Below are 72089 nucleotides of genomic sequence, written 5' to 3'. Positions count from 1 at the left end.
CTCTTAAATGATTTGATATCTGAAAAAAAATCAGTATATAAGTCACTATGTCATTTTTAATATATTCTTGCATTTTGTGTGAATGCAAGGACAGGTGAAACATACTATATGTGGACTTGTTTAACCACTGTGTGTCCTTGAAAAAGGAATATCTGTCTTAATGGAAATATACTGATGAGATAAAATTGTATAACAAATATTCATGTAAGATGAGATCTTGCAGATATCTCTAATATATTTATAGGTAGAGTCTAATACAAGATTTTACAGGGCAAATTCTCCTAAGGCTCACTCCAACCATCCTTCATTATCCTGAAGTCTTTCACTGCAATGGAGCAACAGTGAGATTTTATTTACTGAACAGCTATAGCAAACTATAAGATATTTATATAATGGAATACCAGAATTATCTTCATATGATACTGTTCCATGAAAAGTCAGCAGTTAGGTTCCACTTACAAAATCTAAGATATTTTCATTTGGCCAAAATATAATTTGAAAGGATTGGAAGTGTCTATTAATGAGAGAAATCTTTAGCTCAAGTTATATTCCAGCAAGAAAATGATGTTAAGACAGGAAATGATACAGTAAAGCCATATGTACAGCCGTACCTGTGTCCTCTTGTAAATATATTCACATTTTTAAGTATATACTGTATTTGTTTTGTGTAAGTATATATGTTTTCACAGATATGTTATGCACTCTGGATTTTCACTGAGCTAGGCATTGGACCTAACTCAACTTCTGGAGAAATCGATGTCTGTTTAATCATCAACTTCAACAGGAGAATTTAGTCCAACACAGAGCACTTTTGAAAATCCCACCCATATTAAATTAATTGAGAAATAGTGTATAAGGATACAATGGAAAATTATATAGTAATACATAAACACAAGAGTTAGAGTAAAAATTGCACACTCAACTTTTCTATTTCCTGATATGCGTTATAATCCAACAATCTTAATATTCTTAGCTTCAGTTTTTCATAAAGAATTCCCTAGGTTTTTCTGAACAAATAAAATAAAATAAATTCCATTATATCAAAAGGTTGGTATCTTCCATTCATGACCCTTTCCCCATTCTATGGAGAAGGTATCTTCCATCCCATCCAGTTAGTGTCCTTATCAATATGCTTAATAGTCATCAAAATGTCCCAGTATGCAAGAAACATATGAACTGGCATTATAAGCCACAACACTATTCTTCAGATGAGTCATTCTTCTTCTTCTTTGCATCCCCAGTACATGATTTTGGAAAGAGAAATTCAAGCTTTTGTAGACATAAACTCTAAAATCTCAATTAAATAACCCCTAGAAATGTTAAGACCTGCTTTGACTTTTTACCCCTTCAGAAGAGACATTTGTCAGCATGATCTGACACTGGGCAGTGTATTGCACACTAGTAACTGTGATTACTATTACAATGCATGACAAGAAGATGCTTTGCAGCAAGATATCTAGGCAACTCAAGGTTCCAAACTGCAATTTACAGCTGGAACTTCATTTAACTTCAATAACCTGCAGAAATGGATCCCACGGAGCAATTCCCTTTTGTTGCACTCCAGGTGAGATGGACTTCTCTGATCTAAATTTGTCTCTCTAGCTTCAATGGTCCAGACTCGGTCCTGATCCTATATTGGCATCTCCTGGCATAGAGGGCCTCTGAGGCAGAAAGTCAGCCATGTGGTGGAGGTTTCAGCAGCACAAAGTAGCTACAAACTTCCCTCGGCAGTCAAACCCTTAGTTGGCTAGCACTGTCCAGAAGATTAACAGCACAGGAAGGAGTGATGTTCATAAGATGGGCGTGAGATGTGCCAATTACATCTATTCAGAGCCTGGTAGACTTTACATATACCACCTATTTTGTGCAGTCTCAACATAAGAGTCAAAAACTGCATGAGCACGTGCCTCTCTCTCATTCCCATGAGTAGTCTACCAAGATTAGCATTTGGAGGCACACCAGGGGTGGGGGCAGCATCATTGCAAATGTTATATTTGTTCTGCAGATAAACAGAATTTTGTTTCCAGTTCTGTAAATCTACCACATGTTACAAGCAGTTGAAAAAAAAACTGAATAAAAAGTGATTCCTTTCTTTGTTTGGATTATTAATAATAAATAGAACAGCAACACTGCTATTTAGCAGAGCCCTATTGTCAGAATGGTTTAGTGCCTTGAGCTTTAACAGAAAGGCCTGCAGTGTGTCATTGTAGCCAACATCCTGTGTGTGAGAGAGAGAGAGATCAATACATGGAAGGCAGGAAGAGACATTACAGCAAAATCCTGCACTCCTTACTCAGGCAAAACTGCCACTGGAACTAATGGGAGTTTTGCCTGAGTGCAGAGTGCAGGATTTGACCATAGAGCTTTATATTGTTGGGTTTACAGTTTATTCAAAAGATTGTACCTAAAATAGAAAGTGGGAGGGAAGGGAAAAAGAAGAAAACAGGCTCTGGATGGTTGGAAACCAAGCTTGAATGTATTCATTTATTGTAAGTGGGGCTTTCTTTCTTAAATTCACACAGATTTCTCCCATAGTTACTTGCAGAATATATAGGATGCACCAAAAATGAGTTGGGCTGTATGTGGGCACCCCCATAGACCTCTAGGAAGAAACAGTTCAGCCAATTAACTGTGTGTTTATTGAGTAGTAAACACACAAAGGGGAGGCAGAGTTTACCAAGGAAATGGGGTACTAAAATATTCAAATTACATTTATTTTAAACATGGTAAATTATTATTCTAAAACACTAACACTTAAACTGGGCTGAGGTAGCTAGGTGTTCTGGCTATTTATGTGACTAATCAATAGATATTCATCACATGATAACCCCAGGATTATATACTTGTAATATAGAGATAACAAACAAAACAGAAGCAAATCACCTACTTCCTTGGTGATTTCCTGATCCCAGATAACATTCCTATGGCAGGATTATCCTCCTGTGGGATTTTTTGTCAGCATAACTTTTTATGTTTGTGTGTCTCTTTAAATTGAGCAGAGTCAAGGAATTGTAGTGGCCATTTTGCCAAGAGGCTTGCTGAATCTTACTCTTTCAGTTGCTAAGGGCTTTTTGTCTTATTTTTCCCCCAGTTTTCACTTTTTTGTTTCAGAAGAGATCATAGAATCATAGAATCATGTATGTTTCTTGGCATGTTCTCATAAAGTATATGAGATGGAAAGGATCTTTTTTCAGCCCAGTGGGGGACTCTATCTTGGGAAGCAGGGACTCTGAAAAATGTCTGGGGGTGGTGGTTGATAAGCAGCTGAACATGAGCTTCCAGTGCAATGCTGTGACCAAAAAGACTAATGTGATTCTGGGATGCATAAACGGGAATCTCAAGTAGGAGTAAAGAGTACATCTGTATTTAGCACTGGTGAGACCCCTGCTGGAATACTGTGTCCAGTTCTATTGTCCCCAATTCAAGAAGGATATTGATAAATTGGAGAGGGTTCAAAGAAGAGCCAGGAGAATTATTGAAGGATTAAAGAACATGCCTCATAGCGCTAGTGTCAGCAGCCAACCTGCTGCGGAGCCAGTCTCCTGACAACCTGATGAATACAGCTGGCCCTGACAGAAGCTGTCTGACTGAGGCACTTGACAGGATACAGGAGTCAGAAGGCTGATATCTAAACTCAGTAGTAGCAGCAGTCCAGTAGCTGCTCAATGTGCTTCTCGCCTGCAGCTGTGCTTGGTCCTGTCCTTGCCCCTGCTGTCTTTAGCCTGTACCTGTTCCTGTTCTCTTTCTTCTCCAGTCCCTGCCTGTACCTGTTCCTGCCACAGCATCCCACTCCATCCTGGCTTCTGACCCTCAGCTAAACCTCCTGGTAGTGACTCTGGTTAACCCTTCGGCTTCAGCTTTATCTTTGTCTTATGACTCTGGGATCCAACTATTGGCTACACCTTCTGATTGTAACTCTGGCTTACCCTTTGGCTTAGGCTTTGGCTTCTGACTCCCGGCTCTGATCTTTGGCCTCTCTCCAGGACCTCACCCTGGCTGGATTCAGCTCTAACTGGGAGGCCAGACTGTTGCTCTAACCGTTAGGCCAGACTGCACAAGACTTGGTCGCTGACAGTTTGAGCAGCCCAAAAAGAGGGGTAAACGGTTGGACTGCCTTTCAGATGGATTCCATAAGGGCAGCCATGTCCCTGCCAGACACTGTGGGAATCCTGCAGACCCTACAGTCCCATGTTATGACCCTGCAGGTATGAAATGCAGCCCTACAGGCTCAAGCCATTCCACCTGTATCTGCCACCCTGGCTTCCAAGGAGCCAAAGATTCCAATGTAGGATACATTTGATGGGGACCAGAGAAAGTGAACCAGTTTCATGAACCAGTGCCAGCACCTGTCCAGGCTATGGCCCCAATCATTCTCCACTAACCAGACCCAAGTAGGACTTACTATTAATCTACTAACTGGCGAGGCCTTGGCCTAGGCTTCTCCCTTCCTGGAGACTTCTAGCCCCCTGCTGGGGTTTGAAGAGTTCATTGGAGCCATGGCAATTGTGTTTGACAATAAAAATTACATGAAGTCTGCAGCGAACTGGCTTCGGGGGATGTGTCAGGGAAACAGGGCAGTCGCCAAGTTTGCCTCAGAGTTCTGGAACCTGGCAGCAGACACCAAGTGGAATGAGGCGGTGCAGGGCTACCATTTCCGACATGCCCTAAGTGAGGAAATCAAAGATGAGCTGGGACAGGTGGAGCTGCCGCCCAACCTGGATGCCTTGGTCAAGCTGTGTATTGGTATTGATGGCCACCTGACTGAATGCCACCTGGAGGGAGAGTCAAGTTCCTGACCCCCTTCCACTTTCTCATCACAGAGGTCGAGGCAGATCAGCTGGGTTCAGCCTTGACTCTCTGATGCAGAGAAGAACTAGCATCATGTTTGGGGCTTATGCCTGCATTGTGGGCAATCTGGCCACTATGATGTGGGATGCCCTGTGAAGAACCAGGCTGTGTCTCAACCCGAAAGACTGCAGACCTCAGCCCTGATAAGGGGGTCTGGGCTAAGACTGTGTCCCCTCCTCACTCCAGAACCTTGCATCCCCTTTGTATACTGGTACCCTAGCTATGGATGGACACTGTGCCAGCACCCTCCAACTGCCCCTTTAGCTACAACCTCCCATTATGGCAGAGGTAGAGCTGAGGGCGCTTCTGGACTTTGGGGCCTCTGACAATTTCATGGACTTAGCCTTTGCCAGGGTTCACAATATTCCAACCAAGCACAAGAGCATCCCTAATTTGGTGGAGTCTATTGATGGATCCCCCTTCTCCTCTGGCCCAATTACTCATCAAACTGAACCTTTAGTTGTTATCAGACTCCAGGATCATGGGGAGGTTCTACAGTTTGGTTTGATCAATACACCTCACTCCTCAATCATCCTCAGTATTTCCTGGCTCATCATCCATGATCCATGCATCCAATTGGGGGACAGGAAGAGGATACTTTGATTTGAGACTCTGCCATCAATTTTGCCTCCCAAAACAATGTTAACATAAGAACATAAGAACGGCCATACTGAGTCAGACCAAAGGTCCATCTAGCCCAGTATCCTGTCTTCCGACAATGGCCAATGCCAGTTGCCCCATAAGGACTGAACAGAATAGGTAATCATCAAGTGATCCATCCACTGTCGCCCATTCCCAGCTTCTGGCAAACAGAGGCTAGGGACACCATCCCTGTCCATCTGGGCTAATAGCCATTGATGGACCTATTACTCATCTAGTTCTTTTTTTAACCCTGTTATAGTCTTGGCCTTCACAACATCCTCTGGCAAGGAGTTCCACAGGTTGAATGTGCATTGTGTGACAAAATACTTCCTTTTGTTTGTTTTAAACCTGCTGCCTATTAATTTCATTTTGTGACCCCTAGTTCTTGTGTTATGAGAAGGAGTAAATAACACTTCCTTATTTACTTTCTCCAAACTAGTCATGATTTTATAGACCTTTATCATATTCTCCCTTAGTCGTCTCTTTTCCAAGCTGCAAAGTCCCAGTTTTATTAATCTCTCCTCATATGGCAGCCGTTCCATACCCCTAATAATTTTTGTTGCCCTTTTCTGAACCTTTTTCATTTCCAACATATCTTTTTTGAAATGGGGCGACCACATCTGCATGCAATATTCAAGATATGGACATAACATGGATTTATATAGAGGCAATATATTTTCTGTCTTATTATCTATGGTTTCAGAGAACTATCCACACTGACTCCAAGATCTCTTTCTTGAGTGGTAACAGCTAATTTAATTTTATATGTATAGTTGGGATTATATTTTCCGATGTGCATTACTTTGCATTTATCAACATTGAATTTCATCTGCCATTTTGTTTCCCAGTCACCCAGTTTTGTGAGATCGTTTTGTAGCTCTTTGCAGTCTGCTTGGGACTTAACTATCTTGAGTAGTTTTGTATCATCGGCAAATTTTGCCACCTCATTTTTACAGATCATTTATGAATATGTTGAATAGGACTGGTCCCAGTACAGACCCCTGGAAAACACCACTATTTACCCCTCTCCATCTGAAAACTGACCATTTATTCCTACCCTTTGTTTCTGATCTTTTAGCCAGTTACTGTTCCGTGAGAGGACCTTTCCACTTATCCCGTGACAGCTTACTTTGCTTAAGAGCCTTTGGTGAGGGACCTTGTCAAAGTCTTTCTGAAAATCTAAGTACACTATATCCACTGGATCCCACTTGTCCACATGCTTGTTGACCCCCTCAAAGAATTCTACTAGATTGGTGAGACGTGATTTCCCTTTACAAAAACCATGTTGACTCTTCCCCAACAAATTATATTCATCTATGTGTCTGACAATTTTGTTCTTTACTATAGTTTCAGCCAGTTTTACTGAAGTCAGGTTTACTGGCCTGTAATTGCCAGGATCACCTCTGGAGCCATTTTTAAAAATTGGCATCACATCATTTGGTGCATTTGGTCGTCCAGTCATTTGGTACAGAAGCTGGTTTCAATGATAGTTTACAAACTACAATTAGTAGTTCTGCAATTTCACATTTGAATTCCTTCAGAACTCTTGGGTGAATCCCATCTGATCCTGGTGACTTATTACTGTTTATTTTATCAATTTGCTCCAAAACCTCCTCTAATGACACCTAAATCTGGGACAGTTCCTCAGATTTGTCACCTAAAAAGAATGGCTCAGGTTTGGGAATCTCCTTCACATCCTCAGCCGTGAAGACCAATGCAAAGAATTCATTGAGTTTCTCCACAATGTTCCTTTAGCATCTTGATTGTCGAGTGTCCCCATTGGTTGTTTAGCAGGCTTCCTGCTTCTGATGTACTTAAAAAAGTTTTTGCTATTAGTTTTTGAATGTTGTGGACAAGAAGCCCACTGCAATTTCCCACACTTACCCTGTAGCAAGGCGGTGGGATACCCCACAGCCCCGCTGATGGCCGAACCTCCCCTAACACCAACGTGGGCGGAGCCACCGGGTCCGGCGCCCGCCCCTCAGAGGTCACGGCGCCAACCCGGAAGTATAAAAGCCCGCCTGCAGAGCTCAGTGGAGAACAAGCCGGCGGAGAGAGCAGACGTCTGTGGCCGACCTCCCGCTTGGGAGACAGCAGCAGGCCACGACCGGCCTGCTGACTCACCAGGCCAGCCAAGCCTACCCCTCGCCTGTTACCCTGAGGAGGACTGGCCGAGCCTGCCCCTTTCCCGCTATCCCGAGGAGGAGCCGAACCTACCCTTCGCTACCTACCCGGAGGAACCGATGCTCATGGAGACCACTGAGGACACTAGTACGGCCCAGGTACCCTACGAGGGAGAGTGTGGAAGTAGCCCAAGGGCAGCTGACCCCAGTCTGGCTGCAACACTGCCAGAGCCTATGTCAGTGTGTTGCGGCCAGGATCCCCACTGACAGCAGCGAGTTTCCGTCGCTGCTAGGGCCCCAGGCTGGGACGCAGTGGAGTGGGAGGGTCTGCGTCCCCCCTGCCACCCACCCCTTGAGTGGCAGACTCCCCCTTTTTCCTGGCCTAGCGAGGCTGGGACCTCTCGCTCATAGACTCAGCCCCTGCTTAAGGGCCTGAGTTCCTGACTATTTGATTGCTGCCCCGCCCTGACCTAAGGCCTGGGCCGCTACAAACCCATTGACTCAGCCCCTGCCTAAGGGCCTGGGTTCTTGACTATTTGATTGCTGCCCCGCCCTGACCTAGGGCCTGGGCTGCTACAACCACTGACTCAGCCCCTGCTTGAGGGCCTGAGCTCCAGACTGCGTGGTTGCTGCCCCGCCCTGATTGAGGGCCCGGGGCTTTTTCTGACCTATTGGCTCAGCCCCTGCTTAAGGACCTGAGCCCCTAACCGTGTGTTTGCTATCCCACACTACCGCTGGACCAGGACTGACGGCAGACCAGAGCGAGGCGGTGGGATACCCCACAGCCCCGCAGAGGGCCAAACCTCGGCCGAGACTTCTACATACCCGTAAATTCAGAAACTGCAGGAGGTACTCTGAAGGTGACTGCCACCATTCCGGTGACCACCTCAATAGCTTCAGGAATCATGGTGAAATATTAAAATTATGCTGATGTTTTTGAGAAAAAGAGAGCTGATGTCTTGCTTTTATGATTGTCCATTTGACCTACAATTTGGAGCTGAGAACTCCTTTGGCTGGATATAATCCCTCCCAGAACCTGAACTCCAGAAGCTCTGTGAGAACTTGGAGAAAGGTTTCCTTTGCCCCTGCACCTCTCTGTCAGAGACACCAATCTTCTTCTTCATGATGAAGAAGCACTGACTATGGAATGCTGAACAAGGTGACGGAATCACAACCCCTTGCCACTTATTAATGAACTCTTTGAGAGGCTCCACTCAGCCAAGATTTTTACTAAGATGGACCTTTGTAGGGCCTACAACCTGGTTTGAATCAGAGAGAGTAACACGTGGAAGCAGCATTCTGCACCCAATATGGACATTTTGAGTATCTAGTTATGCCTTTTGGATTGTGTAATGCTCTGGTGATGTTTCAGCATTTTGTCAACTATATCTTCCAGGACATATTGGATCAGTTAGTGGTTATTTATTTGGATAATATTCCTGGAGGCACTTTTTTTTTTCTGAAAACCAGATGCTGCATGAGCAACATTTACACCGCGTTCTCAACAGACTCTGCCAAAACTATCTTTACACCAAACTGAAGAAATATGAGTTTGACAAAGATACAATTGAATTCTTCGGGTATGTTATTTTCCCTGAAGGGCTAACAGTAGATCCATGAAATGTATCTGCCATTTCTGTGTGGAACCCAAAAACGATGTAAGAAGTATTCAGTGGTTTCTGCCAGTTTCAAATTATCAAAGGATTCTTTCACCTAGTAGCCCCAATAACTATATCTCAGAAAGGGGGTCCACTCTGTCTGGTTGCCGGAGGCACAGTTTGTATTTGATCAGCTAAAGAAATCTTTTACCTCAGCTCCCATTCTTGTACACTTGGATCCTGCCAAGCCCTTCACCATAGAAGCAGATGCTTCAAGCTTTGCTGTCAGAGCTGCTTTGTCACAATATGCAGGCTTTTGTAACAACTCCACCTCTGCACCTTCTATTCAGCTAACTTCTGCTGAAAAGAATTATGTTATCTGGGTTAAGAAGTTACTTTCTATTTTCCTCACTAGGATTTCAACTCCAATCTTTAAAGGATGGCTTTTTGCCTCCAACTGCCTCCCTTACTCTGTTGTTTATCTATTGTGCATTTTTTGGTCCTCTTACTATTTTTTTTTTTACTTGGGGTATACATTTAATTTGGGTCTCTATTGTGGTGTTTTTTTAAAAGTTTCCGTTTACTCTTGTGATTGTTCCTTTTGATTTCCATTTAAATAACTTCCTCATTTTGGTATAGTTCCCCTTTTTGACGTTAAATGCTGCTGTGGTGGGCTTCTTTGCTATTTCCTACTACACAAGGATATATTATTGTTGCTATTACTGAGTGTCTCAGCTAGATTCACCTCTTGAACCAGAACTGTGCACCACTTAGGACTAAATCAAGAATTGCCTCTCCCCTTGTGGGTTCCAGGACTAGCTGCTCCAAGAAGCAGTCATTAATGGTATCTAGAAATTTTATCTCTACATCCCGTCCTGAGGAGATATGTACCTAGTTAATATGGGGATATTTGAAATCCCCCATTATTACTGAGTTTTCTAATTTTTTAGCCTCTGTAATCTCCCTGAGCATTTCATAATCACCATTACCTTCCTGGTCAGGTGGTTGGTAATATACTCTTACTGCTATCCTATTATTATTCAAGCATGGAATTTCTGTCCATAGTGATTCTATGATACAGTTTGATTAATTTAAGATTTTCACCTTATTGGTATCTGTGCTTTCTTTTACATATATTGTCAATATCCCACCAGCATAACCCACTCTATCATTCCAATATATTTTGAACTCTGGTACTACCATGTCTCACTGATTATCATCATTCCACCAAGTTTCTGTGATGCCTATTATATCAATATCCTCATTTAATACCAGGCAGTCTAGTCCAATCATTTTAGTATCTAGACTTCTTGCATTTGTCTACAAACACTTATAAAATTTGTCAGTATTTAGTTGTCTATCTTCATGTGATGTAATTGAATGGGACTCTTTTTCATTTGCCTGTTTGTCTTCAGCTGCTACCTGGTCATCACAAATCCAACTAATTCTCAAATTCTTCACTACTGTTACCGGTCTTTTCCTCATAACTGAGGTCCCCTTCCCCGGAGGAGTATCCTCAGTGTGAGAGGATACTGTGACATCATCTGGAAGGAAGGTCCCAACTAGGGGATTGTTTCCCTCCACTCTAGTTTGATGTTATCCTTCCCCAAGACTTTCATCCTCCTCAACAGCACAGAGGTTGTCAGACCAGAGGTGGTACTGCTCTGTGTACCTCTGTGTCTCCCTTAGCAACTCCATTTCAGCCACTCTGGCCTCAAGAGCCTGTACTTAGTCTCTGAGGGCCATGAGCTCCTGGCACCGAATACACACATATGCCACCTGCCCACAGGGCAGATAATCACACAAGCTGCATTTAGTGGAATAAACTGGATAGCCCCCACTCTGCTCCATCATTCCATTATTAGTAATTTTTAAATCAAATTGGCTGTTTTTCTAAAATATATGCTCTAGGAATTATTCTGGGGAAGTTCTATGGGCTTGTGTTATACAGGAATTGAGACTAGATTAAGATAATGGTCCTTTTTGGCCTTGAAATCTGTGAATGTATGAAACCCTACTTTCACAAAGCTGTAGAGTCAAATCTTGACAACCCTCTGAAAGGGGCATACCCACTGAAGGAGTGGTTTGCAAAATCAGGACTTTAATAGGGATGTGGTAATAACTAATGGCTTGGCAAAAAAAAAAAAAAGATCTAGGAAGTTGTTGTTAGCATAGGCGCCAACTTCTGTCGGCGCCGGTGTTGGGGCCTATGGTTGTTAGAGATATATGGCTCTTGGGTCATGTGGTATCATAACTGAAAAATGGATTTTTTATCACCTTTGTATTTAGAGGGCCCAGTCTGAGTTGGAGATACAGTGTGCAAGTCCCTGCACACACACACTAAGCGTATGTCTACACTGCAATTAGACACCCACAGCTGGCCCGTGCCCGCTGACTCAAGTTTGCAGGGCTCAGGATAATGGGCTGTTTAATTCTGATGTAAATATTCGGACTCAGGCTGCAGCCTGAGCTCTGTGACTCTCCCACGTCGCAGGGTGCTAGAGCCTGGGCTCCAGCCCAAGCCTGAATGTCTGTGCAGCTAAAAATCAAGTGAGCTGGCATGAGCTAGCCGCGGATTTTTAATTGCAGTGTAGACATAGCCTAAAAGATAGTCCCTGCCTTGAATTGCTGACAATCTAAATCCCCAGTCCTTACATGAGAGGGTCCCTTTGCTCATGAGGAATTTCCACTGAATTAAGATGAGGCAACTGTCTGTGTAGCAAATGATAGGAAAAGGCAGACAAAGAAAACAGGAATAAGAATACAGTTTAGCATAAAATTAAAATAAAATAAAAGAATACAGTTTTGCGAACAGGGGCTGCTAACAGGGAGTTTCACAAGGGAGTTCTCCAGGTGAAGGAGGAGCAATACAGCACCCTTTTGGGGTAAGTGACTGTCTGCAGTGTGTGTTTGTTTGTGTTTGGGGGTTACTTGCTGTGTGCTGAGCTTGTGTTTGTCAGTCTGTTTGTTTGGTTGGTTGTTTGAAGGACCGTGTGCTGTGGCTGGCAGTTGGAAGCTGTGAGCTTCAAAGGAAGGTTTGAAACCTAGAAGCCTCTGGTTATTGGCTGAGCCTTAATCAGTGGGCGGGGCATTCATACAGGCCAGGGCTTTATAAAGCAGCGCACAAGTGACCAGGGAGCTTTTGTGAACAGGGGCTGCTAACAGGGAGTTTCGCAAGGGAGTTTGGAAGGAGAGTGGGAAGGGGCGAGGGTCCCTTGCCGGTTCTATCTGTTTTCCCTTTATTCCCCTTAAAACTTTAAACTTCTTGCTTAAACAACCCTTTCAGCGTACAGGGGGCTGCAGACAGGAGTTTGACAGAGGGAGGCTTACGATGGTTAGGAAGACCCGCAACACCTGTGCCAGCACTGCTTCTGTCTCCTCCACCTGCAGCTGTAGCCAGACAGAGCGCCTGAGCATGGATGCTTCTACCCAGATCCTGGTGTGGTTTTGCAGAGACTGTAACTTGCAATTTCCACTTACTGATATCCAGGCTGGGGGGACCATCCAATGTGAAAGGTGCCTGCTGGTGGAATCTCTCAGGCAGCAGGTGGGAGAGCTACAGGAGGAGGTGGCTAGGTTGAGAAGCATCCGAATCCACGAGCAATTCCTGGACAGTGTCCATGTGGAGACAGCTGAGGTAGCTGTCCCAGTACACAGGACTGCTTATACACCACTGGTGGAGGAGGAGATGGCTCAGGGTGGACACTGGCAGCTGGTTACTTCTGGCAGCAGGCAGTGCTCCATCCCTGCTCCAAACCCTCCCGCTGTGGTAATAGGTAACCGTTATGCTCTTCTTGATACAGGAAAGAAGGCATCACCCCCTACAGTAAAGGAGGAGAAGCCTCGTACCCCTAAGGCTGGGAGGTCTGCTGCCACCACTGCGAATAGGAAACGTAGGGTAGTGGTGGTCGGAGACTCTCTGCTGAGGGGGACGGAGGCGCCCATCTGTCGCCCTGACATTTCATCTCGGGAGGTATGCTGCCTGCCGGGAGCCCGTATCTGAGACGTTACGGAGGCATTGTCGAGGATTATCCAGCCCTCTGACTACTACCCCATGCTACTCATCCATGTGGGCACAAATGATACTGCGCGGTGTGACACTGAGCGGATCAAGAGTGACTACAGGGCTCTGGGAGTACGGGTGAAGGAGTTTGGAGCGCAGGTGGTATTCTCTTCGATTCTTCCTGTCAAAGGTAGGGGCCCGGGCAGAGACAGATGCATCATGGAGGTGAATGCCTGGCTGCGAAGATGGTGTCGCCAGGAGGGCTTTGGCTTCCTAGACCACGGGATGCTATTTGAGGAAGGACTGCTAGGCAGAGATGGCGTTCACCTTTCGAGGAGGGGAAAGACCCTATTTGGACACAGGCTGGCTAACCTAGTGAGGAGGGCTTTAAACTAGGTTCGACGGGGACAGGTGAGCAAAGCCCGCAGGTAAGTGGGGAACATGGAGACCTGGGAGATGGGTCGGAAACGAGAGGGAGTGTGGGCTATATTGGCAGAGAGAAAGGAGGGTCAGGACAAAACCGGGAGGAAAGATCAAACCAGTATCTTAGATGTCTATATACAAATGCGAGAAGTATGGGTAATAAGCAGGAAGAACTGGAAGTGCTAATAAATAAATACAACTATGACATTGTTGGCATCACTGAAACTTGGTGGGATAATACACATGATTGGAATGTTGGTGTGGATGGATACAGCTTGCTCAGGAAGGATAGACAGGGGAAAAAGGGAGGAGGTGTTGCCTTATATATTAAAAATGTACACACTTGGACTGAGGTGGAGATGAACATAGGAGACGGAAGTGTTGAGAGTCTCTGGGTTAGGCTAAAAGGGGTAAAAAACAAGGGTGGTGTCATGCTAGGAGTCTACTACAGGCCACCTAACCAGGTGGAAGAGGTGGATGAGGCTTTTTTTAAACAACTAACAAAATCTTCCAAAGCCCAAGATTTGGTGGTGATGTGGGACTTCAACTATCCAAATATATGTTGGGAAAATAACACAGCAGGGCACAGACTATCCAACAAATTCTTGGACTGCATTGCAGACAACTTTTTATTTCAGAAGGTTGAAAAAGCTACTGGGGGGAAGCTGTTCTAGACTTGATTTTAACAAATAGGGAGGAACTCGTTGAGAATTTGAAAGTAGAAGGCAGCTTGGGTGAAAGTGATCATGAAATCATAGAGTTTGCAATTCTAAGGAAGGGTAGAAGGGAGAACAGCAAAATAGAGACAGTGGATTTCAGGAAGGCGGATTTTGGTAAGCTCAGAGAGCTGATAGGTAAGGTCCCATGGGAATCAAGACTGAGGGGAAAAACAACTGAGGAGAGTTGGCAGTTTTTCAAAGGGACACTAAAAAGGGCCCAAAAGCAAGCTATTCCGCTGGTTAGGAAAGATAGAAAATGTGGCAAAAGACCACCTTGGCTTAACCACGAGATCTTGCATGATCTAAAAAATAAAAAGGAGTCATATAAAAAATGGAAACTAGGACAGATTACAAAGGATGAATATAGGCAAACAACACAGGAATGCAGGGGCAAGATTAGAAAGGCAAAGGCACAAAATGAGCTCAAACTAGCTACGGGAATAAAGGGGAACAAGAAGACTTTTTATCAATACATTAGAAGCAAGAGGAAGACCAAAGACAGGGTAGGCCCACTGCTTAGTGAAGAGGGAGAAACAGTAACAGGAAACTTGGAAATGGCAGAGATGCTTAATGACTTCTTTGTTTTGGTCTTCACCGAGAAGTCTGAAGGAATGCCTAACCTAGTGAATGCTAATGGGAAGGGGGTAGGTTTAGCAGATAAAATAAAAAAAGAACAAGTTAAAAATCACTTAGAAAAGTTAGATGCCTGCAAGTCACCAGGGCCTGATCAAATGCATCCTAGAATACTCAAGGAGCTAATAGAGGAGGTATCTGAGCCTCTAGCTATTATCTTTGGAAAATCATGGGAGACGGGAGAGATTCCAGAAGACTGGGAAAGGGCAAATATAGTGCCCATCTATAAAAAGGGAAATAAAAACAACCCAGGAAACTACAGACCAGTTAGTTTAACTTCTGTGCCAGGGAAGATAATGGAGCAAGTAATTAAGGAAATCATCTGCAAACACGTGGAAGGTGGTAAGGTGATAGGGAACAGCCAGCATGGATTTGTAAAGAACAAATCGTGTCAAACCAATCTGATAGCTTTCTTCGATAGGATAACGAGTCTTGTGGATAAGGGAGAAGCTGTGGATGTGGTATACCTAGACTTTAGTAAGGCATTTGATATGGTCTCGCATAATATTCTTATCGACAAACTAGGCAAATACAATTTAAATGGGGCTACTATAAGGTGGGTGCATAACTGGCTGGATAACCGTACTCAGAGAGTTGTTGTTAATGGTTCCCAATCCTGCTGGAAAGGCATAACGAGTGGGGTTCCGCAGGGGTCTGTTTTGGGACCGGCTCTGTTCAATATCTTCATTAACGACTTAGATATTGGTATAGAAAGTACGATTATTAAGTTTGCGGATGATACCAAACTGGGAGGGATTGCAACTGCTTTGGAGGACAGGGTCATAATTCAAAATGATCTGGACAGATTGGAGAAATGGTCTGAGTTAAACAGGATGAAGTTTAACAAAGACAAATGCAAAGTGCTCCACTTAGGAAGAAAAAATCAGTTTCACACATACAGAATGGGAAGAGACTGTCTAGGAAGGAGTACGGCAGAAAGGGATCTAGGGGTTATAGTGGACCACAAGCTAAATATGAGTCAACAGTGTGATGCTGTTGCAAAAAAAGCAAACATGATTCTGGGATGTATTAACAGGTGTGTTGTGAGCAAGAGACGAGAAGTCATTCTTCCGCTCTACTCTGCTCTGGTTAGGCCTCAGCTGGAGTATTGTGTCCAGTCCTGGGCACCGCATTTCAAGAAAGATGTGGAGAAATTGGAAAGGGTCCAGAGAAGAGCAACAAGAATGATTAAAGGTCTTGAGAACATGATCTATGAAGGAAGGCTGAAAGAATTGGGTTTGTTTAGTTTGGAAAAGAGAAGACTGAGAGGGGACATGATAGCAGTTTTCAGGTATCTAAAAGGGTGTCATAAGGAGGAGGGAGAAAACTTGTTCACCTTAGCCTCTGAGGATAGAACAAGAAGCAATGGGCTTAAACTGCAGCAAGGGAGGTCTAGGTTGGACATTAGGAAAAAGTTCCTAACTGTCAGGGTGGTTAAACACTGGAATAAATTGCCTAGGGAGGTTGTGGAATCTCCATCTCTGGAGATATTTAAGAGTAGGTTAGATAAATGTCTATCAGGGATGGTCTAGACAGTATTTGGTCCTGCCATGCGGGCAGGGGACTGGACTCGATGACCTCTCGAGGTCCCTTCCAGTCCTAGAATCTATGAATCTATGAATCTATAAGCCACTGGCTCATCTGGTTTCTAAATTATAAGCTATAAAGCAAACCAATGGGATAAATATTGGAAGCTCCAACTGACCACTTAAATTACCAGGTGATGATAATTAGTTACAATAGGCATCATCACTATTAACTTCAAAACAGAGGAACTTTCCTTCTCAAAGTGCTAGGACATTGTTGGTGCCGGCGTAGAATAGTTTGCAGGGAAAGTTGAACAGATGAGAGAGGGTAAGAGAAGTAATGGCACACATAAGCAATTCAGGTTGGTTATGTTTTTCAAAATCCATGGCTCCACTTATTTTTTGAATAGAAGTTCAGCTCCTCCATGTCCCCAGTGCTGAGGGATATTCACTGCTTTACATGTGTGGAGCCGTGGAGCGCTTGTGCACTTCTACAAATGAGAAGATAAATAGATCAGCTTTTCAAAGGCAAGCCGAACTGCTGTGTATTGAGAATATCCATTAAATAGATTTCCACAATAGGATTATTTTTTTTACTCATTATAAATTCATAATACACAAGCTCTCTGTACTTTCATGCTGACTCCAGCTTTGTGCTGTCAAAGCTATTTAACTATGCTACATTGCCTCAGCACTTCATTTTACTGCAGACTGGTTGTATTTCACTGCTTGTTCTGTACTTCTCAAAAAAAAATTACCCCATGGTAACATAACAAATAAGCTTTATCATTTTTTTCCCTGAGTAAGTCAAAATTCTTTTGAAAGGAGCCGGCTTTTGAAAACTCTTGTGTATTTGCTTCCCCCTCATTTTTTTTGTTAGGAGAACTAGGCAAGGAAGATTCTTAGCGGAACACGCTCTGAATAGCTAAGGCCCGATCTTGCAAAGATTTACAGACATGGTTAAAGGTAAGCACCTGAGTAATCCAATTATGAATTTATGAGGAGTTAAAAAAAAAACCTATTGACTTCAGTGGGACTGTTTGCATGCTTAAAGTGAAGTGCCTGTGTAAATCTTTGCAGGACGGGGCCCTCCTCAGAAAATTTGACACCTGTGTTAAGGAGAGACAAAGTTAAAATGATCATGTATGTGTATTATAGTCAATAAAATATGCTAACTTCAACTCCTCAGAGACCCTCCCCCAAATAAGGCTAGTTCCATTTTTAAAAAAAATCATTCCTTTTGATCTATTGTTTTTACAGCATGCAAATCATGGCAGGCGGTTTGCAAATAGAATATATGCGGTGCCCCCAAGATCTTACAATGTCATCAGATCTACACTGATAGACCACTCAGCCCACATGGAACCCCAATAAAGTCAGGGGAGCTCTGTGCAGCCACACATGCCTGCCCTTACAGACTTGGTTGCAGGATAGGAGCCTAATTCTAGCTGTGACACAATCTGTGGGGCTCGAGGGTGAGGAAGCATGAGGTTACAGCGATGTGATCAGACATGTATGCAGCCTAGGCATACGCACATCTTGGTGGCTCAGCTGTTGCTACTGACTCACTTCTTGTGGGCATCACAGGAGAGAGTCTTAAGATTTTACAGAAATATTTATTTCGGAAATCACTGCAGATGACAGGGTGTACAAACACCTTAGCAGGCTCGCATATGCCAGAGCTAACGATTTTTCTTCAGAACCCTAATAAGGAAAGTGAAAGGCTAATTAAAGGCAGTTAAGGGCAGGAAACTATTGTTTCACAAAGCAATGTGTAATGACAGCTCAGACGGTTAAATGATTAAACTGCCTTCGGAAAGAACGGCCATGCCCTAAGGCTTCTGTCCTCCATGGAGCTCACATCTCTTTCAAGATTTCTTTGCCCTCTATTCCCAGAGTGGGTTCTTGGCATCTTGCAGGTGACACTCAGCACCTCACAGGATTGGGAATAAAGACCATATGTGTGTTATTGGTGTATTGTGCTCACTGAGCCATTTAGGCAGACACATCTTCCAGTGTACTTAGAATCTGAGCTTGCAAGGCAGATCTGTCTGTGGCATAAATATTTTGTGGTTTTATTGCATTTATGAACCTGATCTAAACCTTGACATGCCTGACAGCTGTATCTGTGGGTAAATAGGGCTATTCGTAAAGACATTTTGAGCTGGAAAGTTGAGAGATTCAAACACAACTGACTCAGTTTTTCAGTCAGTCCAGTCCATCCATGGCAGGAAGGCTCTGGCTATTATTGGGTCTTTAGCAAGTGGAATCATCCAAAATGGAGGGTAAAACCAAACAACCTCTCCCACAAAACCAAACCACTGAAAAATAGGGAGTTGTGGAATTGCCTGAGGGCGAGAGAAATCATACAAGTTGAGCTCCACCCTCCCACACTCTACTGCTTCCAGCTTTTTATCAGCTCCTCATCTGCCCTGTGCTGCCAGATGCCAGGATGGACCAGCTCCAATCCTGTTTAAGCCTTGGGATACTTTAAATAAATAGACTTGGTGGTGGGACATCACTCCCACCCCTTATCATTGGGGAAATGTGGTTGGCACAGGCTTCCTCCAATGAGACCGTGTCCGGTCAAATAATATCAATTGTCAATGGTCAAATATTACAGTAACAATGCCCAGATGTAAGCAGCGGCCTACCTTTTTGATTGCACCATTCTCTCATTATTTAGAACATCATTTTGTTGTATTTCACATTTTTCTGAGTTAAAATAACTCAGTTAAGTAACTTATTTTTCATAATTAGGCATAAGTATATAGCTTGGCTAATCCTACTGGAAACCATAAAGTTTTACTCTTTTTTGTTATTGTTCTATTAAATTAGTGTTTTAAAGTACTTGTCCATTTTTGACATTATTTGACCGGTTAATTGACCAATTCGTTTTTGATTAGTCAAATGACAACCCTAGTCCCCCCCAACATTCTCCCTATGAGCTGCCTAGTCATATACAGTGTCTTTGTTCTTGCCTTTGAGAAGGAGTAGCTTTGTGTAATGCTTAACATATCAAACACTTTGCAGCAGCTAGTTAAGGGTAACGTTCCTTCCTGTTTCAGGCGGCTCAGGGCTGGCCTCTATATGTACTTGGGACAGGAGGCACATGGTGCCTATTTTGCAGACTCTTGGTTGGAAAACGGAAGGAAGTAAGGCATCTGCATGCTTCTGCACTTCCTGGTTCTGCCTGGGCCCTGAACCAGAGGTGCCAGAATACTCTGGAGAAAGCTATTCGTGTGGTCTTTCAGACCTGACTGGGAGCCAAGCTACTGGAATTCCTAGCTGAGAGCAGGGATTTCCCTAGGGGGGGGGTGTATCCCCCCCCCTCAAGTTTCCCCCACACCCCCCCATTTTGTGAACTAGTTACATGCAGTGTTGCCAATTTAGTGATTGTTTGGAGATTTGAATTGAAATTGACACATTAATACACAAAAGCATATAACGTGTATGATAAAATACGTGTATCTGAAAAAGTATAATAGATTTGAAAAGTATTGACGGAGACTAGCCTCCTTATACAGCTTATGACAATGTCAGTGCATTCATTTCGGCGATGTTGGCCAACCTAATCATTTCAAATGATGATTTGTAAGCAAAGTCTAAATGTGCTCTTCCTGACAGCTAGTGATGAGCTGGGGGGAAAGGCTTCAGGACCAGATTGTATTTACATTCACACCTAATCTACCTAGGTATCCAGCAAACAGAGCTGTGTTGCCCAAGTGATAGATTTTGGCTGGGGTTAGGTTACAAATCACTTGAATGTGGGGGGTAATGAAATGTTGTTATTCTTATTGTATGAGTAAAGGGCAGTAGAACTGTATTTAGCCTGTGCTGATTGAGGGCATCAAGAGAGAAGGTGGGGACTGGTGTTTTGTTTGATGGTCTGCCTGAGTCACAAGTACTATTTGACCTGCCCCTCTCCACTGTTTAAAGACAGAGCTGATTAGGCTCCATAGATAGCCTTTTGTTATGTTAAGTGACCACAACAGCTGAAATCACTGATAATCAGGTCGAAGTGCTTAGACTTGCTGTGGGACAGTGTTTCTGTGGAAGAGAGGGCCCAGTCTGCACTAGCAGCGAGTTTCCCCCACTGAGAGCTCAGCTGAAATCACAGAGAGCTGGGTGGAACCTCAAAAGACCAAGTCGCAGAGGTCACAGTGGCAGGTGGCAGCAGAAGGTGATGGCGCAGGGCCATTGGCAACAGAGCAATGGAATGAATGGTGGCACAATGAACAACAGCGGCCAGAGCGAACAGTGAGTAGCTGGAGGAATGATCAAGGCGCCTTCTTGCCCCCACCTGGGAGGTGAACTCACGTGAAAGCACCTCTGAACTCTGAGACTCCACTGACCAAGGACAACACTGGTGAGTGTTAATGAGGCTGTTAAGAATGCTGGAGACACAACACAGTTCATGCGAACAAACATGGCGGTGGCATCATACTTTCTATTTAAGCAAGAGATGCCACACACTACAAACTGGAGGCCAGTGTTAAGTGCATTATCATTTGTTCATCCCTGAAGTTGAACACTGGTTCCGAACAAGACCAGCAAATGCTCACTATCTTTCTGCAAGAAACTCAACTACTGGCTAGAAGAATGCAGTGCCACAGTGAAAGACTCAGCAGCTGAAAAAGTGAAGAACTCTCTCACTGCATTCCGAAAATTTCCATACATGGCTGATGAATGCACCGCTGCAAATGGGCATCAAGTATTAAGTCATTGTGTACGTTATCTTGATATCAGTGGTAGACCAGTAGATGCATTTCTAGATGTTCAAGTTATAGAAGACAGATTGGCTGCATCTGTGACAATCCACATCTTAGAAGAGTTAAATGCTTGTCAATTAGACCCCAAATGGATGACTGCTTGTGCATTTGATGGAGCTGCAAACTTCTCTGGAAGACATGGTGGAGTACAAGCTTTGCTCAGAGAAAAGTGTAACTCTAATTTCTGCTATACACACTGCAGAGGCCATCTACTCCAACTAGCACTAGTACGAGCTGCAGACTCTTCAAAAGACACTAAAAAAGCTATAAATTTAATGTCTTCATTATATTCTTTTTTCAGCAAGAGTCTAAAAAGACTGAATATCTTGGAAAATATAGACGTTACACTGGGACTGAAGTTCAAATTAGTCCAACCTGGGAAAACCCTCTGGCTTTCTCATGAGTGATCCTTGGCTGTTGTCCACCAGCCGTTATTACTGGCTTTGGAAAGTATCTACCAAGATGGAATGGATCAAGTAGTGAGGCTGGTGGATTACTTTTGCTACTACATTCAGAGAAGATTATTGCCATTCTCTCTCTTGTAAGTCTACTGTTGAAACCACTTGGGTCATTAAATAATGTCATCCAGACATCTACTACAACAGTAGTAGATCTTTGTCTAGCAATAGAAGCTACATTTGGATCAATCAGAGAGCTATCCATTGAAAAAGTACTGGAAGAAGCAAAGACTTCAGTCCAGAAGTTGACTAATGAAGGAATTTATATTGAATCCTTAAGTGAAGAGGACAAGAAGTGTTTGTTAAGACAACTGAAAAAGTACAGATACTTGATTCTTAAAAATCTACAATAGCGACTTCTAGATTCTACTCAACCTCTACATAGCTTTTACAGATCCCTGTCCTATAAAACACTGACAGTTGAGTGGAGTGAGGCACTACCAGCAATGGGCCTGCCATGTGCTCAGGACAGTATAGAGAATTTGAACACAGAGTGGAATATCATATGACAAATGAATGAAGATTTGACTTCAACTTCTTTTTTATCATCACTAGTGGCTCGACCCGATCTTTGTGCTACGTTTCCTGGGATGAAAGAAGTATGAATTCATCTCTTGCTACTCTCAGTAACAACAGCTACAGTTGAGTGTTCTTTTTCATCATTGAATAGAATTTTGTGTTCTGAAAGAAGTCGCCTTCTGCCTGATCATGTGAATGAACAAATGAGCATACCAATTGAAGGAATGGAAGTACTGGACACACGAGAAGCCACCAAAGATGAACGCGTTGTGTTCAAGAAGTTAATTAACAGAGTTGTGCAAAATTATAACAAGAAACCAAGAAGGATGTAGATGTCGTACTTCATAGAATGCTTGAGTAGCCAACTTTAATTTGTGTGAAGATTTTAAAACATGAATTAAATCTAATAAAATGGTCATGAAGCATTTTTCAGTTTTTACTATGATACCATACAGCCCACCTTCACCTTTACGGTCTCACCCCTCATCGGCCCTGACCACCCCATCCCACCCGTAAATTCAAACACCCCCCCTAATTTCAATTCCTGGGGGAAACACTGGCTGTGAGACTAGTGAGACTTTTCAGTCCAGTTGTTTGGACTGAATCAGTTCAAATAAGCATTCAAAACGTTTTTTCCCCACTGCTTATACAAATCTCCAAAACTTTTGACAAGCCCTCAGTATCCATGGGAAAGATTTCCTTGTACTCAGAGGTGCTTGTATGAACTGAATTTGTTCAGTCTTCTTTTAGTCTTTTTTTTTATTTTTATTTTTTATTTTTTGGCACAGCCCTTTTCTCTGGTTGTTTCAAACAATACCTTTATATATACCTGTGCGTGGGATGTACATAGTACCTCACTATGAAAAATGGGTAGCTGGAGAATGTGAAGCTGGATGCAATGCAGCTTGATAAAACACTTCCCATCTATCACTATTGCTCCTGAATACTTGCTAATGGTCTTTGATTATACTGCAGGAAGATTCAAGGTGAGGTTATGGGTCATTGTTGCAACACTCAGGTAGCCCAGAAAAGCAAATTTATGCACTTCTAGTCAGCTGAATTAGCCCACGGAATTAACTGCAAAGATGGATTTCTCCCCCCCACCCCCCACGGCCCCTGGATTTATAATATTGAATTAAAAGGAAATGGGAGCTATTTGTCTCCACTTTTGCTTAGCGGGTATTTCTGCTGCATATTTTATACAGTATATTGTACAAGAGACATAAATACAACCGCACAGATAAGCTGATTCAGAAATAGAGATATGGATTAGAAAATCCTCAGAGCTTGGAGAAAATGATGATATCACAAAATCTCTTTTCAAAGTTCTTGTGTTTTAAAGCAGTGCCATAGGTGGGGCTGCTCTGTAGCACCCTCTGCAGGGCCAAGTGTGGTACTGCGGGTGCTCCCATAAACTAAATTGCTGCCATCTGCTTGGAGTCAGGTAGCCTGTGCCATAAGCTCGGTTCCAGTCTCTCAACTATTAAACAAAAATAACAAACTCAAAATTTATCTGCCTGCACCTTTAAAGAAACAGACAAAACCTTGAAGGCAAGCACTTAGTTGCAGTGCTTGAAAGCCAGGCCGGGGCTAGTGCTCAGGAACTCCTTTGCTGTCCCCATCTCAGAGCAGCATGCAAGCCTTTTTAACTGGCCTGCTGGTTCTTGATTGGTCAGCATCTCCTCCTGGCCCTTCTAGGTCTCTGGAGGACTGGCTCTTGATGGTAGCTTGGCCTGAGCAAGGCGGGGGTGGGGGTGTCTGGGCTCCAGTGCCTCCAACAGCAGGCACAGAAGTCCTGATAGATTACAGATGAAGGTAGCAGTAATGAATTTAGCAGAAATCTTGTTACCATCAAGTCATTATGAAGCTAGCTATACAAGCCCACACCAATCTTACCCCCACAGAGCTAAAAGTTGATGTTAACAATCCAACTATATTTCTTTTAGATTTTGTGTGATGTATCTGATTCCATGGTTACACACTTCAGTTAAGGTTTAGCTACTTTAGCAGCAGACTGATTCACAGGCAATGGAAAAGTCTTAAGAATTTGCATCTCTGGTTGTTACCTTTACTGTAAGCAAGTATTTACACCCGGATGTCACACTACCCAATGTAAGGGGTATCAGGCTACCGTGAGGAACTGGGCCCCATTGGACTGGGTGCTGTACATACGTAGATAGAAGACAGTCCCTGCCAGAGGTGTAAATACATGAAATAAAGCAGTGAGTTCTCAGTTGCGTACCCTCCCATCCCCATAATCTACTAAAGGAACAAGGTTATTGTTACTGTGAGGGGGCTTAGTTTGTATTGGGAGTCATCTTGCCCCTGCTGATTTTGAGTCAAGGCCCTTTTGGCTGATCACAGTGCCAGCAACAGGAGAGGAGAGACAGGGATGGCAAATTAAACCTGCTTTATAAGCAAGCTCAAATTGCACCTGTATAATACACTGCAGTACAGACATAATGAGGGGGAGGGTGCGTTGCACATTAAACCCGCCCCCCCCAACACAAGTATTTGCATATGCCTCACCAACTAATCCTCTCTTGCCCCACTTCAGAACACAGATGCTTTAAAATGCAGAACACAGATGCTATAAAATGCTATAAAATTCTGTACTGGGAGAAGGGCACCGGGTTGTAGTCTGACATTCATGTACATTTCCTTCGGCTCTGCACAGCTGTGGGAAAGCTCTAGTCTCCACCAAAAATTGGTTAGAAAATAGATGTAAGTGGGTGTAACTTACATGCCAAGGGGAAAGAAGCGTTTGTGTGGGTAAAACAGGAAAAGCATCTAATACGAGGCTGTAGAAGGAGGTAAAATAAAGTGGACCCCTCGTCCCTACTTTATTTCATGTCCTTTTCTGTTCTCCAGTTAGATGCTGCTTGCTCCTGCTCCTTGGTGTATGAATTACACCCTCTTAAACCTGTTTGCTGATTCTATAATTCTTAGCAACCTGGATCAGGTTCTGATTTCATTATGCTCGTGTCAATCCAGAGTTCCTTGAGCATAGGTGTGGACATTAGGGGTGCTGGGGTGCTGCCGTACTCCCTGGCTTGAAGTGGTTTCCACTATATACAGGGTTTACAGTGTGGTTCAATGGCTCTCAGCGCCCCCATTGTACAAATTGTTCCAGCATTCCTTGTCCTTCAGTTACTCCACCAAAAAGTGGTGGAGTTAGTTGGGAGTTACGCTGCTGTAATTAGATTTAGATGCTGGCCTGCGGCCTATAATTGAATGCTACTATTGACACTACTGCTGAATTTGAATGTGGATGGGCACTTTGAAAACACAGAGGAAGACAGAGTGCCCCCTTCCCTCCCCCATCAAACTAAAAAGAAGACAGATGAAGGGTGGGGACATGACATACAAGATGTAAGTAAAGCAAATAGGGTAAAACTAATCATGGCTCTTATTAGCTATACCAGGGGTAGGCAACCTATGGCACGTGTGCCGAAGGCGGCACGCGAGCTGGTTTTCAGTGGCACTCACACTGCCTGGGTCCTGGCCACCGGTCCGGGGGGCTCTGCATTTTAATTTCATTTTAAATGAAGCTGCTTAAACATTTTAAAAACGTTATTTACTTTACAACAATAGTTTAGTTATATATTATAGACTTATAGAAAGAGACCTTCTAAAAACATTAAAATGTATTACTGGCACGTGAAACCTTAAATTAGAGTGAATAAATGAAGACTCAGCACACTACTTCTGAAAGGTTGCCGACCCCTGAGCTATACACTTGCTCACTCAACTGTCTTGACTGTTTTTGTTTAGCATTAAACACACTCAGCTCCCCTCCCCAATTCTCCCTCTACCAGTCAATCCCCACATCTTCCTCCCCCCACACACATCCCTCAGCCAACCCCAGTGCCAATGTCTTTATACCCCTTCCTCCCAAAATTCCTCTCACTCCCACCCCATCAATGAGCACTTTTTTCATGAGATGAATGAAATATGTACGTTGCTTAGTAAGCTGGCTTCTCGTAGGGATCACAGAAGTGGGGTGGCTTCAGGAGGGTCTGAAATGGGGAGAGGGCAGTGGGGTTACAGACCAGCTCAGGGAGTGCATTCCGCACACAGGAGGTGGCACTGAAACAAAAAGCCTGGAAAAGGTTGAGGGGCAAGCAAATGGGACAACTGAGCTGGTATTAGCAGTCGAGCAGAGGCCAGCTGCGAGTATTAATATCTCTTTTAAAAAGCCATGTAGCTTGTATCAGATGGGTTCAGATATCTAGAGAGGGAAATGTGCAAATTTGAGGAGGAGTCACATTTTAAAAGAAAACATAGCTCCCAAGATAGCGGTGTCCGTTGTGTTGCACAGGGGTGTCTCAGGCCCAACAGGAGATAATGTGTAGCAGTGAACCAGGGTTCCACTGACAATGTTAAACAGTTAAGCATGGTCCGGGGTTTCATGTCAAGTTATCGCTGATTCACTCTCACGGCAACAACCACCATTAATTTTTTTTTCAACCTTTTATCCAAGAGGCAGAAAAAGGGGAAACAGTTAAAGCATTTCATAGATTCCCAGACCAGAAGGGAACATTGTGATCATCTGTTCTGACCTCCTACAGAACCCGGGCCATAGAACTTCCCACAATAATTCCTAGAGCAGAGCTTTTAGGAAAAAAACATCCAATCTTGATTTAAAAATTGTCAGTGGTGGAGAATCCTTCGTGACCCATGGGAAATTGTGCCAATGGTTAATTATTCTCACTGTTACAAATTTACACCTTTGCAATGTGAGGTATTAAGTCTTTCATTTTAACAATATCCCTTGTTCCCTTTCCCTTTAGCTGGAGAGAGATTTTTTTTATAGGGAGAAACCTCTGTTTGACAAGCTCTTAGATTGCAGGAAAAATGATATTAACTGTCCTTTTGGAGGAAAAGAGAAAAAAGTTAGTTGAGGTGGTCTGGAGCTGCTACTGTCATTAAAGTCCGATCCTGGTTCCTTTAAAACAAAACACAAGCACAAAAGGGGAGAGAAACGAACAGCAAAGCTAGAAAATGTAGCTTCGGTCTCTGTGCGGACTCTCACTTCCAGTCTTGCTGCTGGAGAAACATGGGCACAGCACATGGTCTTATCAATCACTCTTAGTCCTGGCAAACTTAGACCTGCATTGGGTTATTTAAGGCATTGCTTTTAGCTGCCTTTCCAGTCACAGGCTCACAGCAGTGTTGCAAAAGTGGGTGTTAGCTTAGCCGGACTTCTTTCTTTTTGTCTTCTGTATTTTAAAAAAAAGGAGAAATAAGGTGGGGAAGGAGAAGGACAGAAAGGAGGCTGTAATAGCAGGAACCCACGTCTCACTTTCCAGGGGTGGTTCAGCATTTAGCTGGAACCAGTAGAGGTGGGGCTGTTATCCGGATCCCTCTCTCCAGCCCAGTCTGATCAGGATGCCTTTCAGGATCAGGACAATGAAGGCCCACTGGGTGTCATGTGGATCTTGGGATCCAAAGAAACAATGGGGTGACAGTCATGATGGTAAAACTGGCTCCTTCCAGTCCACATGGTCCCCCCCCAACACCCATTTAGTGATCCCCAGATAAACAATGCCCCCAAAGGGGTCGCAACCTCATCTGTTAACAATAACCAATCAAAACACACTTCAGTGATTTCAACTATAAACACTTCCTCCCATTTCTAGAAGTTGTTCAGCTCATTGTCTTCCCAACCCGTGGATTTACCAGAAGTTTTGAAGACCCCTTATACCACTTCTTTTAATGTAAACTATCCAGTTTGTATCAGTCCATCTGTCGCAACTTTTGTGACTTTTTATAAACAATTTTATGTAACAGGTTGAATTTAATTTTTGTTATCTTGGACAAGTTAAACTACAGGCCCCATATAACACATCTTATTTTTGTCTCTAGTTAAGTAAGCATCAAGATTAAGGGTCTGTCTACAGTCACCGTGCCTCAGTGAGTCACAGCTGAGAATACCAGATTCAGGACCAACTGCTGAGAAATGGGGCAGACCCACCCCAAACTGGTGGTTATTCTTCCATAAGATATACCAAGCCAGTAACAAAAGTAAACTTCTGTCTCACCACACTGGTTAACAAGAAGTCAGAAATGCAGTCTTCTTAGGTATACCAGCCAGACACTATACTTAATGATGAGTGGCTATTTAACACCAATTTCATCAAACAAAGGGTTCTTCTAATCCCAAGAGATCAGCCACACAGCCAGGTCAATATGTAATTCAGATCTTACCCAATAATCATGCTGTTGCCAATCATTTAGTATCTAGTACCTAAAGGTTTATTTATAAGAAAACAGAAAGAGGAGAGAGTTAAAATGGTTAAGGAAATCAAATACACACACTCATTGCAAAGTTCTTGGATCAGGTTTGTAGCAGTGATGGAATAATGTTTCTGGTAATTTCCAAAAGATTGGAAGGTCCTCAGTCCATTGATTGGAACGCTCCTTTTAGTGTAAGTCCAGAGATCAGAGCAGGAAAGAGGCAAAATGGAGATGCTTCCAGGGCCTTTTATACTTTCTCCCAAGTGGAGGGAAAGCTCTCATTCTTAGTTTGTGGAAAATCACAGCCACAAGATGGAGTCCAGGGTCACATGAGCTAGTCACATGCCCTGGCATGCTTTGATGGTCATAGGAGCAGTCATTTCTACAGGAAGGCCCATCGGGCAGGAATAAGCTTCCATTGCCCATTGTGTTTGTTAATGGGCCATCAGCTTGAATGGTCCATTCACAATGTGCTTGCCAGACTGGATGTAAACTACCTTGTGGGTATTACTCCAGGAGCAAACACATTTGAAATACAGTTATAAAATCAATATTCATAACTTCAGATACAAAAATGGCATGCGCTTACAACCAGGAAAATCATATTCCGCAAATCATAGCTTTTCCATTGAAACTTTACATGATAAATGTTGTACAAGATTTGTTGCAATTGTTTAACAGAGGTAGCAACAACGATATACATGGTCATATTTTAATCATACAACATCACACCCTTGTACCACTTCTTTTAATGTAAACTGTCCAGTTTGTATCAATCCATCTGTCTCAACTTTTGCTGACTTTTTATAAACAATTTTATGTAACAGGCTGAGTTGGACTTTTATTATCTTGGACAACTTAAAGCACAGGCCCCACGTAACACATCTTATTTTTGTTTCTGGTTAATTAACCATCAAGATTAAGGGTCAATCTACAGCAGGGATCAGCAACCTTTGGCACACAGCCCACCAGGGTAAGCACTCTGGCGGGCCGGGCCGCTTTGTTTACCTGCCGCGTCTGCAGATTCGGCCGATCGAGGCTCCCGCTGGCCGCGGTTCGCTGCTCCAGGCCAATGGGGGCTGCAGGAAGCAGCACGAGCCAAGGGATGTGCTGGCCGCAGCTTCCCGCAGCCCCCATTGGCTTGGAGCAGCGAACCGCAGCCAGTGGGAGCCACGATCGGCCGAACCTGCGGACGGGGCAGGTAAACAAACCGGCCCGGCCCTCCAGGGTGCTTACCCTGGCGGGCCACGTGCCAAAGGTTGCCGATCCCTGGTCTACAGTAGGGAAATTTGAACCACTCAGCACAAATCCTGAAGGTAAATGCCCAATGCCGGTGTAAAACAGGGCAACTTACTCTGACAACTTACCAGAGTGTGTTGCACCAATAAAAATCCTGATTTCCCCCAGTGCAGCACAACTATGTTATGTCCAGCTATACTGGTGCAAATTTCTCTAATGTAGCCCAACTCTCAGATCAAACCCTATGGGCTTTGGATTTAATTTCAAACACTCTCTCACAGCTGCATGTTTCTGCGTCTTAACAGAATTGTCTGGTGTCCATGACAGTGCAGGTCTTCAGTATGTCTGTTTGTGATCTTAGAAGTTAGAATCTATGAATGTAACAGCATTTGAGGATAGTCAATGTAAAACACATTGGAATAATAATGATGATTTTGCTGTTTTAATGTTAATTAAATCTTCATAGCAGAAGCAATTACTGAGTATATCCCTTCATGCTACAAAAACCTTTATTTCCAGATCTGGGCCATTAAGAAAAGATATAAAAGATTGTGGGGGTTTTGGCCAGAACAGGCACCATAGGCCAAATTAAAGCTGAGCAGTGCTATTGATCCTCTCTAAAGCAGCAGCTAGCACATCTGTGGTCCAATCACAATCTGTCAGACTGTTTCAGATATTACAATTTTCTTGGCACAGCAGCCATCCATAAACTCTCCATCCCTGTGTGGAACACAGTTTTAAATTGGCTAATATTTCATTCAAGTCCTCTTAGGGTAATAGCTATCACTTGTATACAAAATGAGGATCTAACATAAAACACTGACCAACTTAAAACTGAACCCAGACAACTTTAAAATGCATAAATATGATTCGGCTTCTCCTATAGCTCTAGTAATGACTCATTACTCTCCCCTAGCCTTGTTCACATATATGCCAAGGTGACATTTATTGCTTTCTTCCTTACATGTATTCAAATACTTAGAAAAGTTGAGATCATGAGTTTGGTTCCAAAAGTTGTGAGCCATTTCCTGGCTGATTTTCTTACTGTGACTCTATAGGGTTCAACCCAGACCTGTTGGGGGTTTTATCATTGCCTGCTTTGTATTCCTGGGTACCTCTGTGCTGTGCAGCTTTGATTCAGAGCCCTAAACCCAGCAGCCTCCCAGTGCCACGTTTTCCCCAAACCATCTCCCTTGTGGTGTCCATTCCCTCTGACTGTAGCACTGACGGTACTTATGAAGTTTGCTGCTCCCTTAACTGGGGTTAAAAAACACTGAATTTTAATTAATTTAATTAAAGCATGGAACTGATTTAATGTAAAAGTAAAACAAGACTCACAGATTAAGTGATAGCAAGTATAAGGAATAAGGCTAGAAAGGGTTACAAGCAAACAAAAGTAAAAATACGCTTCTAAGACTAAGAACTGATTTAACAAACTAGAATCTCTTGTTCAAAGAAGCGTTTCTCACCAAGTCTCTTTTCCAAACTGACTGATCAGATTCTCTGGCCAGGACCTTTCACAGAGCTCAATGTGCTCAATTCCTGTGTCTCCTGAAGTGATGGATGCCAAATGGCTTTTTCTCCCTGCTTATATCTTCTTAAAATTCATTGACCCTGCTTCAAGAGGAAAGAAGGCTTCCTGGGGGTGCAGTTTCCAATCCCCTCTGGGATTGTTAAGCGCTCAGCTTTCCCCACTAGCTCTCCTAATGGGTTTGTTTACCTTGCATGTAAATGTATTGCTTTTTTTTTGTCTTAGGTCACACCTTGTTTAATTTACATTGGAGATTCATTCAAGCAGGTGGAAACAGACGTGGCTTAGGCACTGCTTGCCAAATACTTTTAAAGAACTTATTTCTATCGCATATCCATAAAGTCCTTTGTGGATTTACCATACATACATCATGCAAAAATATTAATGATCAGCGAATTATTCATTTTCCAATGATCTATTGCCACCTTTGGGGTATATATCATGACAACAGTATGCCAGCTGGCATTGGAGTGCTTTTAGGGTCACACCTCCCCCACTTATAAAACCAGAAGAGGGTTAGCCAGTGGCTAACTCATAAGCAGCAGGTCAGAAAAACTCCTTCCTGGACAGGGCATCTGCCACCATATTTGCTTTCCCTTTACACGTACAATCTCCACCTCATATTCTTGGAGCGTCGTGCTCCATCGTAGCAGTTTGGAGTTGGAGCCCTTGGTTATGTGCAACCAAATCAATGGAGAGTGGTCACTCGGGACGCTGAATTTCTTGTTAGAGATAGGGCCTGAGCAGCCTGATTGTCCACACTATGGCATAACAGTCTTTCTCAGTGACAGAGTAATTCTATTCAGTGGGTGTCAGTTTCTTGCTTAAGAAAGCAATGAGGTGTTCTTAGGGTCACTTAGGGTTTTTCTTTTAGCCTTGTCCTCCACTTACCAGTTTTCTTTCTTCTATCTTCTGAGGCCAGGTTGAAATCAGCCTTTTTGCAGGGGGAGGAAGGGAAGAGGAACAGGAGTTGCAAAGGAAGCCTCCTGTATGGCCCATGTATGAGCCAATCACAATAGCAGCCTCTGTAACTAGGACCTGCTTGCCACTTGCCTTGGGGTTCCTCCAGGGAGCAAAGCACCCAGAAAAGGAGACAGAATCATGACATGATGCCCTGCTCAAAAAGCAGGGCCAACACAACTGAAGAAACAAACAGTGCACTGAATAGCTCTGAGAGTCTGTGTTGCTTTCCTGATGCTCCTCAAAGGTGGTGCTGCTCCACACTGCTACCCACACAGGGGCTTCGTGCCAATCATCCAGTGTTGTCCTTGAAGCAGTCAGCTATTTTCATGTTGTCATTGATTATTTTTTAACAAAAAGAAATGACCAAAAGAAGGATTCATTTGGGGCAACTCATCAGTTAGGTACCGGAAACCAGGAGCAGTCCAGATTCAAACCTTTCCCTTGAACCCTCTACATCTGGGGAGAGTCCAACAACGAGCTCTGGTTCTGGCCCTTTGCTGTTTCAGATACAGACGGGCGAATCTCTGGTGGTTATTGTGACATTACACTCCATAGTCTTTATGAAAATATGCTTATGATATGGATATGACATAACTGAGATATACTTTATGCAAGATGGCTCATGTAAGGTATCATTGTAAAGGTTATGATTTACTGAATGTGATTATCCAGCTTGTATGCATGTATCATTTCTGTATCTATAGTTAGGAATATGGACTATGTAACAATTACAACTGAGTGTGTATTGGGAAGACACCCACTGGATGACAGGCCATCAGATTTGATGGGCCATTAGGAAGAACCAACAAGACTGTGAAGATACTAAGCTCTCTCCCTCCTGGGAGGTGTCCTGGGATATAACTGTGACACTACTAGGTCAGGTGGTCTTGTCACCTGATACTAAACATTATCTTGGACTTCTTGTAACTTTTCAGTAAAAGAAAAGGGGGGGGGGAGAATGTTTTGGAAACAAAGGATTCTTATTTAAGGATGGGGAGGAAAGCAAACAGGACGCTCTCCTCCACGGCCTACCCAAGAAGAAGGACTGCTGGAAGAACCTGAAAAGGCAAAGAAACTAACCTGAAGGAAAAGACAGGGGAGAGTCCAGACTGAGACAGGGTCCAGCCTGTAAGAAGAAATAACTGGAACTCTGAATTACAGAAACTCTGCATCCTGCCTAATTCAACTTTTAGGGTGAGAAACTGCATTTTGTAACCAATTTCTTTAGTGAAACAAGCTTAGTTTGCGTGTTTTGTTTTAGTTGCTTAGTAATCTGCTTTATTCTGTTTGCTATCTCTTTAACCACTTAAAATCTACCTTTTATAGTTAATAAACGTATTTCTTGTTTATAATATAACCCAGTTTGTGCAATTCATAATTGCGGGGGGTGAGGGATAAGAGACTGTGCATACCTTCCTCCACATTGAGGGAGGAGGTGGATTTCATGATATACCTTTGGGTCTGCCCTCTGAGGGAGGTGGGCACCTGAGTGCTGGGGCAAGTCCCTTAAGTTGAGTCTTCCCAGAGCTGATCTCCGTGTCTGTGTCATTCTGCAGTTGGGTGTGGCCCTGCCCGTGTGTGTGCTGGAGGATCCTTAAGAGCCTGGCTCAGCAAGACAAGTAAAAAGGGGGCCCAGGCTGGCAGAACAGGCAGGCTCAGTGGTATTTCAGCACATCAGGTGGCATCTTAAGAAGGGGCAACCCGTCACAGTTACTTTTGTTTTTCAGAACCTCATTGGGTCAGTTAATGGTTTTGCAAAATGAAAATGGTTCCCAAGCAGATAGCAAGGTGTGGGGAGAAAATGGGGTGGGTGTCAGATACCTGTCTGCAGTTTGGACCCATATCTGTTTACAAGAATTTGTTAAAGTATGTTTAGTCCCCACTGTATAAACTTGTATTGCCTATTGCAATGGGGAAGCCCACAGTAATGAACACTTCTGAGCCTCCCAGACAGAGTATTTGACAATTGCCCTTTTTGTTTTCAAATTAAATGAATGATTCACTGTTCCACTTAAAGTAACTCCTGTTGAGCCATTCTAGTGTGTGTCCTGCTAGGTAAAGTGGGAGTAGTGTGCCAGGACCCTCTGCACTGTGTTTAAAATATATATACTTAAATCCTCCTCAGAAAGAAACAACCCCCCTTCCTCCATTCCCCCACTGTTACAACACATCTGCATTGGCATCTTGTCAAATCCTCTGTTCCTGACATTTGGCTCATCCACTGAATGGGGGAATTAATGGAAAATGTAACAAGAGGAGGGGACTGGTGGAGAGTAACAGTTAGCCTGCCCATATCAATGATGAAAGGGACAGCTGAAGAGTCATCCTTTATCCCATAAAAACAGATGGCATCAAAGACCATATATAATGTATACAGCCAGATTGCCTATGCTCACCTCTAAGCTCCGAGGGTAGCTTGAAAAATCAAACCCCAAAGTATCAACAATAAAGCACACTTCCTGGCAGGGTGAGTCACTCAGTAGAAAGCAATTATCAACTGATTTTAAGTAGAAGCCAGCTGCTTTCTTAAATGACCTACGATACAGAGGGAATTTTATGACAGGGCACAATCCAAACATTAAAAAAAAAAAAGAAACAAACAAAGACAGACTTCTTGAGTTCTGCTTTTACAGTTCCAGGGCAGCAAAGAAAATAAGTATGTGTACCCCATCAACAGCAGATGGATGCAGGAAGAATTGCATTTTAGCTGTAAGGTTTAACCTGATGTATTAAAAAAGAAATAATGGGGGAAAAAACTACCTCACTGTTTACACAAGATGATTTTATCACTTGTGGAGCCGGATTGGTACTCTAGGAAAGCACAGCTTCTGGGTTCTGGCTAAAATGATGTGGATTGCTTTTTGCTATACAATTGCCTTGAAGTCAACTATTTTACCAAAAGGTTTTATATAGGCTATTTCTTAAAATGCATTAGCATATAACAACCTCATGCATGTTAATGGCAGAATCATTATTATATCTAGGACAGATCTATCATTGGGGTCAGAATGGCCACTTATCCTTGTTTAGATCGTTCATTGGTCTTCCAAATAGGAATTTGTACTGGCAAGGCCACACATTCACTTTAAATTAAAATTTGGGGAAAGTGGGGCCTAGTTTGTCTGAAAATAGGGAATTTTTGCATCAATTCTATTTCAAATCCTCATGTTCCATATTTATAGGAAACTACTGAAGAAGGATTTACATGTGACAGATATTAGTCATGCTGCTTAATGCATCAATTGGAAGTGCTCAGATACCACAGTGATGGGTGCTGTGACAAATATTGCAACCCTATGCAATATCTTTGGGGATCCTATTGTATTACGGTTATGAATGGTTTCTGCATTATTGTGTTTTACTCCATGGGAGAGGATTATCACAGCTCCTACAGAAACTAAAACAGCTGGGGATAATTAAGGTGAAGCACTGAGGTTGGAAAAACCTCCAGTGAAGTAACACTACATGGGAAGGCTTGCATATATTGATTCAAACTGGGTTTTCTGAGACCAACAGACAAAGAAAAGGCTTTGGGTATAAAAAGGCTGCATTTGAACTGAGTCAGGGCCTTCTTCTGATCCAGCAAATGGACAGAAACTTCTGTTCAGTGGAGGGTCCCAAACCCCCTTTATGCTGAAGGGTTGGAAGGACATTGAACTACTAGAGCCCCATAAGACTGATGGGTGAGCTCTGGTAAACTTTTAGCATGCAGATAGGAAATTTTATTGCTTTTATGTTTTCTCAGCAATACTTTTACCTTAAAAATTAGCATTACTTAGCAAGAGTTGTGTGGTAACCTGTAACTGCTGGCAATACACTTTTCATAGCCGTTGGAGAGAAAGCAAAGCACCGGTGTTGGCCTCGATGCAGATTGGCTTGCTGGGGATATCACAGTGTAAGCCATGGAGCTCTGAGGCCTTAAAACTCCTGGTCAGAAGTGAGTGAGATGTGGGTCTCTGCCCAAGAGATGTGATGGCTGGGTGCCAGAAACCTTCAGTGGGTGCCCCCAACGGACCACAGCACGGGAATACAGGTGCAGTTACCCTGAAACTGTGACAGGTGGGATATAAGAATCTGAATAGAATCCTAAATAAAATACAAATGATTACAAAAGACTGAAACAATAATGCAATAATGCAGAACTTTTTAAAAAACATAAGGTTAAACAGAAATATCAACATACAATAAGTTGGATAGTACAACAAATACTCATGCAAATCTATGTACTATAAGACAAGAATTATGGATCGGTAACAGTAAGATGAATGACCAAACTACTAGACAAATTGTTGGCTGACTACTGTTCCCTTACACAGATGTGTTGAGTGCACTAAATTCAACCATCCATTTTTGCTCATTTGAAAGACATTGTTCCAGTGCGATGTAATTTTTTGTATTACTGGTGTGGGCAAACTAGCCGCTATGATTTGGAGGGGGATTATTTATTATCATCTGTCTTCCGGAGTAACAAACCTGATTATTATATATCAAAAAAGAAAGCTCTGATATGTGGTAGCTAGACAATGGATAAAATTTCAAACTTAGGTGCAGAAGTTAACCATCAGGGGACACAGAAAGAACGCTGGCAACAAGGCACTTGGATGCCAATATTGCTCTGTGCAATATGAAATACTGAATGAGGTTCAGGCCAAGGATACAGATTTAAAGTGCTTATTGTTTTACTCCGTTCTGAGTTCTAGACATTAGTGTCAAGGTTGCCTTGGAGATGCATTTGCAAGGCTGGGTGTCTCTGAAATCTGCCTGCAACAGATTTTTCTAAAAGCTTGTATGTGAAAGAGGGGGAAGAGAGCATATCTGGCAAATCAGTTTACATTTGTCATCAATGTCAGTTATCTTTTAACTAGTAAGTCTCCTTCCAGGAGGCTGTCATGTAATTTCTCATTGGATAATAAATGGGGGGAAAGTCACCAATGTGTTTAAGCTACATTTCACTAGCAGGTCACCACAAAAGAAATAAATTAGCGGAATATTAAATCCTTTCGGTTTTGTAATTCTGATTTCAAAACATTTCTTCTTATAATGTGTTGTTTACCATATTTTATACTGTGTGTTTTATCCCAACTTGTAACTATAGCAAATAAATACTGCTAGTGAGAGGTAAAGAGCCCCTGCATGGTTTGGTTTGGAAGAGGCTTTTGTACTAATTACTGGGGCTTCAGCTTGAAGTGGGTGGCAAATTGAACCTTCAGGAACCACTCTCACCCCTGCTGGTTTGGAGCACCCCTTCCTTGAATTCTGGGGTTGTGCTTGGGACTGTTTTCAGGGTACCCAGGACTGAGTGTCACCTTGTTACCACCTGCCTCCAGCATGAGGCAGTCTTCGCTGTGGTGGCTGCATGTTAGCTCTCTCACATCACCACCCCTTCAGCCACTCAAGCACTCTCCTCTGGGCTATGCCAGCCCTGTCTTTGCCTTGCAGGTTAAGAATAAATACACCCCAGTCCCCGAGTCCCCTTGAAGTGTTCCCTGTGATAACCAGCCACTGACAGTGCTACTTACAGAAATCCCAGACCCTCTGCTCCTTTACCTTAACTCACTGCTCCTGTATAACACACCGCACTTGTGAGCACTTATAATAAAACAAAAGAAGGGTTATTTAAGAAAGAATAGAGATTCCACTAGAAACAAGAGAGTGGTGGAAGCAGATGGTTACAGTACAAAACAAAATCAGAAAATATGAACTACCAGGGCCTACACTTATTTAATAGCTTCCTTTCCTATCTAACAAAATAGGTCTCCCCTCCCGCTCCAACATTCAGTCTGTTGAAGGGCTGGCTGGATTCACAGGAACCAGGATACAATCTTTCATGAGTTCATGGAGTTTCATGACGTTGGTGTTGGTCGTGCTTTGAGCAGGGGATTGGACTAGATGACTTCCTGAGGTCTCCTCCAACCCTAATATTCTATGATTCTATGAGACACCCACGCTCAGCAAAATGTCTCCTTAGTGGATGGATGCAAAGTCCTTTTCTCCATGCTGTGATATACTGAATCAGTCTTTTGTCTTTATTCACAGACACCGTGAGCCCTTTTTTTACCTTCAAGTGATAGTTTTCCATTGAATTTTCTGAGTTGATGCAACAGTGGACAATTGAGCAATACATTACATAACCAGCTAGCCAGGGAGGGGTGAAAACACCCTCCCACTTGAATGGGCCAGCACTGAGACACATGATTCCCTGATGGCTCACTTTCTCTCCAAGATCATAAGGGCATAATTCTCAATATAGTTACGTTATTCTTTAAATAATTGCAATGATTATGAGTATCAATAACTTAGAAGTGTACAGTAGAGACCTCGCATGCTACCCTTCGGGGATAAATACCATGAAAGCGGTGTATTGGATATAGTGATTTTGCCAGGTTTGAGACAGGTGTTGCTTGTAAAGAACCACAAACCCTTTGCCAATTGCCACTAATGGGCTTCTGTGTCACAGTGTTCTGTACTGGGGATGGGTGACCCTTCCCAGGGCTTCAGGGCCATCTCACCGTCTTTCACTGCTCATTAAGAGGCACTTCCCCTCCCCCACACCTATTTCATAGAGTTTAAGGCCAGAGGGGACCATTAGATCACCTAGTCAGACCTCCCATATAACACAGGCCATTGGATTTTATCCAGCTTCCCCTGCATTAAGCCCAATAACTTGGAGGAGACTAAATCATTCTCATGTGACTAAACTGTTGTGTGCCACAAGCAGAAAACAGGGAACCACAATGAAATTGGAACAGATCTTCAGGTGCCAGGAGCTGGTCTGAGCCCTCTCACCTTAGGACAATGGGCCTGGGGTCTGTGGAGACATTTCTTCCCCTGCAGAAGATGAGTGCTGGGCTGAGGCAAGGACAGACAGTGCTCCATAGTCCATAGCACAATTGGTACTAGTTTCCTAGCTACTGTATTCGGCATTATGAAGCACAAGCTGCCCCTGCCTCAGTCTCGCAGCTGCCTGAAGTGAGGAGTGGGATGTGTTTCCTCTCTTCCACTGTCCTGTGTGTGGTCGGGCCACTTCCTGCTCCCCAAAAGACCCCCTCACTTAGGCTAACTTCAGGATTCTCACCAAACACAGCCCTACTAATGTGTGTCTAACACTGGAAATCTTAACATCTATTTTTAATCAATCTAGGTTAGTGTTCTATCTCTGCAATTCATTGTTAATGTTTCTCCTGCTATGCTCCTGACAACAATGGGAATAAAAAGCATATTTTGACATTATGTGTAGTCAATATCTGGATTTCATGGCATTTGAAGGATTTTGGGGGAATGTTAAAGTCTGTTTAAAACCAAATAGTGTAGGCAAGCCCAATTTACTTTAAGTTTTATTTTGTACTGCATTTATATTTAATTAATATTTAGCATTATTCCCAGTGAGTGTCCCTCTTTGTACAAAAAACTTTGAGCTCCTGACCTAACCCTTTCTTTCTCCTCCAGCACAATAAATTCTTAACGAGGTGCTTACAAAATTATAAGCTCTATGGTATATATGTGACCTTTTCACTTCACCCACCCTGAGGTACAGTCCCTCTGGGGTAGATGTGGCCACCACAGCAATACCACACTGCAGTTTATGATATGAAGAGAGGATGCATTAACCACCCGAAGAGGCAGGGGAATTTAGATATTTGGAATGGACTCAAGTTGGAATTGAGCCAGGACATCATGGGTAAAACCCCTGTGTGACGTTGTGCAGTCTATATGCTTTTATAAAAATATGATAATGAGTGAATATAATGTAACTGGAATATGCTTCATGCAAAAGATCTCTTGTAAGGTATCATTGCAAAACTTATAATCTACTGAGTGTGGTCATCCTATTTGTATAAATGTACCACTCTTGTATCTGGGACTAGAAATATGAAATATAACTCTGAGGGCCTATTGTAATTATGCAAAGTGTGGGCCATTAATGGTGGTTTGGAATCTTAATGGCTCCGATCAACCAGGACAATTGACTGGGGCTCTGTTTGCAAGCAAGCCTTCCTGTGAGTCAGGCTGGAAGGAATGAAGGCTTGGGGTCTTACAGTGACATGTGATCATGTCACATGAACTGGAATCCATCTTTAACCTGGTGCTTTTCCAGTGAGGGGGGGGTGGAAACCCAGAGAGAGACAAAGGATTCCCACCTTATGCAAAAGATATATAAAGGGGTAGAACAGAACAGAGGGGAGAGGAGCCATCATGAAGAATCCCCTAGCTACCACCAGAGCTGGAACAAGAGCTGTAACAGGAGAAAGAATTGTGCCCAGGCCTGGAAGGTGTCCAGTCTGAGGAAAAAACTTATTGAAGCATCTCTGAGGGTGAGATTATCTGTATTCAGTTTAATTAGACATAGATTTGTGCATTTTATTTTATTTTGCTTGGTGACTTACTTTGTTCTGTCTGTTACTACTTGGAACCACTTAAATCCTACTTTCGGTATTTAATAAAATCACTTTTTACTTATTAATTAACTCCGAATATGTATTAATACCTGAGGGAGCAAACAACTGTGCATATCTCTCTATCAGTGTTATAGAGGGCGAACAATTTATGAGTTTACCCTGCATAAGCTTTATACAGGGTAAAATGGATTTATTTGGGTTTAGATCCCATTGGGAGTTGGGCATCTGAGTGCTAAAGACAGGAACACTTCTGTGAGCTGCTTTCAGGTAAACCTGCAGCTTTGGGACAAGTAATTCAGACCCTGGATCTGTGTTGGAGCAGATGGGAGTGTCTGGCTCAGCAAGACAGGGTGCTGGAGTCCTGAGGTGGCAGGGAAAACAGGAGCAGAGGTAGTATTGGCACATCAGGTGGCAGCTCCCAGGGGGTTTCTGTGATCTAACCCGTCACACCCTGCTCTTGCAGAAAGTACCACATTTTGTTTGGCTTTTAAACAGCTCAAAATGAACTGGGCCTTGGTGTCAAATTTCACCTCCTCCAGCAATTGTATGCTTCCCTGCACCATCCCAGGGTATTGTTTCACTCTGACTCAGAGTGTTGAATCATGGTCACCTCATGTTTTCCCTAGAGTACTAACCTAGCCTGATGCAGTTTAGCTAATGAGATATGAATGGACTTAAGCCCAAAGCGGTATGGTGTAAATATGTAAACTACACTCCGGGCATGGGATTTTGCATTATACTGTTAGGTTGTGACACATATACAGTAAAATAGGTTGAGCATATAGAGAGTGGCTTTGATAATGAAAGTCAAATATGGTCTAATGATCATAGAAATTGTTTTTGGACAAATAGGGTTTGGTAGCCAAGAGGTGTCTAACTATGAAAAGGGCACATATGTAAACTTGTGCTGAATGCAGATTGGAGCAGCAAGTTATGTAGATCTGCTTGGGCCTTTTAGGTGTGGTTCGTTTGTCAGAAACTGGGTGTGATAGATTGAATCACAATTAAATTTACATCAGTGTTAACAGACAAAGCAAAACATGAGGTAGCCCTCTAGAAAGCTGTTTGGTTTTTTTGGTCACAAAAAAACCTCTGAAAACCCCAAGAAAGTCCTGTCATTAAGGAAAAGATCTACTGTATTTAATAAGAATGCAGCCAATAGAACTGAGTTTTATTCATTATTATACAAAGATGTAATAGGTCCATGTAGAAATATATAGAAAAATGTCGAGAACTTAATTTAAAAAATGATATTATTTCGATAGGCTTTTTCAGAGTTTTCTATAGAAATCTATAGCAGGGATATAAATTTGTATTAATGGACAAAATTATAGAAAAAATATCATTTTTCTATTAAGTTCCATAAAATGTGTACCTTTCCCGTGGAATGGGTTTCAACTAACAGGAAGCATCACTGATTGAAGATTGGCACAGACTTTATTGTTGTTTCATAAACAATTTTGCTGACCATTTGGAAGTACCCCAGGAAGCACCACCATTCAATAGACCACTGCCTGAGAACAGATATCACCTGTGAAGTAAGCACTGTAGCGGGGTGGTCACCCGTTCCGGCTTGGAAAGAGTTAAAGCCAGCCCTGCGAGAGGGCTGGGTCTGTGAGCTAAAGGCTCGTTGATTGGGGAAGCAGCCGCAGCTGGGCCATGCCCCAATCAGGCCACAGCTGGCCTTATAAAAGGCAAGTGAGCCAGGAGCTGGCAGAGTCTCTCTCTGGCCATAGAGAGAGAAGGACCTGGCTACCTGGAAGCTGAGCAGGGTACCGAGAGTGGAGCAGGGCTGGGGAGCGGCTAGAGGAGCTGGGGAGCTCCAGCCTGGCAAACCCCCAGGCTGCAGGCCTTTGATGAAATGCCAGGAAGGGTACTGGGGTTGCAGGGGTGCAGCCCAGGGTAGGCCAAGACAGCAGGTCCAAACCCCCCTTGCCAATGATGAGTGGCCTTTACAGACTGCAGTCTGCCCCAGTGAGCAGGTGCTAGATGGTGACTGGCAGTAGCCACTGAGGCGAGGTGGGGATAGGGAGTTGGGGGTTCCCCTGAGTGGGGAGACCCAGATTGGGGGTTGCTGCAGTGGGCAGAACCCCTGGGTAAAGGGCACCGGGTTCTGGGAGGGACATGGGGGCCAGCAGCAAGCGGGACATCGGCCAGCAGAGGGCGCTCTGGAGCTGGAAAAGCTAATTCCCTGGACGACCAGCAGGAGGTGCCGTGCTGGTGAGTCACCACATTGTTACAGGCACCAACAGGTAAACAGAGAGAGATGCCCAGAGATGTGATTAGTGATCTCCAAAAGGTATTAATTAGCAAGGTATGTGATATTTACACAACCCTCTACAGACAACTCAGGACTGGGTGGTATATACATTGCATGTGATAATATGGCATTGAATGTAACATAAACAAAGCACTGTTGGTTGATCTTAAGAGTGAGCCATTACTGTCTCACTAGGATATGGCATAAGAGTCTCGATGTGGTAATGAGCCTTAAACCTCTCTTTTAATACATTAACTAACCCATTGAATTGGTTAATGTGTAAAACATGCTGTATCCATTTGGTGTTACTCCATGTGATAAGATGGGTAAGACCCTAATCCTTATTGCAGAAACCAATCATGTTTTACTGTTCATCTATAAAGGAAGGCTGTCTCTGAGTGTGAAGGGAGGTGTTCACAGGATACTATTCCACTTCAGCTCTATTCCACTTCAGCTCCAAATTGATTCAATTTAGAAGACGTGGGAGCTGACTAAAACAAATAGACTCATAACACTTAACATATGGGTGAGAGTTCCTCCTGTAAAATGGAAGGTAAATTTCCAATATTAATGTGTTTGCTCTGATGTGAGCAAGATGTTCCTTACAGGGCTCTACTGTAACGGTGAATTTCTCCCATTTATTAGCAAGGGACTCTTTGGTTACAGCTTTGCACATCTACCCAAGTCTGAGATGGTGGCAGAAGACTAACATCACACGGAACACGGTGAACAGAGATGTCATTTCATAAAAATTCAGGGCTACAACAAGAACAAGTGCCTTTTATTGCATAGTTGTTCAATGCCTTTTCTCCACTTCTAAGCTAACCTATGAGTCCTCCCTGTAAAAGTACACAGTTAAAATGATTGTCTAGAAAGAGTTTCTGACCAGGAATGTGTGTGGTTTTTTAGTTTGTTTTGGTTTGTGGTGTTTGTTTGGAGCGGGGGATTGTGTGCAAAGATGTGTATATTGGAAGCAAATTCTAAAGAATTGTGGAGATTATGAGGACAACATCAGACAATCAGATGGAAAAGGGATTTGAAGGCCAATATGATTTTTTTGCAAAAACTGATATGCAATAAGTTTAACATTTACATAGGGATTTACTTTTTCAAAGTACTTTGCCAACTTTAACTTATGCTCACACCACCCTTGTGAGTTAGATAAAGACAATATGGCCCAGAAATACTGTCATTTGGTCCTGAGTAATGCAAAAGGGATGGAAAGCAAGGGAGATCTCCCTAGCTGGGAATTCCACCAGTGTGGGGAGTACCTAGCTGGCTGCTACTCCAACCCCCATTCTCCCACTGGACTATCTGTTCTCGGCTGGTGAATGGTCCTATCGCCTAATATCTCTGTCTGTGTCATTCAAGGTGCTGGAACATCTCATTCTTCAGTGCATCTCCCCAGAAGTGGGGCCAATACTCAGCATTGAGCAAGCAGGCTTTTGGAGAGGTTGGCGCACAGGCGATCAAGTCTGAGTTTTAACAATATTCATCAAAAACAGTTTTCAGAAAAACCTGAAGACAGGAGCCATATTTCTGGACCTGACAGTAGCATCCGAGATGGTCTGGCACATGGGGCTTTTAGTCAAATTGTCAAGTGCACTCCCAGCATGGATAGTCAATGTCAATGACCTTCTCCTCCACAACAGATGTTTCCAAGTGCACATGGGAGACAGAATTAGCATGTGGAAAAGACCAAACCAATGACACTCCACAGCTCTCTGATGGCACCAATGCTTTTCAACCTGTACACAAATGACCTTGCACTCATTCAGTCCCACAAGCTCACATATGCAGATGATATTTGCTTAGGCATCCAGGCATGGTCCTTCCCAGAACTTGAAGACACCCTAAATGCTGACTTGATTAAGATGGCTGAATAGTGTAGTTGGTGTCATTTACAACCAAGTGTGACCAAGACAGTTTCAAGTGTTTTCCATCTTTACAACACCAAAGCAGACCAAGAGTTGAATATCTTTCTCAATGGACATTGCTTGAAACATGATCCCACCCAGTCTACCTTTGAGTAACCCTAGCTACAGCTCTCATATATCTTACCTACCTGAGGAAAACTATGGCTAAGGTGAAGACACGTAACAAACTTCTAAGCAAACTGGCCAGCACTTCATGGGAAGCAAACACTCAAATTCTCCAATCATCTGGCTTAGCCCTCTATTACTCAGCAGCAGAATACAATGCTCTGGTCTGGCTCCATTCATCTCATGTCAAGTTGGTTAACACACAGCCATGCACATCATAACTGGGACAATTCATCCCACACCAGTACCATGGCCCCCCAAGTTAAGCAACATCACTTCTCCATACATCCTCCAGGAGGATGCTACAGCCAGAATGGTTGAGAAGATCAGGGCAAACCTGAGCTTACCACTACCCACAGACCTCTTCAACCACCCAAGAGCACACTTGTCATCGAGGTACCCGCTGTGGGCCCATTTGCCGTGCCTAGATTTCTCTGCGATATTGATGCGGCATGAAGAATGCTCCACAGCTGACATCAACAGTGGTTCAAGTAGGGCACTACGGTACATTACGCCGGACCAGTAAGATATTTATAGCCGGTATGTTGTACCGGAAAGACACGAGGAGCAGAATGTGGGGCTGCTGGGTGACCCCACGCCAGCAGCTCCTCCAGCACAGCTGTACCACCCCCAACCCCGCCCCCATCCCTTCCATACAGCTATGTCTTCTGAGTCCTGTCTGCGGTCTGTGCAGCAGCCCCGCAGGAAGACAGGACTGGGGGCAGGACTGGGGGCAGTATAGCTGTGCCGGAGGAGCTTCTGGCGTGGGGCCACCCAGCAGCCCCATATTCTGCTCCTTTCGCTGCTGTGGTTCTGGAGAGCCCGGTGGTTCAGCGCAGAGGGAGCAGGACAGAGCCCTCCCCCCCCCCCCGCACCCCAGGTAACATGGGATGGATTATGGGGAGGGGAGGGAGAGAGCGCGGGGCCCAGGGCTGGGGGTGGGGTGGGGAGGAGTCACATGAGGAGTCATGTAGGGGGTCATGTGCCCTCCCCCCGCTTTAGCTGGTGCAGCATACTGATAAAAAATTAATTCTACTTGCACCACTGGACATCAGAAACCAGTCTCTTATAACTGTCCCAAGCACGTGTGTACCCAGCTTTGCCACACCATTCATGGGCCTGTCTGAACCATTTTTGAATGGGCCAGGGTGAATGTAAAGCCAGCCTTCACACCTGGGGCCAATGACAAACTCCCACGTGTGGCTGTGGCCAAAGACAGACAATATCACACATCACTATGACTGTCCTCTGACCAGATTTGATGATGGTCTAAGTGCTCTGCACTTTCACTGATGAGGCTGCTGCAAATTGGCTTGGCAAACCCCAACAAGAAGAAAAATGGTCCTCTGGGGAGCATAGCAATCTGATGTCATGAAGAACAGTCCTGAGTTCAGTACAGAACCAGCTCAAGGGGGGAAAAAAGAGTACAAACCAGCTCCATACACACACACCCATCCACCCACTGACCACCACCCTCCAGACAGCCCAGCAGCAACTGGGCACAGCACAAAATATTGCAAATGGCAGCCATTCTGTATTGAGGTCATTTCTCTCCCTATTTACTTCTCCATGCCACTCTCTTTGCAGCTCCTTTTTGTGGCAACCCTCCTTCTAGCCACGCCATCCACTTTGAACATTGACCAAGATTTCAGTTCAACCCCCCACTTGGCCATGGAGTTCCCTAGTTACGGCTGCCCTTTGAACCAAGGAACAGCATGGTGTGATGCACTTGAAAAACTAATAGTGACTCTGTTGGATGATAGTAGAATGACTGACTTAATCAACATTGCTATTATTTATATTACAGTAATGTCTAGGGACCAACTGAAAACTAGGCTCCCTTGTGCCAGTGAGTGCACAAACACAGCGTAGCAAATGATCCCTGCCCCAGAAAATTATATTCTAAATAGCCAGGCAGAGGAAAGCTAGGGAAAAGAATATAACCCACAAGCAAAGTGATGGTCTGCAAGTGTCATGTTCTTTCCACAATTATTTTGGTGGGGTAGGAGGACAGGATTGGTGGTGGATTTTTCAGCTGTTTGTGTGTTTTAATTCTTTGTGTTGGATGGATTTAGCTAAAGAGAAAGACAAAAGAAAGGAGAGGGGACACTGATAGGTGGGAGATAAGAGAGGAAGGATAGGGACAAAAGGGCAGGAAGGAAGGAGGGGAGCAAAGAGGGTAGATGGAGTGAGGCTGCTGTGAAGAAATTCTGTTTGCTCCTGCCCCTACCACCTGCCACAATCCGCTCAAGGGGGAGAATGTCCAGAGAGAAAACTTTGTAGAAGACTGTGATTATATCGTTGGTGTCTGACCATATCTGCTTGAACTGCTTTTGCTAGCTAGAGATAGGGATGGTTTAGAGGGTTGGATGCTGTTATGGGTGTAAGGCAATCTGGGCTCAACTCCCCTCTCAGCCATAGAATTTGTGTTATCTTGAGCAAGTCACTAATTCTATACTTTATCTTAGTTCCCCATCTGTGAAGTGGGGATAATACATCCTATCTCGCAGGAAGCTGTATTGTGAGGATAAAATCCATTAATACCTGTGAGGCACTAAGATAGAAGGCCGTGAGGATGGTGTGGATTCACACTGAGAGTTAAATTATATTTATGTGAAATTCTGAAATCTGTCTACTCTAAAGTCCTGTGTATTTTATATGAGGAATGTTTGTGACCAAACATCTGAGAATTCAGTTTCAAATCTTATTTTTCCTTCCTGCTTAGTGGCTGATTGATATTTTCTCACCCCTTCAGCTGCCTCTGATTGGGATAAAGCTAAGTGGTATTTTGAGGAGGATGGTTACACAGGGTTTGAGCCGATATGCTCATTAAGGGAGCATCTTTCCACCATCCCTCATTCCCTCCCCACCTAACACACAAAACACACACACCACAAGATCCTCCCAGAACCACCCGCTGAGGTGAAGGAGTCACACACAACATCTGGTCAGAGATGCCTTTTTTGGTGCCCAAGGTCAGGGCTGGTTGAACAAACATCCGGAGGTGACAGGGATGCAGTCACTCCTCTTGAAAGTGGGAGTTGTGTTCATCTTGATGCAGAGAGAAGATTCTAACTTGTGCAGAGCATTAACTGAATTATCAACCTCAGCTTCTGTTCCTCCCTGGAACAGAGATGATGTAAAGTGTGTGTGGGGGGGGGGGGGATGAACTGTCTGTGGCTCCAGACATTTATTAGATATCTGGGGCAGGCTGTAAATGTCACCAGGGCAGATGATGATGGTGGGGTGGACGGGGAACACTGGACATCTTCTCCCTTCGCTTCTTTCTTATTCTAGTGCCTTAGGATTTTAGCATCCAATCCTGCTTCCCTTGAAGTCAATAGTTTTGCCATTGACTTCAAGGGGATAAGGATCCAGCCCTTAATTTCAATTTCCACTTATATCCTCACCCTAAGCACCATTGTCTGCTTTGTTAATGAACTTTCCTAACTCATTATTTGTTCCAGCACAAGTAATTGCTCCTCCTCTGTTCTATGTAGTAAAATAAATGGAAAAATCCAGCCAAATAATTGATAAATATGGACTGTGCTATTTATAGCCTCTCTGGAAAGCGGTGAGGAGTGAGAAGGCGGCTGTCATTGCTGAAGCGTGAAAAGCTTCAACCTAGGCAATCTGAGAATGCAAACATGTAGCTCGGCAGGAGGGAAGGGTGCACTGGCTTTCTTTCTGGAAAAAGAAATTAAAGCTTACTGTGTTCAGCAGCTGCCTTTGGACCATCTAAAATAAAACCCCTTTGCACTGATTCTTATCTAGCTCAGCTCCTATCATCTTGAAGAAAATCAATCTAAGTAAAACACCAGCCCCTTGCCGAGATGCATCATCAGAAAAAAAAAGCAATTTTTCATAAGTTGGAAACCTCTGCAGTGTTCCCTTCACTGCATTTTCATGTCTAGTCTAGCAGCTGAACAACCTAGAGGTATCTACCAGTAGGGCTGTATGTACCGTACAGTCCACCAGGTACACCAGGGATAATTGCAGACACAGTATGCTGCAAGGCAAAATTAGCTGGGTTCCATGGCTCCATCTAGGGACAAAATAAACTGCCTGAAGCACCCCCTCCTGTTTTCATTAGTGGCTAGAATTTTCAAAGCAGCTCAAGGGAGGGAGGTACCCAGCTCCTACCGTAACAGGCCCAGGCCCTTTGAAAATCTCAGCCATTACGATTGTTCTTCTTTCCTGGCTGTGGACCTCTTTGCAAAAGCTCTGACTGAATCGCATCCTACTATATTCAGATAGAGGTGTTCAAACACTCCTTTACCTCAGAGTCTGCTCTCCAGCACCCATCCCATGTTAAAAAAACAAATCATGCATAGTCTCAATGATCTGCCTGGAAGAGTTGAGAAAGAAATGAACCTTTTGGGTCTGAGTTTTAATTCTGGACCACACTTAGGGCTGGTCTACACCCAGCCGCTAGTTCGGCGGCTGGGGATCGAAGTTCTGGGTTCGACTTATCGCGTCTGGTCTGGACGTGATAAGTCGAACCAGGAAGTGCTCGCCGTCGACTGCGGTACTCCAGCTCGGCGAGAGGAGTACCGCGGAGTCGACGGGGAGCCTGCCTGCCGCGTGTGGACCGCGTCTGAACCGCGGTAAGTTCGAAGTAAGGTATGTCAACTTCAGCTACGTTATTTACGTAGCTGAAGTTGCGTACCTTACTTCGACTTGGGGGGTTAGTGTAGACCAGGCCTTAGATACCACAATGATAGGCACTCTCTAAAATCTTAAGAAAGAGGCTGTCAAGGCTGTATCCCCACTTTGAACTTTAGGGTAAAAATGTAGGGGCCTGCATGAAAACTTCTAAGCTTAACTACCAGCTTAGCTCTGGTCCTGCTGCCACCATTCCCAATGGATTCCCTCCCTGGGAAGCCTTGAGAAACCTCTCACCAATTTCCTGGTGAATACAGATCCAAACTCCTTGGATCTTAAACAAGGAGAAATTGACCCTTCCCCCCTCCTTCCTTTCACCAACTCCTGGTGAATACAGATCCAAACCCCCTTGGATCTTAAAACAAGGAGAAATCAATCTGGTTCTTAAAAAGAAGGCTTTTAATTAAAGAAAAAGGTAAAAATCATCTCTGTAAAATCAGTATGGAAAATAACTTTATAGGGTAATCAAACTTAAAGAGCTCAGAGGACCCCCCCTCTGTCTTAGGTTCAAAGTACAGCAAACAAAGATAAACACTCTAGTAAAAGGTACATTTACAAGTTGAGAAAACAAAGGAAAACTAAGATGCCTTGCCTGGCTTTTTACTTACAAGTTTGAAATAAGAGAGACTTGTTTAGAAAAATGGGGAGAACCTGGATTGATGTCTGGTCCCTCTCAGTCCCAAGAGCGAACAACCCCTTAAAACAAAGAGCACACACAAAAGCCTTTCCCACCCCCCAAGATTTGAAAGTATCTTGTCCCCTTATTGGTCCTTTGGGTCAGGTGTCAGCCAGGTTACCCGAGCTTCTTAACCCTTTACAGGTAAAAGGATTTTGGAGTCTCTGGCCAGGAGGGATTTTAGTACTGTACACAGGAGAGCTGTTACCCTTCCCTTTATAGTTATGACAGAGGCAGAAGAGAGAATTCTACTACAGCAGAGGTACTCAAGTTGTGATCACTGGGGCACTCTCTAGCAAACTGCAGAAAATAGGCTGGTCACATGACACTGGCTCTCCTCCTTGTTTCTAGCAACTATGTTGTATTAGTATACAGGTAAAATATATTAGATACTTTATTAATATGGCTCTTCCATATCAGCAATTCCTGTGATTACCATAGGAATGCCATGCTATTGTAAGTGAGGGGGAAATGATTTACACAATTATAATGGGAGGAAAACTGTCTGAGAAAATGTAATCTGTATTTCCTATTAACATTGACATAGGGTAGCAAAGGTGATTGAGCAAAGACTATATCCTTCAGAATGATCCTTAGTACAAGTTTCCTTCTAACCCTACCTCCCCCAAGCTGGGACATCAGCTCTGTATTTATTATAGCAAGCATCTGGGAAAAAAATTCTAAATGCTTTTTACGCAACCACTTCCTTGGGTTGTGCTCTGCTCCTGAGTTAGGGGAGAGACATGTTCTTGTATTGAATTAATTCTTAAGAGATACTCATGGCTGAGATATGAGGGAGGACACAACTCACAACTCAACCATGGAGGGTGAGAAATTTTGGACCAAAAATTTATAATTGAGCCAGCACTGAATGATCCTGAACTCCCAACCAGTGTAATGGGGGGCGGGGGGAAAGCAGGAATTCTATACTTGGGAGGAAAGAACACTAACATCTTTCCTCTTACCCTCCATATAAACACCAAAGATTTATTCAGCTCCTATCACAACCTCCTAATATAGGTTCCAATCCCTCAAGTATTGAAGTCAGTAGGTGTTTTGCCTTTTGACTTCAAATGGCAGCAAAATCGGGCCCCCACCTTTCTTCATATCAAGTCAAGAGAGTTTTACAGTCATTTTAAACCCTTCACTACACACGGATATCAGCTTCCTTCAGCTGCAGGCTTCTCAAACATTGGATGTTGTACCTTTGTGGCAAGAGTATGTGTACTCACCAGCGTAACCTGTTGTAGATGTAGTTTAAGACGTCTGAAGCCACAAGCAAAACTCCAAACTATGTGAGCTTTAAGACGTTCCTCGTCGCCAGGAGTCCTGCATCAAGTCTGACTTCTCCCAGTCCCTTCCCTGTGTTTCTTACTCTGGCTTTGCAGGCTCAGGTCCTTTTAAAAAAATGAACGCATAATTGCTCCTGCTGTAAGACCTATTCCAGTGGTTCTCAAACTTTTATATTGGTGACCCCTTTCACACAGCAAGCCTCTGAGTGCAGGCCCCCGCGCTTTATAAATTAAAAACATTTTTTTTATATTTAACACTATTATAAATGCTGGAGGTGAAGAGGGTTTGGGAGTAGAGGCTGACTGCTCGCGACCCCCCCCCACGTAATAACCTCATGACCCCCTGAGGGGTCATGACCCCCAGTTTGAGAACTCCTGATCTATTCCTGTCCTACCTGTCAACTCTCGCCTGCTCTTCTGGGTTTTTTGATTTTATATTTTTGTCCTTTTCCTCATTTTTTTTCTCTGCTTGTTCTTTCTCTTTCTTTCCCTCTTTCCCCCTCTCCAATATACCTATAGGGTGGGATTTTCAAAAGTGTGCATCATTGGCCTAGTTCCACTCCCACTGAAGTCAATGGGAGATTTACAACTGACTTCAATGGGAGCTGAGGCCAATACTAAGCACTTTGTAAAATCTGACTGGTATTTTCGTGTTTGTTCCCTAGTCTTCAGGCTCCAATTTCCCCATCACTTTCTTTGTAACTCTCATTCATACTTATTTGTTCAGGACTTTTCTTCCCTGCTGCCTCATGAACAGGTTTTCTTTTGTCCTCCCACTCCCTGCCACAATCCAGTGCTCACCTCTGTTAGCTACCTGAACATGGTGGCTGTTTGGCTCAGTTGGCTTAGGCTTACCACTTGTGGAATGGCCCAGGGTCAGTGTGAGGCATTGTTTCCACTCTGATTGGATTTGTGGGATGACTGGGAAGCTTCCGAGAGGGAGGTAAAAGTGTAAGGCAACACAGTATAGCAGCGCCAAGAACTGAATGAGTATGTGTGTGTATGCGCGTGTGCGTGCTCGCTCACTCTTTTTTGGGGAATGATCATACTCCATAGCTTACAATGTCCTCATTCCTAGCGTGCTCTCATGCAAACATTCTCCTAAATTCCGGACAGAATAACTCCAAAAAAATAACCATCCAACTACTCCAAGATAGTCAAAGGTACCAGACCTGGTATGGGCCTTATTAAATTAAACAAACTTTGAGCTGCTATACCAAATAGTCTGAGATACAATATTCCCTCAAAAAAAAGGAAAAAGAAAAAAAAAAGAACAATTTTCAAATAGTGCAATATCTCTGATTTTTCAAGATCTGATACCTAATAAATGCCTTGGCTATTTTCCTCCTTATCCCCTCTGCAGCCCAGCTTAAAAAAAAAAAAAAGTCTTCTGCCAGAAGTGTGCATATGAGAAATTTCCAACAGATCAGTTGAGTTTTGGCAAAGTTGGGGAGGAGTAGAAAATGGGGCTAAGTTGCACAAGTTTTACGATGGAGAAACTACCTTCTCTGCATAATAAGGAACAAAAGATCATGGCTTAAATGTCATTGAACAAGGGATCTGAAAGGAAAGCTAATGAAATGTGGATGTTGGAGCATTTACAATAGTTCTGAAACAGCTGGCAATCAAGAGTAGGAATGACATATTTTTATTACAAAATAAAAGTTATATTTCAGATAATCTTGCCACAGGGGAAGGATTCTACAAGTTGTATAATGTATTTTTGCAGACCTTTGGCTAGCCAGAAAAAGTATCTGAATTTTCCATTGTATCTAGTTACCAGAGCTATGAGGAACTTTTGTTAAAAAAGCCTATGAAACTGTGAAAAATTCATAGACAAAATAAAAAAAGATCTATTTGCTTATACAATTCATCACCCTGCCAATCCATGATTATTTCAAACAGGACATTTTCTAGCACTTGTGCTCTGTCTTGTTTTAAAAGTCCCAAGAAATATAGCTTTTACCACTTCCCTATGCAGGTTATTCCAGAATTTAATAGATCTCACTCAGAAATGTCTTTTTTTTTTTTTAATATCCAATGTGATTTTTCTCTTTCATAATCTTATCCTTCTCTCTTTGGTGTCTACATCCTTTCAGATAGCTGTGTCCTGATACAATTCCCTCATTTATCATTGCTTAATTAAATGATACATCTCTAACTTTCGTAATCACCCAGCCTTAGAATTTGTGACTTTGCCTTCTGAAATTTGTTACTGTCTTTCTGTTTACAAGCTGTACAAACTAAATACAGTACTTCTGGGGCAGTACCATGACAACCATAAATAAGAGGACTGTCATCTCCCTGTTGTATGAAATGGCTTTGCACATACAGCCCAAATTTGCACTGGTCTTTTTAGCTGCCGTATCACATTACAAACACATTTCACTAGCATCCCCAGGTCTCAGTCAACATTACTGACTCCCAGGTTTCTCTTTTCTCCCCATTCAATGTGTGCTCTGGATTATTAGCTAGTTTTATTAGCTTTGCTATTTTCTGTCCATGCATCTAATCTCTCTAGGTCCCTTATATTATGTCTCTCTACTTAATGGTGTTTGCAACTCCTCCCAATTTAGTATCATATGCAAATTTTACTAAAGTACTATTTACTTGCTCTTCTAGATCATTAATGAAGATGTTAAATGGGATTAATCTTAATGCTTATGCCAGTAGTATCCCACTAGATCACCTCTCTACAACTCAATAATTTGCTACACATCAATATCCTTTGTTTACAATCTTGTCAGCAATTTTCAATTCACATGGTAACTAAAGAGTGGCTTGGATGGAAACTAATTGTTGAATTAATATCTTGCAAAACATAGTATTAAATACTTAACTAAAATCCAAATATACAACATCTGCTGTGATCCTGTCTTCCACTGGTTTGGTGATTTAAAATAAAACAGTCAAGTTTGTTGGGCAAGATTTGTTCTCAGTCGTTGCCGCTTATTGCTGGTGGTTCACTTGGATTTTGTAACCTTTACTCATGTTTAAAACAACCTTATTCCACAAGCAATCCCATAAAAATCAATAACACTACTTATGATGTAAAGAACTACTCATGATTAAGGGTGGAAGAATCTGTCCCGATATGTTTAGTGAGTATTTTCTGTGTATTTGACTTAATTATTTTGCTATTGATAAACTTACATCTAGGGTATGATGTTTGCTAGGATTGTTTTTCTTTCCTCTTTTTTAAAGATTGGTATTACATTTGCTTATCTCTAGTATCTCCCCTATTAGAGGGGTAGCCGTGTTAGTCTGGATCTGTAAAAAACGACAGAGTCCTGTGGCACCTTATAGACTAACAGACGTATTGGAGCATAAGCTTTCGTGGGTGAATGCCCACTTCGTCAGACTCATTCGTCACCCCTGTTATCTATTATATTCTCTACTCCCCAAAAATTGCACCAGTTTAACTTAAATTGATATTTTGGTTTAATTTCAACCAGTTCCTAATCAATGTAAATTAAAGTGAAATTAACCAAAATAAGAGCAGCCACACAGAGGTTTTTATTAGTTTAACTAAATCAGTTTACAACACCATCAGTTAAACCGGTGCAACTTTCTACTGTAGACCAGGCATGTGACTTATAAAGTACAATTGTCAGCAGTTAATGCCCTAGGATATCATTAAGATTAGCTGAATTCTATATGTTCACATTTTCCAAGCTATTTTAAGCAGTTTTCCTTCCTTCTAATTATTTCAAACTTTTTAATATTGTGGAAAGGGACCTCCTTCACCTAGCCGGACTTAGCATTTCTCCCTCCGGCCATGGGTGGGCCTGAAGTAAAGCAATCCCACTCGGGAGAGTTTTTATTCCTCACTTGGATTTATTTTCCAGTATTTACAAGGTGATTCTCAGGGCAGGCCAGAGCAGTATTCTTCAGCTAAACAAAAGAAACTAGATCATAACACAAAAAGGCAATACTTTTCCTACCGCCTCTCCAGGGTGCTGCCCTGTTATGTTAGTTGACCTGAGGTAACTTCTTTTCAGCTCATAGGCAAAGAGCCTTCACCATTCTAGGGCTGACACGCCTGCCACTCTCTTATAGCTGTCCAGCCTGACTTTGTCACAATATATATTATTCTTGTTGATGACAGATTTGATAACAGTGTAAATTATCTCAGTCTCTCTTGCAGCACATTATTTATTATTCATCTTCATTTATTAATGGATCTGCTTTCTCCCTGTTCCCTAATTCCTCTGATACATTTCTAAAAGTCCTTCATATTCCCCTCAATAACTCTGGCAAGCATTAACTCATTTTGCTTCTTTGTCACCTGGTATCAGGTTTCGCTGCAAACCTGAAACTTAGCAGAGATTCATTGAAAGGTTCATAAACCTTCCAAATAAGGCAGGATCCAGTTTCAAGTGAATTTGCTCCCATTTATGGATTTCTGTCAAAACCAAACAAAACTTGTGGTGGTAGCAATAAGCCAAATCTCTCTCCAAGGTCAATGGAGTTATGAATTTGGAGCAGTGCCTTCTGACAAAGCCTTACATTTTTGCCTGTTTTTTATGCACAACTAGGTGTGATTTTTGACTGAGCTTTGTTTTGAATTTTAGAGGGGTTCAAACCCAAAACTTAATGCAAAGCTCAGAAGGGAAAAAACCCTGCAGCTCAGAACTGAGGACAAGGTTTGCATGAACCCCTATTAATTGTAATTCCACCCAGCTTTACTAGTTACTGAAAGATCTATGAGCTCTCACAGATATTTGAGAACTGGTCTTGGCATAAAACCTTTATATTGATAGGGCCAAATTATGCCACCTAAAAGGCAGAGGCGCTCTGAGAAAAGGAAGAGATGCATCACCCAATCAGTGTCTGGAGGCATTATGCCTGCAGAAGCTACAGTGCCTCCTTGGGGCCAGATTTTCAAAAGATCTTCTCTCCCCTACAGGCATCTAAATGAAGTGGTGAGATTTTCAAAAGTGCTCAGCACCCAGCAGCTCCCACTGAGAACAATTGGGGATCTCTGTCTTCGGGTGCTGAGCACTCTGGGGAAGCTGACCGTTGCATTTAGATTCCTAAATGGGAGTTGAGCTATTGTGAAAAACTAGCTCTCTCCTAATCCTGCCAGTATGAAGGAGGTGTGTTTTCGTCAAAAAATGTCCCTTCAGGACCAGCCATTGCTGCAGGATTATTAGCTATTCCTTCCCGACTCAGACGTTTGCACACTGGAGTGCTGAGAGCCACATTATGTCTGCCTTTTACTGGCTTCCGCCCAATTTCCCCCACTAGTGAATCCAGCAGGGCTAATCTTAATTTAGCCTTGATTGTTTATACATTCCACTGCCGTGGAATGATTGGCCTGATTTTCCACCTGTTACACCAGTTCTGTGCCAAAATAACTCCACTGACTTGTATACAAGAGTGGAGAATTGGGCCTTTTGTAGTAGGAATGTTTTATCCATTAGGAGGTGTGTGTGTTGAAGGAAAGGTCTTTATTTCTGTTTGCTTTCTCCCTAGTTCGTAATTAGTCCAATCAATGTGCTTAGGCAAAAAGCAAGGAGATAACAGCATTATCATTCTTTGGTGAATGAGTCTCTGTTCTGGTTGAAACCATGTATCACAGATTACTGTATATAATTACTATTGTTTCTGAGTGTCAAGAGATTTTACAATTACCTTTTCAAATGAAAATTGATCAAGGCTGAATATCCAAGGAAATGAGAGAGAAAAGTTCAAAAAGTCTGTTCTAGGATGCTTCAATGGATAGTGTAAGGGGGCTTAAAATGCAACTGTTATGAATTCACAGAGGGCCCAAGTGCTTGCACTGGTCTGCTGTGGAGGTTGTTTTAACTGGGAAACCATAATAAGACAGTCTAGAATGTAATAAAAGGGAAAAAATGGCTACCTTTTGGAATTTCAACAGATGGTTGTGTGGTTAGATTTCTTTCCTTTACTCTCATACAAACTAAAGTCCATGCCAGCTATTAGTCATTTCACTTAAAATAACTACACTCATAGGAAAAAGGTAGAGCACTTCAATATTTACATTATTATTGAAGACTTCTATCTGTCTAGACCAGAGGTGGGCAAACCACATCCGGCCCACGGGACCCTCCTGCCTGGCCCCTGAGCTCCTGGCCCGGGAAGCCAGCCCCCGGCCCCTCTCCTGCTGTTCCCCATCCCCTGCAGCCTCAGTGCGCCACACTGCCAGCGCAATGCTCTGGGCGGCCGGGCAGCGCAGCTGCAGAGCCCAGCCTGACCCGGTGCTCTGTGCTGCGCTGTGGCGTGGCTGGCTCCAGCCGGGTGGAGCAGCCACCGGTGCTCCAGGAAGCGCGGTAAGGGGGCAGGGAGCAGGGAGGGTTGGATAGAGGGTAGGGGAGTTCGGGTCGGGGTGGTCAGAAGGCAGGGAACGAGGGGGTTGAATGGGTGCAGGGGTCCCAGGGAGGCAGTCAGGAAGGAGATGAGGGGTTAGATGGGGCAGTGGGGGGCAGTCAGGGGTGGGGGTTCCGGGGGCGGTCAGGGGACAGGGAGCAGGGGACAGGGAGCAGGTGGATGGGGTTCCGGGGTGGGGCATCAGGGAACTCGGGGGGTTGGATGGGGCAGGAGTCCTGGGGGGGGGGCGTCAGGGGGTCAGAAGCAGGAGGGAGGGATGGGGGCAGGGGCTGGGCCACGCCTGGCTGTTTGGGGAGGCACAGCCTCCCCTAATCGGCCCTCCATACAATTTCTGAAACCCGATGTGGCCCTCAGGCCAAAAAGTTTGCCCGCCCCTGGTCTAGACAATAAGAGAGGGCTCCGTTTCCACGGATTTTTGTTTTGGGATCCTCCTTGGATCGCAACATTTCCTCCTTTATGTCCTAATCTAAGGCATAACATTTAGGGATAGCTCAGTGGTTTGAGCATTGGCCTGCTAAACCCAGGGTTGTAAATTCAATCCTTAAGGGGGGGCCATTTAGGGATCTGGGGCAAAAATCTGTCTGGGGATTGGTCCTCCTTTAAGTAGGGGGTTGGAGTAGATGATCTCCTGAGGTCCTTTCTAACCCTGATATTCTATGAAAAGGATGGACATGGCTCCCTTTAGAGCTCATGAGTGTCTCTCCCAACCTCCCCCAGAAAGAGGATTACTTCAGAGTGTTCCACTTGGAGCTAAGCATGATAACAATTCTGTATCAGCCAGACATTCATGAAGATGATGGAATTTACCTTAGAAGATTCTGGGTGTGTCTTTGTCCATTAGTTTCTCCCACTCCCATCTTTGTCTTTTACAATAAATATGTCTTACAACATTTACATAGCGTCTTTCATCCTCAAGTGATTTGCAAACTGCATATGGTCTATACATCTTGCAGCTGCTTTGCAGTGGAGGTCAGCAGCAGGTAATTGATACACATCACACTACACGACAGTGTGGGAGAATTTTAGCTAAGGACAGCCTACTTTCATGAAAGGTTCCCAAAAACCTTACAGAGTGGATGGAGGCTCCACCAGAAGGACCCCTACTTCATGAAATTCAGATTACAGGATGAAGGGCTGAGTCAGCCCTTCCAGGATTCACACTTGTTTCAAGGAGTTGAAATATTTCCACTCAGAAAATTAGGCTCCTGTATCATCTCCTCCTGGCACTACCTCCTGTCCTTTTCTCCCTTTTGGGTGCCTTCTCTCTGTCACTTCTTTTTTCTGTCCTTTTCTCTTTTGTTCTCTCTGTTCTAGTGATCAAACATGGGGAATTGGAGCCAGGAATCCCAGAGTTCTAATCTGGGCTCTCAAACTGATTTACTTCCTGGCTTTGCACCAGTTGCAACTTTTCAAAGGCAAATTCAGCCATTGTATAATTCCGGGGTGGCCAAATCATGGCTCATCAGCCGAATACGGCTCTTTTACAGTTAAAGTGCAGCTCGCTGAGCCCCCTACACTCCCCCACAATTTTCCACCTACCAGACTGGGATGGGGAGATGGGGGCTTCTTCCCTGCAGTGGGGTGGTGGGGCTAGAGGCTTCTGTCAAGCGGGACATGCCTGCCAGGGCTTCAGCAGGACCAGGGCTGGAGCCCGAGCCCCAACAGGGTCCTCCCATGGGACTGAAGCCCCAAGCTCCCTCTCCCCGCAGGGCTGAAGCCCCTAGCATCACCACCCAACCCTACAACTGAAGCCTCAAGCCCCAGCAGGCGTGCCCCATGGGGCTGGAGCCCTGAGACCCCCTTCCTCATAGGGCTGGAGCCCCCAGCCCCGGCAGGCATGCCCCAGCTCTCAAACTTCTGAAGATCGTCATATGCGGCTCAGAAGGTAAGGAAATTTGGCCATCCCAGTATAAGTGGCAGAAAATAATGTTGTGGCTAACAGACAGTCTGTTATATGCGAGAACTGAATCTGGTCCCATGTGTCTGTTCCCAGGCTATAAAATCAGGGTAATGATTAGAGCCAGTTGGAAAAATTGCAATGAAACATTTTTTCAATCAACATTTTCTGATTTATCAAATTCAAAATGTTCAGCAGAGACGGTTGGATTTCTGACAATGTTCCGATGGAACACAGGGAGTTCTGAAGGAAACCCAACTAGTTTCCTGCCAGCTCACCTGCCCAACTCCTAGACAGCCTGCCTGGTGGAATCCCTCAGAGTCTGGGACACCAGGGCTTCCCAGGTCCATGGCTCCAGGGCAGCCTGCTATGCAGACTGTGTTGGGGTCGAGGACCCCAGGGCTTCCAAGGTTCATGGCTTCAGGGCAGCCCACCAGGTGACTGCCCCTGAGCCAGGGCTCCATTCCCTTGCACAGATAATTTCATTTTCATTCTGAATCAGAAGAAAACCACATTTTGTGATATTGAAACCTTCTGCAAAATGCAATGACCTTTTTCTGCCCAGCTCTAATAATGACACTTACCTAACTCACAGGGATGCTGAGGACCAGTTAGTTATTGTTTGAAGAGTGCTTTGAAAATATAAAGGGCCAAGCATTATGATTCCCTCTTTCTCTGGTCTCTTGAGCCAATTTCCCTTTGTTCTTTCTCCTCTTTTTGCCCATTAGTCTTTTCCACAATCCTTTGTCCTCATTGCAATAATGCTCCACACAGAATTGCTGAAAGTTTCCAGAAAAATTGTCTGGGATTCTAGTAGTTTCACTCTCCAGCATCTTCTTTTTGTAAAGCCTGTCTGTCCTTGATGGAAAAAATGGACTAGTAGAAGCCTGTTTCAGTTTTGCATCAAACTCTTACATAAGGGATCGACTTCAAAGGCAAATGTTAGACTAGGCTCATCTGAGTGTAGTCATCTTTCTGCAACCAGCTTCTTGCATAAAAGTGCTCTGGAGGGAAACAATGCCAGGTACCCATTTAGATTTGGCACCTTAGTTAGTTGCCTATGCTACTTTACACTGCTAGAGCAGTGTATAATAGCCATAATGTACTGAGAATCAGGCCCTTGCCACAACGAGTGCTTAATATCATGCTAGTTAACATGCGTTCTAACATGATGTAATTTTTCAGTGTTGACAGGATCTAAGTAAGTGGAAGTTGGCCAGTCAAATCTGCAAAGCTGAAGGTAGATGGAAGGAGAGGGCTGAAATGGCCACCCTTCCAGCTTCATGTTCCTTTCCTTAAACCTATTCCCAACTTCCCTAGTGACATGTTCATCCCACTCAAACTGTCCTTGTCCCACCCATTCCCAGTCCCCTCTCCTTATCACCTTCTCACTGCCATGCTTCTCTCCCAAGCCTCGCTCCATTTCCCTCCTATCATTTCCCCCCATCACTGGTGACGTGTAGCCCCTTGTTCCATTCTTTCCTTCAATCCATTGAAAGGATTGCCAGTTACCCATCACACACACACACACACACACACACACACACACAAACATGCCCCCAATGCCAAAACATTCTGAATACCACCTCCCCCCACCCTTTTGCCCCAGAGGAAGCTCTCATCCCCTGTTGAGTTACCAAACCCATAAGGCAATGTAGCTCTGCAGTGGCCCCAGTGGCATGGGGCCCCAGGCAATTGCCCTGCTTGCTACCCCTAGCGCTGGCCCTGGCTTTTATATGCAGAAAACCAGTTATTGTAGCACAGGTGGGCCATGGAGTTTTTATAGCATATTGGGGGGGGGCTCAGAAAGAAAAGGGCTGAGAACCCCTGCCATAAGGTACCATCATCTTCTGCCTTCTCCCCCCACTGCCACTTGTGAAACCTGCAGAAAAGATGCCCTAGTCTGGTTCAGGGAGCCCAAGAAATTGATTTTTTTTATTTTCACTAATTCACCAAATTGAAGTTGGTAGCATATGAGGGGACCTGCTTCTGGGTATTCAAACACAATATTTGTTAAAGACTATAGTGGGCTTTGGACTGCTGGGTGGTGAGCACAAATCCTGTTTGTTTTAGGATGAGCAATAGCTGTCAGTTAACGTGGCTGAGAGTCAGTTTTGATTTATTCTTTTCACGTCCTCCTTTTTCCTTGTAAATTTAGCAGCAGCTGGGCATCTCCATTTGTCATGTGCCAGTATCTACAGTTAGAAGCTTCTCCTGCCTCCCCAGCACCAGATGTAGAAGATCTGAAAAGGGCTACCCAAGCACCATGTGACATAAGAGTTGTGTCAGTAGTTATTTTTATTGATCAGTTGAATGAAAGAGTACATGAAGCCCACACAGACATGGTGCCAGAAAGTACATTATTCATTCTCTCCTGGAAAAACAATTACTTTCTTAGATGTTGGGTCAAACTAATGCCTAGTTTAACCACCTGGCCTCTATCAGAGTTACACCAGGAGTGAATGTGGCCCATCACACATAAAAGCTAATGTAAATGCATGGTTTTCCGCATCTGTGATTCTTTCTCCATTAGGCACTATACACCTCTATAGTGGATAAATGCAGCCTATGCACTTTCTGCCTTGACACATTAACAACTGCTCCAAGGAATAAATTGCACGTAATAAGCTATGTATGCACAGTTCCCAAAATGTTGTGTCTGATTTTTTTTTCCCCTACTGGCACCTAGCTAGTAAGGGGAAAGTTAAAAAACACAGGAAGAGATTTATAGGTGATACTAATATATGAAAGGGAAATATAACCACCAAAGACTTGATTCTCCACCACCTCACATCTTGGCTAGTCATCTATACTTGTGTAAAGTAGGTGTAAAATGATGCTGTCGCCACATCAGGCTTCTCCCCCAGCTCCCAAGCATGCACTGCCACACCCAGGTCTGGTCTCCATTACAGACCTCCATTACAGACCTCTGAGTGATGTCATTATAACAACCTAACCCCTCAGGCAGACAGTGCTATGTCAGCATGCGAGCTTCTCCCACTGACGTAGCTCTCTTCCGTCAGCTTAGAATGTCTTCATTACTGTGCCACAGCTGCGCAGCTGCATCCGTGCAGCTGTGCTGATGCAGCGTTTTAAGTGTAGACCTGCCCCCAGTCTTTTGCAAGCAGGTTTATTTTCCTTAACAGAAGTTAGCAAACAAACAGAAAAACAATCTTTCAACTCCTCTCTTGGCCCCAGGCTTCAGGGCCACCCCTTGCACAGGTCTCTGGCACTCCTGCTACTGGCAGCTTCCCAGTTTCAGTCAGTTCTGCTCCCTTCCAGGCAAGCAGCCCTAGGGCTGCTTCCCTGAGTCCCAAGCCCCTTCCTCCAGAGACCCACCGCAGGTGCTAACTCCACTCCAGTGTGACTTTTCTTCCCCAGGACGCAACCATCTCCTAACTGCCCACTACCAGCCCTTTTAGGCCCAGGGGCATCCCAGACATCTTTAATGGGCTGGATTGGACTCACCTATAAGGTGGATAGAAAGCTGGCTAGATCATCAGGCTTAACTGATAGTGATCAATGGCTCGATGTCTAGTTGGCAGCCAGTATCAAGTGGAGTGCCCCCGGGGCTGGTTTTGTTCAACATCTTCATCATGATCTGGATGATGGGATGGCTTGCACCCTCAGCAAGTTCGCAGATGACACTAAGCCGGGGGGGAGAGGTAGATACGCTGGAGGGTAGGGATAGGGTCCAGAGTGACCTCGACAAATTGAAGGATTGGGCCAAAATAAATCTGATGAGGTTCAACAAGGACAAATGCAGAGTCCTGTACTTAGGACAGAAGAATCCCATGCACCACTGCAGGCTGGGGACTGACTGGCTAACCAAAAGTTCTGCAGAAAAGGATCTGGGGATTACAGTGGACAAGAAGCTGGATATGAGTCAACAGTGTGCCCTTGTTGCCAAGAAAGCTAATGGCATATTGGGCTGCATTAGTAGGAGCATTGCCAGCAGATCGAGGGAAGTGATTATTCCCCTCTATTCGGCATTGGTGAGGCCACATCTAGAGTATTGCGTCCAGTTTTGGGCCCCCCGCTACAGAAAGGATGTGGACAAATTAGAGAGAATCCAGTGGAGGATAACAAAAATTATTAGGGGGCTGGGGCATATGATTTATGAGGAGAGGCTGAGGGAACTGGGCTTATTTAGTCTGCAGAAAAGAAGAGTGCGGGGAGGGGGGGATTTGATAACAGCCTTCAACTACCTGAAGGGGTAGATGACAGAACAAAGAGCAATGGTCTCAAGTTGCAGTAGGGGAGGTCTAGGTTGGATATCAGGAAAAACTATATGACTAGGATGGTGGTGAAGCACTGGAATGGGTTACCTAGGGAGGTGGTAAAATCTCCATCCTTAGAGGTTTTTAAGGCCTGGCTTGACAAAGCCAAGGCTGGGATGATTTAGTTGGAGTTGGTCCTGCTTTGAGCAGGGGGTTAGACTAGATGACCTCCTGGTCTCTTCCAACTCTAATCTTCTAGAACTCTATGATTCTATGCTCTGGTCCAGGGGGGCTGGGCTTAATCTATCCACAGGAACGAGCTGTCCTGTGACAGATACCAAATGAGAGTGACTGTTTTATGCCCACTTGACATTCACTTGTAGGTGACGACAGAAGGTTTAGGGTAGTGGAGAATCAAGCCTTAAAGTTCTTCAACCCAGCCAGTTTGGGCCTATGTTTTAAAAAAACCAGAGGCTTCCTCTTGAAAGTAAAATGCTTAAACTACAGTAGGGATTGGTTCACTTAAGACCCCTTGCTGCCACTGCAAGTAAGGAATGGTAAGACTGGCAAGAGGTCAGGGGGACCCCCTTGGAGTTTCCCAGCACTTCAACACAAATAGTTTTTGTTCAATTATAGGGTTAGTTAAAGGTCCAGGGGTTTCTCACTTTGAATGAGCCCCTTCTCTCTTCCCTACTGTTGTGAGGTACTCAGAATTGTGAACAGTATTTTAGGTGCTGTTCTACCAGATTTTCATCACTCTGCTCTTAAATGCTCCTAGATTTCTCAATTTACAATCCCAACATGCATTATTCTTTTTTGCTGTCTTACTGTTTGAATACTGATATCTAATTTGCTGTCCTCTGTCACTGCTCAGTTTATCATTATTCTTTACAGGTTTCTCCTTCTCATGACATATCTATGTTTCAGGGTTCCTCCTCTCCCCTCCCCAGATGTATTAGTCGGCAATTTTCCAGATTAAATTTCATTTTATTTCCTGCCCACATTTCTATCTCTCATGGGTCTGTCTGAAATTAGTGTTTTCAACATCTTCAAATTCTTAGAGTTTAATGCAGTGTGTCTTCCTCCCTTTCCTAGGTAATACAACCTCATAGCTTCTGACTCTACATTACAGTGACACCCATTTTAAACCTCCTTTATGCTGCCAAAGTGGTATAAAGGGGCCTTAATGAAAATGAGAATCAATTCCAATGGTGTGCCAATGTGATTTACACATTCTGTTCCCATCCCAACCAGTGTCTTCTCTATACTGCTGCAAGCCCTCAATAGACCCCTTACTTTTGGTAATATTCAATCAAGGAGTTTCAGATCTGGTACTGCTGGACTCTGGCTGATTCAAACCTTTTCTAAGCCAAGGATGACCCATTTTGGCTTTGACTCCAGGAACCTCTGGGATTTAAAAACAATCAGCAACCTAAAAAGGATAGCTAGAGCTGCTGAGACTCTGAGATAGGCTACAGCAAAATTAGGAGGTCCGCATGGAGTCAGGGAAGAGCTGGAGGGAGGCAAGTACTTATTCAAACGTCTTTGAACTCATAAGGAAACTTGGTCATCAAAAATGTTTAACTGAAGGAACAGTTGATAATATATAAAACTGAAAACTAACTTCATTGGGAGTTAGGTGCCTAAATACCTTTGAGGATCTGGGACATTGTCCCTAGAAAGCTGCCATTTGTCTAATTTCCCTGTAGAAAATGCATCCCTTTTGTACATTAGAGGAAGAGAGACTGTTTGCCTATTGGTTTATTTAAAAAGTTGTAGTTTTACTGATAATCTAAATAATTAATCTGTCTGTACTTCCTAGTCATGGTTTCTGAAGTTGCAAGAAACTATTTCTGAAATGACCATTAGTAATTCTCTCTGCACAATTCATTAGAGACAAAGGATATGTATGACTGCACTGTATTAGTGTAAGGCATCTGAGTGCACAACATTTTCCAGTTAAAAATAGTTACAAACATGCCACCGAGCTTCTTATGTTTTACATGCATAAGAACTACATAATTAAGCTAATTAAAATCATTAAATCCCCAGGCTAAAAAAATGCCCTCAGTTCAGTTCCTTGGGAAATTGCAAGATAACTGAAGTGGGCTAATGTGACTGCTATATAGCATAGTTTTGCACACACACAAAAAAATTCAGGGCACTAGAAAAAAAACTTTTGGTGTAGGATATCACATGAAATAGACTTGCAATTACTTCAAGAACAACTCCCCCGTCATGTGCAGGCAGGGTTCTTTTGTACTTAGACTTTCTTCTTGCTATGATTTCACATTATTGCCTTTTTTATTATTGCTTTGCTTTGATTTCCTTTACATCCTTTATTGTATGATGATTGCACTTTCAAGAAACCTGAGCTGCATGAAGGGCTGAAGTTACCACAGAATTAAATAAATAAAAGACCGGGAGCTGGTGTGCAAACAAAAGTCTGAAGACAGAGTCTAACATCTACCCAAAGTTGGAGATATTTTGCTCTAGGCTTGGGCAAATTAATTTTCTTCTTCTTTTTCTCCTTTACCCCCCTCTTTCGTGCATACTGATTAGAGAGCTTTGGGTTTGCTGGATTATGTTACCACTTACAATTTCTATAAAATGGGATAGAGCTTGTAAAAAAAGGAACTGCATGCAGATCCACAATTACACTGCTTTAGCAGCATAGCTTGATGTATTCAGCAAATAAAATATATTCTTCCCTGGTGGTAGAAGACAAACTTAGCTTCCACCAGAGAGAGTGCCCTAATTTGCCCTAATGTTCTTTCTCTTTAGTCTTTCTAGTGATCAGCAGACTGCCAACCAAGGCTCCATGCTAAACTGAAAGGAGGCGTACAGAGTTCAAAGCACTTCAGCCTTAATGCAAATCTCTCATTGAGAAACACGAAATGCACTATTTGATATGGTAAAGTTATGGGCCATGAAAAAGCGAATACAGTCGCTATAGAAAGTAGCACATGAACAAAAAGCTTTTTATTTTGAGCATTCCAGATTTTAATCCTTGCAGTGAATCATTTTTTTAGAACCAAATCTTCTGTGAAAAGACTTCTGGTTTAGGGGTTGGTTTGTTTGGGGATTTTTTTTTTTTTGTCTGCTTTGTTTGATAGCGAAGGGGGAGCACCTTTCCAACTTTCTTAGTGCCAGATTCTGCTTTCCGTACTGAGGCAGAGTGGTATCTCACCCTATTAATAGTCTCATGGCTTTCCCCGGACCTACCAACAAGTAAGGTACTACTCAATGTAAGTGGAGCTGAATCTGGTCCTTCTCACAAAGGTTCAAATAAAAACAAGTGCTTGCTGGTGGCAACTGTATGAACCACTGTGTCTGATTTTCATTTTGCCTCCTGTGCTTTGCAATGGGAGGCATCAGTCAAAGCATTTAGGATGCTATCTGAGGCCCATTTCCCAGCCAGTATCATATTTAAGCCATCTGCAAGGGGATTGTGCTAATTTAAATGAAGCATATAAAAGACAGGCAGTGACAAATATAAACCTATGTCAAGTGGATCTTGGATGTGTAAATTCCCCCCAAATGTTCATCATTAATAATAGCCCCTAGCCATTCCTCTGGTAACAGTGCTCTTGAGTCTGATGAGCTATTGTGGTGAAGAGCAATCATTTAGCTTCATTTCATCTTCCTGGCAACATTCCCTTTGAGTTTAGCTCACTGAAGAATCACTCCAAAGATATTCTCATCCCCAAAATTGTACACATTAGCTGAATGGCTTCATATAACATGCTTATTCTTAACTCAGTAGAATTAGAAAACATGTTCCCAGGACTATACTGGTGACCTACATCTGGCAGTTTCCTTGGAGATATATTTTTTAAAGCCTATAAAAGTCTTAGGCTAAGGAAGCATTTGATTCTTTTTATTTAGGAAAACTACAAACCCTGCAACATCTCTCATTAAACTAACAAAATTATGACATCTCTACCGAGAGGATGTATGTGTAAGTTAGGGGAAGGGTTTACATAATTTCTCTAGATAGCAGCACATTTAATTCAGCCTCACTGAAACCATGTCACACCTCAGGTCATTTGAATGTTGAAGCAAAATACTCCCTTTAGAAATTTCAAAAATATCAGCCCTAAGTTACCTGATGAATATTTTTAGAACTGTAAAATTTCTTCAAACCGAAGAGCGTATTTTAGCCTAGTTTACTGTGGCCTTTCGTCTCCTTGAACAGGGATCATCATTAGTGATCTGTCAGCTGTGTTAATGCAGTGCAATACAATAGCTAAACAGTCTACAGTGCCCCTTTTCTCAGTTTGAAAAGTAGGAAATGAAATCCCTCCATACTGCTGAAACCTGAATAGAAATAAGGCGTGTAAGATTATGCCATACTTAAATGAAGAGGCTTTTAAAGACAAAGAGAAACTGTCCTCATGTGCTTCTAACATTAGCTAAGATGTTCTACACTGTCAAATACTAGGTATTAGTTATTGCAGAAGTGAATACATATTGGAAGTGCATGAATTTTCCATAGAACTTCCACTGCTCTTTATCTAATCATTGAGTTATATTTATTTGTGTGAAACTAATTTGCCTTCATTTTGGTTTCATGCAGCAAATTAATATCTTTGCAGATTGTCCATACATATATATCGTTATGGCCAGACAAAACTCCTTAATTTTTCTTATAAATGTGTTCTATTTTGATGTAGGGTTATTTTATTTTTCCTAATGTTCTCATTAGAACATTTCTGTTCTGATGATTCACAACTCTGTTTTACCATGCCTGATCTGTCTCCGTCTGTCCAATCCCACATCTCAACATGTCTCTTGCCTTCATGGTAAATTAAGGTCAACTTTAAAAAAAAAAATTCCACCTAACCTATATTTTCTCCATTCTTTCTCCATTACCTTTATAACATCAGCATTTTCCTTGGCATCTTGAGACTTAATGTGGGGGTCACCTTTGATGCCGCCTTCTCATTCTCCCCACACATTCACACCATGTTCAAATCTTGCCATTTCTTTCTCTACAACATTTCATAGATTCATTGATTCCAACGCCAGAAGAGACCATCAGCTAGTCTGAGCACATGTATATCACAGGCCATAGAACTTCTCCCCAAATAATTGTAAAGCAAATCTTTTAGAAAAACATCCAATCCTGATTTAAAAAATTAGTAGGGATAGAGAATTCACCACGACCGCCTTTGGTAAATTGTTCCAATGGTTAGTTACCCTTACTGTCAAAATTTACACCTTATTGCCAGTCTGAACTTGTTTAGTTTCAATTTCCAACCATTGGATCGTGTTATACCTTTCTCTGCTAGACCGAAGAGCCCATTATTAAATATTTGTTCCCCATGTAGATACTTACAGACTGTAATTAAGTCACCCTTTATCCTTCTCTTTGTTAAGCTAAATAGATTGAGGTCTTTGACTCTATCATTATAAGGCATGTTTTCTAATCCTTTAATCATTCTCATGGCTCTCACCTGAGCCCCCTCCAATGTATAAACATCCTTCTTAAACGGTGGAGACCAGAACTGGATACAATATTCCAGTTGTGGTAGCACCAGTGCCAAACACAGAGGTAAAATAACCTCTCTACTCCTACTCGAGATTCCTCTATTTGTGCATTCCAAGATCACATTACTCTTTTAGCCACAGAGTCACACTGGGAGTTCATGTTTACTTGATTATCCACCATGATTTCACAAATATTTTTCAGAGTCACAGCTTCCCACGATAGAGCCCCCCATCCTATAAATATGGCTTACATTTTTTATTTCTAGATATATACATTTACTTTTAGCTATATTAAAATGTGCATTATTTACTTGCGCCCAGTTTACCAAGTAATCCAGATCGTTCTGAATCAGTGACCCGTCCTCTTCATTATTTACCACTCCTCCAATTTTTGTTTCATCTGTAAATTTTATCAGTGAAGATTTTATGTTTTCTTCCAGATCATTGATAAAAATGTTAAATAACATAGGGCCAAGAACTGATCCCTGCAGGACATCCTGGAATCACACCCACTTTATAACAATTCCCTGTTTACAATTACATTTTGAGACCTATCAGCTGTTTTTTAATCTTTTTAATGTGTACCATGTTAATTTTATATCATTCTAGTTGTTTATTCACATTGTCATGCAGTACCAAGTCAAAGGCCCTAAAGAAGTCTATTACATCAACACTATTACCTTTATCAACCAAACATATAATCTCATTAAAAAAAATTAAGTTAGTTTGACAGGATATATTTTCCATAAAGTCATGTTGATTTGCATTAATTACATTACCCTCCATTAATTCTTTATTAATCAAGTTCCATATTAGATACTTCATTATCTTGCCCAGGATAGATGTCAAGCTGAAAGGCCTATAACTACCCAGGTCATCCTGTTTACCCTTTTTAAAAATTGACACAACATTAGCTTTCTTCCAGTCTTCTGGAACTTCCCCTGTGCTTCAAAACTTATTGAAAATCAACATTAACATTCCAGCGAGTGCCTCAGAAATACAGACCAGAAATATGTATCAAAGCCTTTTGCATTTTCTGTATTATTATTATTGCTAATTCTACCATTTCCATCTAGTAATGGACCAATACCATTGTTAGGATTCTTTTTGTTCCTAATATATTTAAAAAACTTCTTATTGTTATTAACTCTGCTAGCCATAGGTGTCTCCTTGTGTTCTTTTGCTTCTCTTATCAGTTTTCTACAATTTATAACTTCTGATTTATATTCATTACTATCAACTTCCTCTTTCTTCCATTTGTTATATATAGTTATTTATTTTTAGCTACCTTCAATTTCCCTTTAAACCAGGTCAGATTTTTAACCATTATGGCCTTCTTCCTTAATCATGGAATTGTGGCTTTTGGGGCATCTAGTAAGATATTCTTAGATGATTCCCAATTATCATTCACATTTTTCTTAATAAATTCTTCCTCACAGCTGATTTGCATCATAATTATTTTTAGCTTTTTGAAATTGGTTCACTTAAAGCACCAAGTATATATATTACTGGTCTGGACTTTATTCTGCTTGCACATTGTAAGTGTAATCAAATCATGAGCACTTGTACCTAAGCTACCATTAATTTTTAGTTCTGTGATAAGTGCTCTTTATCTGCTAGGGTAAAGTCTAATAAAGAATTCCCCTGTTTTGGCTGCAGCATTTTTTGAGTTAGGAAATTGTCATCTATAATGTTTAGAAATTCCAGGGATGTTTTAGTACGGGCAGCATGAGACCTCCAGCATATGTCACTCAAATTGAAGTCCCCCATGAACATGCTGCTTTTTTCCCCTATACATTATAGATCGGTGCGTAATGAGGCAGTTATCCTGTTCCCTCGTGTGAATTTGATGGTCTGTAGCAGACACCAACTAATACCCCATCTTGTGCTGTATCTGTTAGGACATTGGTCCATGTGCATTCAAGATCATTTTCTTTACAGTTATCAGTGACTCAGAAACAGGTAATGGCATTTTTGACATAGAGTGCTACTCCCCCTCCCCTTTTGCCCACTCGATCCTTCCTACACAGGTCATAACCATTGATTTTAACACTCTGACCATGTGAATCATCCCACCAGTGATACCAATTAGATCAAATTTTAGCTCATAAATGAGCAATTTCAGTTTCCCTTGTTTGTTAGCCAGACTCCCAGCATTGGTGTATAGGCAATTCAATATTTTCTTCTTTCCCTCTCCTACTAGATCTGACCCTTCCTTTCTGTCTCATACCTCCCTGCTCATGAACAAGCATATATCTACATCGCTCTGTTTCAGAAAAAGTTCCCTTTAAACAGTGATTCCCAAACTTTAACAACCTGTCAACCCCTTTCACTAAAATGTCAAGTCTCGCGAACTCCCTCCTAAAAATAAATATTTCCAGGGATTTTCTCCTTTACCTGAGTATAAATTATAAAAGCAGTGATCTTGGAAATATAAAATATGTTTTTACGGCATGCTTGTTACACACTATTTCTTATTAATTAATTAATTGACATTTATCATTACAGTATTTTTATTACATTATGAAAACGGCAACACTCTTCCAAGATCTCACTT

This window comes from Terrapene carolina, unplaced genomic scaffold (genome assembly GCF_002925995.2).
Source record: "Terrapene carolina triunguis isolate 2854851 unplaced genomic scaffold, T_m_triunguis-2.0 Scaffold21, whole genome shotgun sequence".
NCBI lineage: Eukaryota > Metazoa > Chordata > Testudines > Emydidae > Terrapene > Terrapene triunguis.
Note: the sequence above shows the minus strand (reverse complement) of the source record.